A 69314-nucleotide genomic window follows, 5' to 3' on the forward strand; every position below is an offset into this window, starting at 1 on the left:
TCACTTAGCGTGTTTTCAAGGTTCATCCATGTCATAGCATGCATCAGAATTTCATTTCTCGAGATGGCTGAATAATATTCCATGGTCTGGATAGACTACATTTTGCTTATCCATTCTTCTGTTTGTGGACATTGGGGTTGTTCCACCTTTGGGCTATATGAGAAATGCTGCTACGAATGTCCATGTACAAGTTGTGTGAACACATGTTTACAATTCTCTTGGCTACACACCTAGGAGGGGAATTGCTGGGTTTACTTTTGGAGGAACCACCAAACTGTTTTCTGAAGCAGCCATAACTGTTTTATAGCCTTTTTTTTTTCCCCTACCTTTCTCAATAGATCATAACTGTCTTTCCTTGTCAATAAATAGACATCTACATCACTAGTTTGAGTGAGTGCGTAGTATTTTTTGGCCAGCTGTACCAGGGTACATTTAACTAATCCCTATTTGGGGACACTTAATGATTCTACGAAAGAGGCTTTGAGCATTTTCCTTGGGTTCCCAGCACATTACTCAGGTATACCCAGGTATACCAGCACTCTGTGCCCACCTATTTTGGTGCCTTCATATCCCTTTCAATTTTCCCACCACTTCTGTGTCGTACATTATATGGTGAACATTTGGAAGAGACAGCACGTGTCTTGAATTCATCTTCGTATCCATAGCACCTAGCAAAGTGGCAGGAGCGAAGTAAGTGTTTGAAGAATGAATGAATAAAGCACGGATGAATGACTACAGCCAGGGGCAAGGGGGAGATGGATATCTGTTACTTGTCCAAAGACCACAGCCTTCAGATGTACTCAGCTTCTAGACTGGGGGTGGGGGGGTGTGGGGGGGGTGTGTAACAGAAGGCTAGGTCATCTGGCAAAAATATTGTAAACTTAATTGAGGCACCACAAGGAGGACTGGATGAAATTTAAAATCTCTTCCAAATTCGAGGGACTAGAACTGTGGGAAATTTGAGCCCAGGGAAGCTAAGAGATTTGTCCTAAATTACACAGCAGCCTGGGGCTGAGAGTTGCTCTAACAATTCTAAAAGCTTGTTCTGAGTTCCCAAAATGAAATCTTCCCCTTGCGCCTGGGCTTTTGCCTGCTTGCACCTGCCTTTGGGAAGTTGGTAGGGCGTTAAGATTAAAGCCCAGCAAAAGCAGAAACCCTTATGTAACGTTGTTTGGCAAGTTTGTAACGTTTGTCATTAGAGAGTTTGGCAGGGCTGCTTAGATCAGAGGTCACATTCTGGGTGGGCGTGGCTTAAGCCCCTGCTCCCGCCCTCCCGAGAGAGCCTTACAAGAGGGATTGCTTTCCAAAATACCTTCAGATGTGGCGATTCTGTGGCCAGGGACGTGATCTCTGGCCTGGTGGAGAACCGGCTCAGGCCCCTCTAGCGCGGGGAGACCTCGCTGGCTGCAGATACAGTAACCCTTCCACTATGTTGTCCTTCGCTCTGCTCCTGGCCTGGCTCGCCGCTGCCACGGTTCGGGGTGAGTTATTTTGAAATAAAAATACTGGAGGACACAATTGGCAATTTGGGTGAAGTGGACGGGGTTATATATAGGGCAAAGGGGACAAGTCCAGTTTCCTTAACAGAGAGTGCCTTCCCCGTTGGAGCAGCCGGCCCAGCCCCCGCTGGACCCTGAAGGTGGTGCAGGCTCAGATCAACACCCTGTGGCCTCAGCCTCACACGCACGGTAGCAAAGAGCTCACCTCATGCCTCACAGATGAGGTCTTTCATTAGTCCAGATGTGGCCAAAACACGGGGAATGGCTTCACAGAGCATTAAAAGCTTGAATTCTGAAGCCAGCATGCTTGGGTTCAAATCCCAGCTCAGTAATTACTAGCTGTATGCTGTGCTTAACTTTTCTGTGCCTCTGTTTCTCCATCTCTGAAATGGGAATTATAATAGTAACTACTTCACTGGGCTATTGTGAGAATAAAATAGGTTGTTGTTTCCTAAGCTCTTAAGATAGTGTCTGACACAGAAAACCAAACCCATTGCCTTCCAATCAATTCCAACTCATAGCGACACTATAGGACAGAGTACAACTGCCCATAGGGTTTCCAAGGTGTGGCTGGTGGATTCAAACCACCAACTTTTTGGTGAGCAGTGGAGCTCTTAACCACCTCGCCACCAGGACTCTACCTGATATTGAGGAAGCAGGAAAAAAGGATCCATATATAAAGGGGTGCAACCAGGGGCCTCAGAATGCATCTGTGCTATTTTAGAGAGGGAGGAACTGAGGCACAGAGAGGGAAAGTACTTGCCCAAGGTCAACCAGAAAATCGTGCCTGGGATGGCTTACTGGCTCTGGATTCCAGGCCATTACTCTAGACATCCGTGACAGCCCAGGCCCCACCTGGATTCTGTCTTCTTTCTGGAGCAAAAAGAGTTGGTGGCTGACACTGTGAGAGGCTGGGACTGCGCACGAGGGCACAGTGAGAAAGGAACCAAATTTTGAGTGTGGTACATTTCCTTATGCTGGTTACCGCATCCAGTCTCCATCTTTACATCCACTTTCTCCCCCAGGAAATCTGGCTTCTACTCGCTTTATCATTTTGAAGGCTATCATTGAGCTAATAAAGGCCAGGTCCAGTGGATTCTCCTCAGTTTCTTCTCCTCAATATCTTTGGAGCACTCTGTCCTCTTGGCCAGCCCACCTTCCTTATTCCCCCTAGTCTGCCATGATGCTGTCCCCCCACCACCCCACTGTGACCCCTCCCACTCCCCTGAGGGAGTTTCTCAGGCTCAGCTGTAGCGGTCCCCTGTATTCCCATCCATTCTGAGGTCCCTGGTTGCATCCCTTTATATATCGACCCCTTTTTCGTGTTTCCTCTATATCAGGTGGAGCTCTGGTGGTGGGGTGGTTAAGAGCTCCACTGCTAACCAAAAGCTTGGTGGTTCGAATCCACCAGCCGCACCTTGGAAACCCTATGGGCAGTTCTACTCTGTCCTATAAAGTTGCTATGAGTTGGAATTGATTGTTTCCTGTCTCTCTTTCATCTCACACTGGCCTCCTCAGTGAAGCCTCACACACTCACGGCCTTACCCTGCCCCCTACAAGTCTTGAAGTTCTCACTTTCTGTGGCACCTTCTCACCTGGTTATCTGGCTAAATGCATCTGAAACAAAACCCAGCACCACAAGCCAGCCCCTTGGTCTTCTTCCTTTCCCTTCTATGTCCCCCATGTCTGATCAGGTCCCAAATCCTAACAACTGTCTTCCAAATTCCTTATATACGTTACTGCATTTCTTCATATTTTTCCTTCTAATTATAAAAAGGAATCCATGTTCCATGCAGAAAACTTGGAAAGCACCCAAAAAAAGTTACCTGTTACGACATCACCCATTGGGATTTTGATATCTGTACATCCAAAGAAGTCCATCTCAGTGTTGTTTATAACAATTAGCAACAACAGCAAAAGAAAACAATCTAAATGTCCACAGTATGGGACTGACGATTAATAGCGTTAGACATGGATACTGCTTTGTAACCTACATTTGCATGAAGAGTGTCCCATATCATTAGATATTCTTCTACAAGGCCATATCTGCATTATTCTTTTCTGTTCTGGTGCTATTCTTTGAGGAGATGTTGACATTATGTCTGTACCCAAAGGGAAGCAAGTGGGAGGACAGGAGGCTAGAAATAACTTCCTATGAGGAATGCTTAAACACATGGAGGCTACGGGGGCTGGCAAAGAGAAGACTTGAGGGAGAGGCAAGGTTAAGCATCTAAAAGGCCGCCTGCCACGTGAAAGACAGGTAGGTTAGTTCAGTGCAGTCTCAGAGCAGGTAGAACCAGGACTGGTGGTGGAAGCTGCAGGGAGGTGAATACTAGCTCAAGAGGGAGGACTTGTCTGCTCTACAGGGATGGAGCTGGCACAGACAAGAATCTGACCCCCAGACTCTCTCCCCGCTGGGTGCACCTGCTCAGAACCACCAGAAGAATCTTTTTCCAGTTACTGGGCCACTCTCCTTATTCCAGAACTGTCCTGTGCTGCTCATTATTCCACTGACTGAAGCCCAAACCCTTAGGCGGGCATTGGAGGTCCTCCCTGGCATGCACCTCTCCCATTCCAGGGTGACCAACCCCTCGTAGATTCCACCTGGCCCAAGTGGGCCACTCATCCTTCCCTGGGCAGACCTTGCACTTTGCCATCTCAGAGCCTCAGCGTATTCTCTCTGCTTTAAAGCTTTACAGCCCCTCTTCTATCTCCCCTGGTTCAAATCCTGCCCTCCTGCCAGTCCCAGCTCCAATGCCACCTCCTTCACAATGTCACCAACCAGAAGACATCGCTCCACTTCTAACTCCTGTAGCACCTCACTGGTACCTCTCCTAGGACACTGACCACGTTCTTCCCACATTAGGGTCAGGTATATCCGGGCCTCACTTTCCCTGCAAGGTTCACAACTGCTGAGAATCAGGGCCACCTCTTGCTCATCTTCTCATCTAGCATGCAGCTCAGCATCTACTGGGTGAAATGCTTCCAGAGACTTCTAAGAGAGGAAACCAAATGTCATAGTCAATCCTAGCAGCCTCCTTTTTGCATTTATTTATGTTTATTTTAATAATCTATTGAGGTGAAATTCACATAACATAACATTAACCATCTTAAAGTAACAATCCCGTGGCATTCAGTGCATTCACAGTGCTGTGCTGCCACCGCCTCTATCTGGTTCCCACACATTCCCATCACTCCAAACTAACGCCCCTTACCAGTGAGCTGTTGCTCCCCACTGTCTTCTTTCCCACTGCCCGGCAACCACCAGTCTACTCTGTCTCTATGGATTTCTCAGTCAAGTAGGAATAGAAGGGAAATGGCTCAACATGATAAAAGGTATTTTTGAAAAACCCACAGCAAACATCACACTCGGGTAGCCCCTAGAGAGGTCAGAAGAGTCAACTACAATGTTCTGAATCAGATCTGCTTTGTTCCTCTGGAACCAGGCACCAGGGTCCCACACTTGGAGCACAGCTGCTGGTCTTTCAGATGGTACTTAGCCAGGGACAGGGTGGGGTAAAGGCCAATCAAAGCACCATAAAGTATTTCTAAAGCATTTTTGAGTTGCTCTTTTTGATCTCTGATGTGTCTTCTTGTCCTCTCGACGTCCAGCAGGGCACCCATCCTCGCCACCTGTGGTGGACACCGTCCATGGCAAAGTCCTGGGGAAGTTTGTCAGCTTAGAAGGATTTGCACAGCCCGTGGCTGTTTTCCTGGGAATCCCCTTTGCCAAGCCCCCTCTTGGATCCCTGAGATTCGCTCCTCCACAGCCTGCGGAGTCCTGGAGCTTCGTGAAGAATGCCACCTCTTACCCTCCAATGTAAGCTGCTGGGGTGTGGCTTCGACATCTTTCAGTGGGGATGATGGCCTCGAAGTGACGCAGAGAAGAGCCAAGGCAATCGTCTGGCTGGCTTCTAATTTGTTCTGGGATTCATTAAATGAACAAAACAACAACTTCTCTGTTCATTGCACTTGCATTCTAGCAGGGGTAGACAGATAAAAAAAATAAAACCCAAACCAAACCCACAGCCATCAAGTCGATTCTGACTCATAGCGACCCTATACGACAGAGTAGAACTTCCCCATGGAGTTTCAAAGGAGCACCTAGTGGATTTGAACTGCTGACCTCTTGGTTAGCAGCCGTAGCACTTAACCCCTACACGACCAGGGTTTCCCTGAAAAAATATGTATATTACTTAATAAATTATGTAATATGTTTAGAAAACGAAAAAGAAACCCATTGCCACCGAGTTGACTCCAACTCATGTCGACCCCCAGTGTTACAGGGCTGACATTTTCTGTAGACTTTTTGGCCATACTTTTGAAGGAAGCAGCTCACCAGGACTTTCTTCCATGGAATGGCTGGGTGGGTCTGAACCGCCAACCATTAGGTTAGCAGCTGATTGCAAACTGCTTGCCGTGCCACCCGGGCACCTATGACAGAGTAGAATTGACTCCAAGTTGTTGTTGTTGTTGTTAGGTGCCATCGAGTCATTTTCCACTCATAGGTGGTTTTTTTTTAGCAACCCTATAGGACAGAGTAGAACTGCCCCACAGGGTTTCCAAGGAGCAGCTGGTGAATTTCAAAAGCAACCTTTTGGTTCGCAGCCTGAGCTCTTAACCATTGTGCCACCAGGGCTCCAGAATTGCCCCATAGGGTTATGTTATATGTTAGATTATGATAAATGCTTTGGGAAAAATAAACAATTGACTGGGAGAAGGGATCAGAAGTAATAACCCTATTTATTCTCCTGCCTTGAAGCCTGGTATGGTTGGGGAGTGGGCAGGTGAGGAGGTGAGGAGAGTGTGACTACTAGGTGAGTTACCACCTCCCAGGTATGTCCAGCTGACCCGTCATGAGCAGAGAATGGTTCCTTGGTCCCCATCCCCCTGGTCAAGCTGGGCAAAAGGTCAAAGCTTTCCTGGCTGGCCTGTGCCTCCCGTTGGGGACCTGGGGCACCTGCCTCCACCCATTCAGACCTTATTCTCCCCAGCAAGACATTTTTCGGGGCTTCCAAAGCCCAGACTTTTGCTGCTTTCCTTTTTTTTTTTTTTTTAAATACACTACTCACAGTTTTCATTTCTCGATTACACATGTAATATTATTCATTACAGAAAAGTTAAAAAAACACAGATGTAAGAACATTAAAATCATACACAACGCTACCACCCATAGAGAACGGCTGTGAATATTTCAGAATTTTTTTTAGTTTTATTTTCCTTCCTATTGTATAACTATACTTTCTCCTTTTGAGATGGAATCATACTCTACAGATAGTTTGGCTGCCTGTTTTGTTCACTTAGAAGTATATACTGAACATTGTCCTATGCCACTAAATATCATAATCTGACATTTCATAGCTGCATTGTTTTGGGTGCTTAACCCATAATTTATTTATCCAGTCTCCTATTTTGGGTACTAAGCTTTTTGTAATTTTTTTTGATAATATAAATAACACTATGATGAACACCATGTAGCTAATAAACCTTTGTACAGAGCCATCAACATTTCTTTAGGGTTAAGTTCCAGGAAATGACATTCTGAGTGCGATACCTTAGTGAGTCCCAGCTTCCCCACCTCCGGCCCCTCTTAGGTCCCCTCCACCTCCAGGTAACCCCTTACCTTTCCAGTGTGTTGGCGTCTGATAGTAAAGACTCCACGCAGAGGCTTAATCCTCTCAATCCACGTCCTGTCCCAACCCCTGGAGACACTGCCTCGCTTAGACCTGGTTGAAGCTCAGCAGTTCTTTCTTCCCTCTGTCCCCAGGTGCTCCCAAGATGCATTTTCAGAAGAGATGACCTGGGACTTCATTACCAACAGAAATGAGACCATTCCTCACAAGTTTTCTGAAGACTGCCTCTACCTAAACATCTACACCCCCGCTGACTTGAGGAGGAAAAGCAGACTACCAGTGAGTAGTGGGAACTATTGGTCATGGCTTGTGACATCTAGCTGTCTAGGGTTTTCTGGCAGAGACAAGAAGGGGGTGAAGGCAGCTTGGGTGAGGGTCTCAGGGGTCAAGGCTGTTATTTCAGGGGTCCCAGAAGGTGGGTCCTTGTCCAGCTTGCTCAGACTTGCCAATTATCCGAACACCCATCTTTGAGAAAGAGAATGTATCTCTATTGCAATGCGCAGAGCAAGGAGCTAGGAGGCAATTCCTCAGATCTGGCTCCCTGAGTGACAGGGAAGCAGGGCTTATATGTGATTTGGGCAGCAAGATGGCAGCCGCACAGGTGTACTGGGGAGGGAAAATTCTAGAAGGTGGTAAGGAAACAGGAGGTGATGTGATTCTTGTCAGACCTCTTGCTTTGGAATAGGGTCTGGGTGATGATTGTCCTTCTGATTCCTTCCTCCTGTCGCTATGTCCTCTGTTGAGGTCAATTAGTGATCACAGTTGGCCCTTCTGTGCATGGGGGGTGGGCCAGATCTGGCTTGGGCTAGTTTAAGGACTCCTGGAAATTTACTGGTATTTGTAGGGTCAGGTTACAGAGTCCCTGAATGGTGAAAATGGTTAACACACTTGGCTGCTAACTGAAAGGTTGGAGGTTTGAATCCCCTTAGAAACACCTTGGGAGAAAGGCCTGGCAATCTACTTCAGAAAAAATCAGCCACAGATGGAGGGAAGATGAGAGGGCAGAGGGGGTCAGAAACAGGTGGAATGGACAGGAAACAGAGAGTGGAGGGAAAGAGCGGGTTGTCTCATTAGGCCGAGAGCAATTAGGAGTATATAGCAAGGTGTATATAAATTTTTGTATGAGAGACTCACTTGACTTGTAAATTTTTGCTTAAAACAGAATAAAAATAAAAAATAATAATAGTAGTAAAAAATCAGCCACAGAAAACAATGGAACACAGTTCTACTCTGACACACATGGGTCACCATGAATTGGGAGTCGATTCCGTAACAACTGAGGTTTCTTTACCCAACAGGGTCAGAGAGCGTGACCGTGGGAAACCCAACAAGTTTTCCAGTATCTCAGTTTCCTCCTGGTGACTCAGGGCATCTGGGGGAGTTTGCTGTACAACTGTCATGCACATTGTCATTTTTCCAAGTTCTCGCCTGCTGATAGACAGACAAGACTGATCACTCTTGGTTGCTGCATTAGGAATCTGATACCCAGAGCAGCTCAGACATCGTTTCAGATAAACCTAGAGCTGGAAGGAATCTTAGAGACAAGTGAACATTCCAACACTTCCTTTACAGACAGGGAAACTGAGGTCCAGGGATGGGAAGGGAGGTCATGCAGCGAGTTGGCAGGCAAGAACATGGGTCTCCTGGTTTTCAGAACAGTGCATGTGGAGCAGTGGTTAAGCATTCAGCTACTAAACAAAAGGAATAGGTGGTTCTAGCGTACCCACCGCTCGACGGGTAACAAACGTGGCAATCTGCTTCCGTAAAGATTTACCATGTTTTTTTTTTAGGGGGAGGCTCTTTGACCTAGACTAGGACATAGAGCATGTGTGTGGCCTTTCCTCAGCCCGTCAATACCTGTCTCCAACAACTCTCAGTGCCTCATACAGAGAAGAGGGTTTGGGGGTATAGGGCATGGGACAGTCCAAAAAGTGCTTTCCTTTGCCCTTGGCCTGCTTTCTGGGATTTTCTTGTAACTGATTTCCTTGGCTAAGTCTTTTTGGCACAGGCTGTTGGGCCAGTGAGTCAGCATTTCTGAAATAAACAGAGGCCCAGAGGTGGGGCACGCTGCCAGACACAGGCTCGAGTGGGGAGGGGCTGATGCTGCTGGGGGCCCAGATTACAATGACTACTTTGGGCACGGAGGTGACCCCTGGGATGGAGAAGGGAGGAGTCTTAGCACCCAACCACCCTCCCAAAAGCACCCCGGTCATGGTCTCAGGTATGGGGGAGGGTGTCTGTGACCTTGTGTCTGGAAGTTGACTCCACATGGGCTTTGTAAGGCCCAAGGAGGTGGGGGGAAAGGCTCACCCATTCATTTTTTTATTATGAACCTATGGAGTTCTGAATGGTGCAAGTGATTAACGTGCTCGGCTGCTAACCAAAGGTTAGAGATTAGAGTCCACCCAGAGATGCCTCAGAGGAAGGGCCTGGTGCTCTATTTTCAAAAAAACCAGCCATTAAAACCCTGTGGGGCACAGTTCTCCTCTGATACACATAGGGTCCCCATGAGTTGGAGTGGACTCAACAGCAACTGGTTGGTTGGCCCTCCATATACATACTACCGCTTGGGGGTTAGGGGGAAGGAAGAACATAAAAGCATTACCATCCAGCCCCTACCTTCAAGGACCTTACCATCTGGGCTGGGCAGACGTATACTTCTTCAGCAAATTATTGCTGACCAGCTCTGGCGTTCAGTCTTCACTCAAAGATGGTTGTAATTCAGTCCCTACCCCTGGAGGGGAGCAGTGACCAGAGGTATGGGAGAAACAGGGGCTCTGGGAACCTGAAGGCAGTAAATGCTCTAGTTACAGACAGGTTCTGGAGCCACAGGATCTGGTTCAAATCCTAGTTCTGTCTCTTACTAGCTGAGAGACTTGGGCAATTACTTAATTTCTCTAAGCCTCAGTTTCCTCCAAATGGGAATAATCACATGTTGTTGTTGTTGTTGTTGTTAGGTGCCATCGAGTCAGGTCTGACTCCTAGCAACCCTATGCACAACAGAACGAAACACTATCCAGTCCTGAGCCATACTTAAAATCGTTGTTATGCTGGAGCTCATTGTTTTAGCCACCGCATCAATCCACCTCGTTGAGGATCTTCCTCTTTTCTGCTGACCCTGCACCCTGCCAAGCATGATGTCCTTCTCCAGGGACTCAACCCTCCTGACAACATGTCCGAAGTATGTAAGATGCAGTCTCGCCACCCTTGCTTCTAAGGAGCATTCTGATTGTACTTCTGCCAAGGCAGATCTGTTTGTTCTTTTGGCAGTCTATATTCAATATTCTTCGCCAACACCACAATTCAAAGGGGTCAATTATTCTTTGGTCTTCCTTATTCATTGTCCAGCTTTCACATGCTATGATGTGATTGAAAATATCATGGCCTGGGTCAGGCACACCTTAGTCTTCAAGGTGACTTCTTTGCTCTCAAACAATTTAAAGAGGTCTTTTACCAAACGCAGTGTGTCTTTTGATTTCTTGACTGCTGCTTCCATGGCTGTTGATTGTGGATCCAAGTAAAATGAAATCCTCGACAACTTCAGTCTTTTCTGCATTTATCATGATGTTGCTCATTGGTCTAGTTGTGAGGACTTTTGTTTTCTTTATGTTGAGGTGCAATCCAAACTGAAGGCTGTGGTCTTTGATCTTCATTAGTATGTGCTTCAAGTCCTCTTCACTGTGAGGAAGCAAGGTTGTGTCATCTGCATGACACAGGTTGTTAACGAGTCTTCTTCCAATCCCGATACCTCGTTCTTCTTCATATAGTCCAGCTTCTCAGATTATTTGTTCAGCACACAGATTGAATAGGTATGGTGAAAGAATACAACCCTGATGCACACCTTTCCTGACTTTAAACCAATCAGTATTCCCTTGTTCTCTCCGAACAACTGCCTCTTGATCTATGTAAAGGTTCCTCAAGAGCACAATTAAGTGTTCTGGAATTCCCGTTCTTTGCAATATTATCCACAATTTGTTATGATCCACGCAGTCAAATGCCTTTGCATAGTCAATAAAACACAGGTAACCATCCTTCTGGTATTCTGTGCTTCCAGCCAGGATCCACCTGACATCAGCAATGATATCCCTGGTTCCACATCCTCTTCTGAAACCGGCGTGAATTTTTGGCAGTTCCCCGTCGATATACTGCTGCAGCAGTTTTTGAATGATCTTCAGCAGAATTTTGCTTGCGTGTGATATTAATGATATTGTTCTATAATTTCCACATTCGGTTCGATCACCTTGCTTGGGAATAGGCATAAATATGGATCTCTTCCAGTCAGCTGGCCAGGAAGCTGTCTTCCATATTTCTTGGCATAGACGAGCGAGCACTTCCAGTGGTGCATCTGTTTGTTTGAAACATCTCGACTGATATTCCATCAATTCCTGGAGCCTTGTTTTTCCCCAATCTTCAGTGCATCTTGGACTTCTTCCTTTAGTACCATTGGTTCCTGACCATATGCTAGCTCTTGAAATGGTTGAACATCAAGTAATTCTTTTTGGTATGATGACTGTGTATTCCTTCCATCTTGTTTTGATGCTTCCTGGATGCTTCCTGCATCGTTTAGTATTTTCCCCATAAAATCCTTCACTATGGCAACTCAAGCCTTGAATTTTTTTTTCAGTTCTTTCAGTTTGAGTAACGCCGAATGTGTTCTTCCCTTTTGGTTTTCCATCTCCAGCTCTTTGCACATGTGATTATAATACTTTACTGTGTCTTCTTGAGACGCCCTTGAAATCTTCTGTTCCGTTCTTTTACTTCATCAATTCTTCCTTTTGCTTTAGCTGCTCGACATTCGAGAGCAAGTTTCAGAGTCTCCTCTGACATCCATTTGGGCTTTTCTTTCTTTCCTGTCTTTTCAATGACCTCTTGTTTTCTTCATGGACGATGTCCTTGATGTCATTCCACAACTCATCTGGTCTTCGGTCACTAGTGCACAATGCATCAAATCTTTTCTTCAGATGGCCTCTAAATTCAGGTGGGATATACCCAAGGTCATATTTTGGCTCTCGTGGACTTGCTCTGATTTACTTCAGTTTCAGCTTGAACTTACATATGAGCAATTGATGGTCTCTTCCACAGTCGGCCCCTGGCCTTGTTCTGACTGATGATATTGAGCTTTTCCATCGTCTCTTTCCACAGATGTAGTCAATTTGATTTCTATGTGTTCTATCTGCCGAGGTCCATGTGTATAGTCGCCGTTTATGCTGGTAAAAGAAGGTATTTACAATGAAGAAGTCTTTGGTCTTGCAAAATTCTATCATTCAATCTCTGGCATTGTTTCTATCACCAAGGCCTTATTTTCCAACTACTGATCCTTCTTCTTTGTTTCCAATTTTTGCATTCCAATTGCCAGTAATTATCAATGCATCTTGATTGCATGTTCCATCAATTTCAGAGTGCAGGGGCTGATAAAAACTTTTGTTTCTTCATCTTTGGCCCTAGTGGTTGGTGCATAAATTTGAATAATAGTCACATTAACTGGTCTTCCTTTTAGTCGTGTGTATATTATCTTATCACTGACAGCGTAGTACTTCAGGATAGATCTTGAAACGCTCTTTTTGACGATGAATGCAACATCATTCCTCTTCAAGTTGTCATTCCCAGCAGAGTAGACTATGTGATTGTTTGATTCAAAATGGCCAATACCATGCATTTCAACTCACTAATGCCTAGGATATCAATGTTTATGCGTTCCATTTCATTTTTGACGATTTCCAATTTTCCTAGATTCATCCTTCATACATTCCAGGTTCTGATTATTAATGGATGTTTGCAGCTGTTTCTTCTCATTTGGAGTCATGCCGCATCAGCAAATGAAGGTCCTGAAAGGTTTACTCCATCCATGTCATTAAGGCAACTCTACTTTGAGGCGGCAGCTCTTCCCCAGTCATCTTTTGAGTGTTTTCCAATCTGGTGGGCTCATCTTCCAGCACTACATCAGACAATGTTCCGCTACTATTCATAAGGATTTCACTGGCTAATGCTTTTCAGAAGTAGAATGCCGAGTCCTTCCTCCTAGTCTGTCTTAGTCTGGAAGCTCAGCTGAAATCTATCCTCCATGGGTGACCCGGCTGGTATCTGAATACCGGTGGCATAGCTTCAAGCATCACAGTAACACGCAAGCCCCCACACTATAGCAAACTCACAGACACGAGGGGGAAATAATCACACAGGAATATTAAATGACCCACATACAGCCTTTATCTCAGCATCAGGCTAAGAACACAAAGCAAGTGCTCGTTAAACATCAGTTAGAGTTGAAAGGAAGATCTCACTCCTATCCAAACAGTGGGCTTACTGCACCATGGTCATTGGCTACATTGTACTGGGGAGCTCAGCATCTGAACTCTGGAGCCAGACTGCCTCAGGTCAAGTCCTGCTTCTGTCACTTACTAGCTGTGTGACATTGAACAAGTTACATGTCTCAGTTTTCCTATCTGTTAAATGGGATAATATTAGTACCTACCTCATGGATGGCTTTTTTTTTTTCATTTTTCTTGTGCTTTAAGTGAAAGTTTACAAATCAAGTCAGTCTCTCATACAAAAATTTATACACATCTTGCTATATACTCCTAATTGCTCTCCCCCTAATGAGACAGTACACTTATTCCCTCCATTCTCTTTTTTCTAGTCCATTCGGCCAGCTTCTGACCCCTTCCGCCCTCCCATCTCCCCTCCAGACAGGAGATATCAACATAGTCTCTTTTGTCTGCTTGATCCAAGAAGCTCACTCTTCACTATCATTTTCTATCCCATTGTCCAGTCCAATCCCTGTCTGAAGAGCTGGCTTTGGGAATGGTTCCTGTCCTGGGCTAAAAGAAGGTCTGGGTCCATGACCTCTGGGGTCCCTCTAGTCTCAGTCACACCATTAAGTCTGGTCTTTTTATGAGAATTTGAGGTCTGCATCCCACTGCTCTCCTGCTCCCTCAGGGGTTCTCTGTTCTGTTCCCTGTCAGAGCAGTCATCGGTTGTAGCCGGACACTATCAAGTTCTTCTGGTCTCAGGCTGATGTAGTCTCTGGTTTATGTGGCCCTTTCTGTCTCTTGGGCTCATAATTACCTTGTGTCTTTGGTGTTCTTCATTCTCCTCTGTTCCAGGTGGGTTGAGACTAATTGACGCCACTTAGATGGCCACTTGCTAGCATTTAAGACCCCAGATGCCACTCTCCTAAGTGGGATGCAGAATGTTATCTTAATAGATTTATTTTGCCAATTGATTTAGATATCCCCTGAAACCATGGCCCCCAAACCTCCGCCCCTGCTACACTGGCCTTCGAAGAGTTCAGTTTATTCAAGAGACTTCTTTGCTTTTGGTTTAGTCCAGTTGTGCCGACTTCTCCTGTATTGTGTGTTGTCTTTCCATTTACCTAAAATAGTTCTTATCTACTATCTAATTAGTAAAATCCTCTCTCCCTCCCTCCCTCCCCCCTCTAGAACCATCAGAGAATATTTTCCTCTCTGTTTAAACTATTTCTTGAGTTCTTATGATAGTGGTCTTATACAATATTTGTCCTTTTGCAACTGACTAATTTCACTCAGCATCATGCCTTCCAGATTCCTCCATGTTTAGGAAATGTTTCGTGGATTCATCATCGTTCTCCATCAATGCGTAGTATTCCATTGTGTGAATATACTGTAATTTATTTATCCGTTCACTCATTGATGAGCACCTTGGCTGCTCCCATCTTTTTGCTATTCTAAACAGAGCTGCAGTGAACATGGGTATGCATATATCTGTTCGTGTAGAGGCTCTTATTTCTCTAGGATATATTCCGAGGAGTGGGATTGCTGGCAGTACCATTTCTAGCCTTTCAAGGAAGCGCCAAATTGATTTCCAAAGTGGTTGTACCATGTTACATTCCCACCAGCAGTGTGTAAGTGTACCAGTCTCTCCACAGCCTCTCCAACATTTATTATTTTGTGTTTTTTGGATTAATGCCAGCCTTGTTAGAGTGAGATGGAATCTCATTGTAGTTTTGATTTGCATTTCTCTAATGGCTAATGATCGTCAGCATTTCCTCGTGTTTTTGTTTCCCACCTGAGTGTCTTCTTTAGTGAAGTAACTGTTCATATCCTTTGCCCATTTTTTAATTGGTTTATTTGTCTTTTTGTAGTTGAGTTTTTGCAGTATCATGTAGATTTTAGAGATCAGGCGCTGATCGGAAATGTCATAGCTAAAAACTTTTTCCCAGTCCGTAGGCAATCTTTTTACTCTTTTGGTAAAGTCTTTGGATGAGCTCAGGTGTTTGATTTTTAGGCGCTCCCAGTTTTCTAGTTTCTCTTCAGTATTGTTATAATGTTTTGTATAATGTTTATGCCATGTGTTAGGGCTCCTGGCATTGTCCCTCTTTTTTCTTCCATAATCTTTATTGTTTTAGATTTTATATTTAGGCCTTTGATCCATTTAGAATTAGTTTTTGTGGATGGTGTGAGTCATGGGTCTTGTTTCATTTTTTTGCAGAAGGATGTCCAGTTATGCCAGCACCATTTGTTAAAGAGACTGTCTTTTCCCTATTTAACTGACTTTGGGCCTTTGTCAAATATCAGGTGCTCATATGTGGATGGATTTATGTCTGGAGTCTCAATTCTGTTCCATTGGTCCATGTGTCTGTTGTTGTACCAGTACCAGGATGTTTTGACTACTGTGGTGGTATAATAGGTTCTAAAATCAGGTAGAGTGAGGCCTCCCACTTTGTTCTTCCTTTTCAGTTATGCTTTACTCATTCGGGGCCTCTTTCCTTTCTGTATGAAGTTGGTGATTTGTTTCTCCATCTCATTAAAAAATGTCGTTGGAATTTGTATCAGAATTTCATTGTATCTATAGATCGTTTTGGGTAGAATAGACATTTTTATAATGGTATGTTTTTCCAGTTATGTAGGTCTCTTTTGGTTTCTTGCATTAGTGTCTTGTACTTTTCTATGTATAGGTATTTTACATCTCGGGTAAGATTTATTCCTAAGTATTTTATCTTCTTGGGAGCTTCTGTAAATGGTATTGATTTGATGATTTCCTCCTATATGTTCTTTTTGTTGGTGTAGAGGAATCCAACCGATTTTTGGATGTCTATCTTATATCCTGATACTCTGCTGAACTCTTCTATTACTTTCAGTAGTTTTCTTCAGGATTCTTTAGGGTTTTCTGTGTATGAGATCATGTCATCTGCAAATAGAGATACTTCTTCCCTGCCAATCTGGATGCCCTTTAATTTCTTCATCTAGCCTGATTGCTCTGACTAGGACGTCCAGCACAATGTTGAATAAGACTGGTGATAAGGGCATCCCTGTGTGGTTCCCAATCTCCAGGGGAATGCTTTCAGACTCTCTTCATTCAGGATGACGTTGGCTGTTGGCTTTGTATAAATGTCCTTTATTATCTTGAGGAATTTTCCTTCTATTCCTCTTTTACAAAGAGTTCGATGTTGAACTTTGTCAAATGCCTTTTCTGCATTGATTGATAAAATCATGTGATTCTTGTCTTTTGTTTTATTTATATGATGGATTACATCATTTGTTTTTCTAATGTTGAACCATCCCTGTATACCTGGTATGAATCCCACTTGATCATGGTGATAAGTTGTTGAATTCTATTGGCTAGAATTTTGTTGAGGATTTTTGCATTTAAGTTCATGATGGGTATAGGTCTACAATTTTCTTTTTTTGTGATGTCTTTACCTGGTTTTGGTGTCAGGGTTATCCTGGCTTCATAGAATGAGTTTGGGAGCATTCTATCCTTTTCTATGTTCTGAAATACCTTTAGTAGTAATGGTGTTAATTCTTCCCTGAAAGTCTGGTAGAACTCTGCAGTGAAACCATCCAGGTCAAGGCTTTTTTTTGTTGGGAGTTTTTTGATTACCTTTTCAATCTCTTCTTTTGTTATGAGTCTATTTAGCTGATCTACCTCTGTTTGTGTTAGTTTAGGTAGGTAGTGTGTTTCTAGGAATTCATTCGTTTCATCTTGGTTTTCCAATTTGTTAGAGTACAATTTTTCCTTGTAATCTGATATGATTCTTTTCATTTCGCTTGAGTCTGTTGTAATATCGCCCATCTCATTTCTTGTTTTGTTTACTTGCTTCCTCTTCTGTTTCTCTTTGGTCAGTTTGGCCAATGGTTTACCAATTTTGTTAATTTTTTCAGAGAACCAGCTTTTGGTCTTGTTAACACTTTCAGTTGTTTTTCTGTTTTTTATTTCATTTAGTTCTGCTCTAATTTTTTATTGTTTGCTTTCTTCTTGTGCCTGAAGGTTTCTTTTGATGATCTCTTTCTAGCTGTTCAAGTTGTTGGGATAATTCTTTGATTTGGGCCATTTTTTCTTTTTGTACATGTGCATTTATTGATATAAATTGACCTCTGAGCACTGCTTTCGCTGTGTCCCAAAGGTTCTGACAGGAAGTATTTTCATTCTCATTGGATTCTATGAATTTCTTTATTCCATCCTTAACGTCTTCTATAACCTAGTCTTTCTGAGCAGGGTATTGTTCAGTTTTCAAGGGTTTGATTTTTTTTTCCCCCGCTTTTTCTGTTATTGTTTTCTACTTTTATGGCCTTATGGTCAGAGAAGATGCTTTGTAATATTTCGATGTTTTGGATTCTGCTAAGGCTTGTTTATGACCTCATATATGGTCTATTCTAGTGAAATGCTCCATGTGCACTAGGAAACAAAGTATACTTGGCTGTTGTTGGGAGGAGTGTTCTGTATATGTCTATAAGTTCGTGTTGATTGCTTGTAGTATTTAGTTCTTCTGTGTCTTTATTGAGCTTCTTTCTGGGTGTCCTGTCCTTCACCAAAAGTGGTGTGTTGAAGTCTCCTACTAAAATTGTGGAGCTATCTATCTCACTTTTCAGTGCTGATAGAGTTTGTTTTATGTATCTTGCAGCCCTGTCATTGGGAGCGTACGTATTTAATATGGTTATATCCTCCTGGTATATTGTCCCTTTAATCATTATATAGTGTTCTGTCTTATCCTTTGTGGTGGATTTAACTTTAAAGACTATTTTGTCAGAAATTAATATTGTCACTCCTGCTCTTTTTTGGTTATTGTTTGCTTGATATATTTTTTTCCATCCTTTGAGTTTTAGTTTGTTTGTGTCTCTAAGCCTAAGGTGTATCTCTTGTAGGCAACATATAGACGGATCATGTTTTTTTAATCCATTCTGCCACTCTGTGTCTCTTTATTGGTGCGTTTAGTCCATTAACATTCAGAATAATTATGTATAGGTATGAGTTTAGTTCTGTCATTTTGATGTCTTTTTTGTGTGTTGTTGACAGATTCTGTTTCCCACTTAATTTTTTGTGGTGTGCAGTTTTTATACTGCCCTTTCCTCTTCTTCATTGTTGCTTTTTTTTCCCTGCCAAGTCTCTATTTTTTTCTTGTATTTTATTTTGATGAGTAGGATAGTTAGTCTCCTTTGTGGTTACCTTAACATTTACCCCTATTTTTCTAAGTTCAAACCTATCTTTTATTTCTTTATATTGCCTTGTCTTCCTCTCCATATGAAAGACCTATGACTACATTTCTTAGTCCCTCTTTGTTATTTTAATATTGTCTTTTTTTACATAATGACATCACTGTTTCCCTGTCTTGAGCGTTTTTTTTTTTTTTGTCTTGATTTGTTTTTGTGATTTCCTTTTCTGGGTTAACATCTGATTGCTCTGTCCAGTGTTCTAGCCTTGGAATGATACTGATATTATTGATTTTCTAACCAAAGAACTCCTTTTAGTATTTCTTGTAGGTTTGATTTTCTTTTTACAAATTCCCTAAACTTCTGTTTATCTGGAAATGTCCTAATTTCACCTTCATATTTGAGAGACAGTTTTGCTGGATATATGATTCTTGGCTGGCAATTTTTTTCCCTCAGTGCTTCTGCTGAGTAGTCTGAGCTTATTCCTATCGACTGTCCTTTGTAGATGATTTTTCATTTATCACTAGCTGCTCTTGAAATTCCCTTTATCTTTGGTTTTGGCAAATTTGACTATAATATGCCTTGGTGACTTTCTTTTAACATCTACCTTATATGGAGTTTGATAAGCATCTTGGATTGATATCTTTTCATCTTTCACGATATCAGGGAAGTTTACTGACAACAATTATTCAACAATTCTCTCTGTATTTTCTGTTTTCCTTCCCTGTTCTGGCATTCCAATCACTCGTAGGTTATTTCTCTTGATAGAGTCCCTCATGATTCCTATGTTTCCTTCATTAAAAAAAAATTCTTTTATCTGAATTTTCTTCAAATATATTGGTGCCAAGTGCTTTATCTTCAAGGTCACCAATTCTGCCTTCCACTTGCTTGATTCTGCTCCTCTGACTTTCTATTGAGTTGTCTAATTCTGTAATTTTATCATTAATCTTCTGAATTTCTGATTGCTGTCTCTCTATGGATTCTTGCAGCTTATTAAATTTTTCATGTTCTCGAATAACCTTTTTAATTTCTTCAACTCTTTTATCTGTATGTTCCTTGGCTTGTTCTGCATATTGCCTGATCTCCCTCCTAATGTCTTGAAGAGTTCTGTATATTAATCTTTTGAATTCTGCATCCAGTAATTCCAGGAAGCCACCTTCATCCAGAAGATCCTTTGATTCTCTGTTTTGAGAGTTAGTTGAAGCAATCATGGTCTGTTTCTTTATGTGATTTGGTATTGACTGTTGTCTCTGAGCCATCTGTAAGTTATTATTATTAGTTTATTTTATGTCTGCTCAATGTTTCATAGTTTCTTGCTTTGTTTTCTTTTGTTTTGATGTGCCCAAATGGGTTGCTTGAGTGATCCAGCTTGATTATTTTCACCTTTGGAGCTCTGATGTCCTGTCACCAGATGGCTAGAGCTGTTACCAGGTATATAAGCTTATGAGTCCACTCACTTGTGTGGATTCAGCTCAGGTGTCCAGGTAGCTGGTTATCAATGCGTGTTACACTTTCTGACCTACAGCCTTAGAGAGGCAGGTGTGTTTGGTGTAGGTACCAGTATCTGGTTGCAGCAGGGGATCATGCTCTGAACAGGGCAGGGGGTTGAGAATTTTCCCCTGAGTGTCTCTGAGGAAAGCACATTCCCTAGATCATACAGGTGGGTGGGTTCTGCAGACAGACCATGGGCACACAAGGCTTTTGGTTGTAAGGACTGGGAAGTACCGGTTATTCTTGGACCTCTGTTGTAGATGGCTGGGTGACCTGAGTGGAGCCACCAGTCCTTAGGCCCCTGATGTGGGTATAGGAGGAGCCTGCTTAATAGGCAAAGCAGTGTCAAATATCAAACATGCACCTCTCCACCACACAGCTTAAGCAGTTGCAGTCTGCCAGGAAGGGCCTATTCTCCTGAAATAGGCCCACAGAGGTCCATGCAGGGCGGAAAGTTATTCAAAGTCCATGAAGTGTTTATGCCTGGACAGGAGCCTCTTTTGTCCTGATCTCCCCATGTTAGTGGAGCTGGCAAATTATCTTTTCCCCTGGTGTGAATGTATTCCTTCTCCAAGCCCAGGAGCATGGCTTGGGGTGCTCAAATGGGCCTGTCTCAGGCCTAGGGAAATCAGCAGCCCTGAAGCTGGCTTGGGCTCTGGGGGCGTGGTTAAATATACGCAAATACTTAGCTTTTGCCGAGAGTGCTGTTCTTCTCTGGTTCTAGAGGTGTTAGTAGGCTGTGCAGCTGGCTGCTTCTCCCTGAGGAAGCTGCGGCTGAACGCTACCACCAGCCCACCACATCCTCTCCTGTGAGTTGTGCCTGAGGGATTCCAGTGATTCAACTCCAGGAAGTCTTCTCCACTTCTGAACCATCTCTTTCTCCTCATGCTACTCAGTCCGTTTTCTAACTTTGCCATTGATGTTCAGGGCTCCTAGCTTGTCGTAAAAACAATTGTTTCACTTGGTTTTTAGGTCTTTGTTGTAAGCTGGATAGCTGGAATCACCTGGCTATTCAGGCATCTTGGCCCCACCTCATGGGTGGTTTAATGAACATGAAATGATTTGAAGTGCTTAGAACAGTACCTGGCACATAGTGTGTGTTATAAAAGTGTGTCTTCTTTTTATTGACATTAGTATTATTTTAGCCACTCCCACTTCTCCCCAATTATGTGAATTCTTTTAATTCAAGAAGCATGAGCTGTGAATGGTTATGTCCACTTTCATCCTCAATTCTTAGCACAGTCCCTGGCACATGGCAGGGTCTCAGCTTGAAAGAGGCTGATTTTGGGCTGGGCTTTGGAGGGTTGCTGGGGTTTGGGGATTCAGAGGATGCAGAGGGAAGGAGGCAAGGCATGTTAGGAAGAGATATCATCAGGGACATGTGCTACTCTTGGGATAATCATTTGCTCTGGAGGAGAAGTTCCATTCCTCACAGAAGAGCTAGGTCAGGCAAAGCTGAAATACAAAAGCTGCTCCATGCAGTGTTTGCTGAGCTGGTTGTGAGGTCCAGGCATGAGGACAATGAAAGTGTTGGGGAAAACATGACACCCTTGGCCTGTGCTGCTCCCACTGAAAGCATGAGGAGCCTTGGAGTTCAGGTGAGACTTGATGTGCTAACGAGGACAGTGGGGGCAGCCAGGATACACTGAGTGGGGTGGTGGCTTCAGCTTCATTGGGAGAATGGGAGATAAGGCTCCAGCCTTGCTGGGGACTGCGGGCTTTGAGCAATGGCCTCCTTTGTTTGTGACCAAGAGGTTGATGGCCAAAGCAAACAACCTCTAGAGGTTCCTTCTAGTTCTGCTTCCTATAACCAACATGGTTGCTTCCTCCTGTCCAGGTAATGGTATGGATCCATGGAGGTGGTCTGATGGTGGGCGCGGCATCAATGTACGATGGGCTAGCCTTGTCTGCCCATGAAGATGTGGTGGTGGTGACCATTCAGTATCGCCTGGGGATCTGGGGATTCTTCAGGTAAGAGATTGGATTCGCCCGTCTGCACACTGGCCCTCAAATAAGGGTGCTAGGACCTAGCTCTGACGAGGTCAGCCTCCAAGGAGACCTTTGCTAAGCTCCTTAGTGAGACATTCAAGTTCCTCCTCCCTTCACCTTCTCATTCCTTGGAGCCACCTATGCTGTCCTCTCTGCCTAGAGCACCTACTATACCTACCAAGTTCCTGTTCATCCTATAAGAGCCACCCCAAATGTTACCTCCTCTTAAATATTCATCTCAGTACTTTGTACATTCCTCTATTATGACAGTTAACCTGCAGCACAGCAGTTAAGGGTTGACAAATAAATGCTTGCCAAATGAATGAATGTAGAGCCCCAAACGGAACAATGTGACAGAAGGGGAAGGTGGTTAAAGACCCCTGTGTCAGGGATGTGGAAGCCCAGTCTTATACTGGAAGGCCCAGCTGGAACCTCCCACCCCATCTACAGTCCTGAGAGGCTTTGCTGTGACATCTCTGTCCCCACCCCCACCCTCTTCTCTCACTCACAGCACCGGGGATGAGCACAGCCCGGGGAACTGGGGTCTCTTGGACCAGGTGGCTGCACTGCACTGGGTCCAGGAGAACATTGCCAACTTTGGAGGGAACCCAGGCTCAGTGACCATCTTTGGAGAGTCTGCAGGAGGTGCAAGTGTCTCCGTTCTTGTAAGTGACCCCAGCACCAGGCCTGACACCCAGCCGTGATGCTCATGAGTCCCTTGGAAACCAGCCAGTTGAGTCAAGGCCACCTTTTATTAAGGCCTGGATTCAGAGCTAACCCTACTCACTGCCAAGCATCATAGGGTAAAGAGCTAATAAGCAAACTCTCCTCGGCCTCGAGGGAGCTTAAAGCTCAGCTTTGCACACTGGGACCATATGAGTAAATCTCCAGATGAAGCCTATAGCCATGGCATTCTCTTTGTCTAGCCTGGTCGAGCTCTTTCTCTCTTTCCTAACCATTGTAATGTTAAGGCTTGCCTCACTTTTCTTGGGAAGCGGTGGTGAGTATAAATTATGCATAAGAGGAGGCGAGGACACGAGTAAGGCAGAGTTTCACTGTTTGGCTTGAAACAGATCCACATACACATCAAGGGGAAGCAGAGCTAGAAAGGGTGGAACCTCCTCTGAGATGGTCTGATGGCTTTACCATGCCAGAAAGGATGGACAACTGTCTCTGGTCTGAGGGATGGAAGTGTACTGGGGGAGGAAACCTGGGGGAGGTGGGCAAGAGAGACGAGGAATGTGAAGAGGGAACAGGGTAGGATGGGCCAGGGTTGTGAGACATAGACAGAATCTGGAGATACAAGGTGTGATGGTTAAGATTGTGTGTCAACTTGGCTGAGCTATGATTTTCACTGTTTTGGTGGTTGAATAATGTTGTGATCACTTCCCTATTGAGATTTGATACATGATCACCTCCATGCTGGAATCTGTTGTGAGTAGCCTATCAGCTGAAAGGGAGCTTCCTTGAGCTGTGTCCTGCATCGAATATAAGTGGACATTCTGGCAAGGCTTGGGTGCTTTTTGCTCATGCTGGATCCTGTAGCTGGCTCCTGTTCGTCTGACCTCTGGTTCTTGGGACATGAGCTAGTAGTTTACCTGTGGTTTTGCCTGCTGATCTTGGGATTCATCCATCTTCACAGCCAGGGTGCAAGAGCCCTGTCCTCTTACCCGCCGATCTTGGATTCTCTAACCCCTGTGGCTACATGAATTAGGAGAAGCCTCTATCTTGGCACATGGACTTGGGACACTCCAGCCTCTACAACCTCATGAGCCATTTCCTTGACATAAATCTCTGTATATATATTTATACACTTTACTGGTTTTGTTTCTCTAGAGAACCCAGCCTGAGACATTTGGTACTGAGAGTGAGTCTAGGGAAACAAAATTGAAAGGAAGAGTTTTCTAAATTGATTCTCAGGTCTGGTTAGTTGTAAAGATGTTGATGACTCTGTTTCCAGTAGTAAAGAGGGCACTACTAATCCACGGCATAAGGTGCCAATCCAAATACACAATCCAAATAGATCAGATATCAGTGAAAGATGAGGCTCTGAGTGATTGTGTGTGTGACACCTTTCTACAATTTAGTCAGATTGAGAAGTACAAGGAAGCTAGTTGGTTGGTCCTACTTTCACTGGGAATACTGGTGAAAGAGATGCTCTCAGGGCATCAGATCCACAGCTCAAGTGCTGCATAAACGACCTGAAAGTTTTCACTTGTGTTTTGAAAGAAACTCTTATTTCTTGTAGTAACAGAGCTGATATTGATGAAAACCAAACCCACAGTCTTATTGTAAGAATGGCTGAATTACAACACCAGCTCAACTGCCAACCTCGAGAAGTGTCTAAAGTTAAAGTGAGGGCAGTGATTGGGAAGAATTGGGATCCTGAAACTTGGGATGGGTACATATCTGCAGATAATCAGCAAGCTGGAGACATCAAGCCGTTAAATTCTGTCAAATCACTCCTGACAACCAGCCCTGTCACTCTTTTCTGAAGAGATTACTACAAGTCTGTCTGCTAAACCGCCTTGCCCAGTAAAACCATTAGCCCGATCTAATGATATTAGCTTAGCTGCCTCTGAAGAGCCCTTATCTGAGTCATTGCCTGGGGCACATGCTTTACAAAATGATTCTGAATGTCCTCAAAACACTTCCCACTACCAATTTTGGATTCTAGACACATACTAGACTTAAGTCCCAGTGAGCCTTAAAAGGTGAAGTAAGAAGTGTGACCCAGGAGGAGGTACGCTACACTCCAAAAGAACTGCTGGACTTTTCTAATATGTACAAACAGAAACCTGGGTAATACGTGTGGGAATAGGTAACAAGGGTGTAGTATAATTGTGGAAGGAACATGAAGATGGATCAGGCTGAGTTTATTGATTTGGGTCCACTAAGCACAATATTTCAACTCAAGAAGTTAGAAAAGTATCTAATAGTTTATTTGGCTGGGTTGTTGAAGCATGGATTACGTGGTGGCCTACAATAAATCAGCTTGAAGTACCACACCTGTCTTGGTATACTAATGGACAATGAATTCAGTCAGAGTAGTCTGACTTATATGGACTTATCATGTTGACTACTTAGTCATGGTGTTCCTAGGAGTGAAATAGATAAGAAATCTACTAAATATTTATTTGATCTGTATAAACAGATGAATTCTAGGTTGGGTGAACACCAGTCTAACTTGAATCACCCGAAAGAGAGTCAGGGTCCCTCAATCAATTCCCAGACATGTGTGAGTTTAAAGACCCACAACCCCTTGAATGAAGGGGAGGCCAGGTCCCCTTGAGGAAGGACTCCAATACACTGCCAAAAATTTATACTCTCAATCTCTCTCCCAGCCTTCCAAAGGGATCTATGACCTTTTACAAGAGTGACTGTTCATTGGGGAAAAGAAAATATTCAGACTTTTCGGGGATTACTGGATATTGGCACTAATTCCAGGAAACCCAAAACATCACTGTGGCCCACCAGTCGGTGTGGGGGCATGTGGAAGTCAGATTGTTAATGGAGTCTTGGCTCACATCCATCTCACAGTAGGTTCAGTGTGTCCCTGAACCCATCCCATAGTGATTTCCCAAGTTCCAGAATGCACAATTGGAATAGATATACTCAGCAACTGGCTGAACCCCCACATTGAATCCCTGACAAATGGAGTAAGGGCTATTATGGTGAGAAAAGCCAAGTGGAAGCCATTAGAACTGCCCTTACCTAGGAAAACAGTAAACTGAAAGCAATACTGCATCCCTGGAGGGATTGCAGAGATTGCTGCCACCACCAAGGACTTGAAGGATGCCAAGCTGGTGATTCCTACCACATCCCCATTCAGCTAGCTTATTTGGCCTGTGCAAAAAACAGATGGATCTTGGAGAATGACAGTGGATTATTGAAAACCTCACCAGGTGGTGACTCCAATTGCAGCTGCTGCTCCAGATTAATTTTCTCATGGCTTGAGCAAATTAATGCATCTCCTGGTACCTGGTATGCAGCTATTGATCTGGCTAATGCCTTTTTCTCCATACTTGCTTTGAAGGACCATTAGAAGCAGTTGGCCTTCAGCTGGCAAAGCCAGCAATACACCTTCAGTTGTCTACCTCAGGGTTGCATTGCCTCTCCAGCCTTATGTCATAATTTAGCCTGAAGGGACCTTGATTGCCTTTCCCTTCCACAAGACATCACACTGGTCCTTTACATTGATGACAGTATGCTGATTCAACCTATTAAGGAAGAAGTGTCAAAGACTCTGGGCTTACTGGTAAAACATTTGCTTGCTAGATTGTGGGAAATTAATCCCACAAAGATTCAGGCACTTCCCACCTCAGTGAAGTTTCTAGGGGTCCAGTGGTGTGAAGCACGTCGAGGTATTCCTTCTAAAGTGAAGGATAAGTTATTGCAGCTGGCTTCTCCCACAACTAAAAAGGAGGCGCAACATCTAGTGGATCTCTTTGGATTTCAGAGGCAACATATTCCTAATTTGAGTGTGCTACTCTGGCCTATATATCAAGTGACTCAAAAAATTGCTAGTTTTGAGTGGGGTCCAGAACAACAGAAGGCTCTACGACAAGTTCAGCCTGCTGAGCAAGCTGCTCTGCCACTTGGACCATATGATCCGGCTGATCCAATGGTGCTTAAAGTGTCAGTGGCAGATAGTGCCATCCCTTGAGGTGATCATCCAGGAACCTAGTGGCCGTTGATTACATTAGACAACTTCAGTTATAGAAAGTGTAGTGTTTTGTTCTTACTAAAATAGACACTTACTCTGGATATGGATTTGCCTTCCCTGCACACAATGCTTCTGCCAAAACTACAAGCCATGGACTTCAAAATGCCTTATCCACTGTCATGGTATCCCACACAGCATTGCCTTGGATTAAGAGACTCACTTCACAGCAAATGAAGTGTGACAGTGGGTCTGTGCTCATGGATTTCAGTGGTCCTACTATGTTCCCCATCATCTTGAAGCAGCTGACTTGATAGAATGATGGATTGGCCTTCTAAAGACGAAGTTATGGTTCCAGCTAGGTGGCAATACCTTGTAAGATTGGGCCAGCGTTCTCCAGGAGGCTGTATATGGTCTAAACCAGCATCCACTATATGGTGCTGTTTCTCCCATAGTCAGATTCATAGGTCCAGGAATCAAGGGGTAGAAATGGGAATGACACCACTCGCTATTACCCTAGTGACCCATTCACAAGATTTTTGCTTCCTGTTCCCCGGCCTTGCTCTCTGCACATCTAGTGGTCTTAGTTCCAAAAGAAGGAATGCTCCCACCTAGAGACACATCATTGATTCCATTGAACTGGAAGCTAAGAATGCCACTTGGCCACTTTGATCTCCTTATGACTCTGGTCCAACAGGCAAAGAAGTTACCATACTGGCTGGTGTAATTGATCTTGATTGCCAAGAGGAAATTGGGTGGATATTAGGTAATGGAGGTAAAGAAGGGTATGTCTGGAATGCAGGAGATCCCTTAGGGTGTCTGTCAGTACTACCATGTCCTGTGATTTTAAAGTCAATGGAAAACTACAGCAACTGAATTCTGACATGACTACTAATAGCCCAGACCATTCAGGAATGAAGGTTTGGGTCACCCCACCAGGCAAGGAAGCACAACCAGCTAGGGTGCTTGCTGAGGCCAAGGGAATACGGAATGGGTGATGGAAGAAGGTAGTTCTAAATATCAGTTACAGCCACATGCCCAGTTGCGGAAATGAGGACTGTAATTGTTATGAGTATTTCTGCTTTGTATATGTGCATCAAATATTTTTGTCTTCTTCACTTATAAAATATAAGATGTAAACAGGGCTAGTGCATTTTTGGGTGTATGTGTGTTCATTGTATTATCTTAGGTGCAAATATGACTTTATAATTGTCTTTATTCGCAGATTATGTATGGTTTAAGGAGATGTGTACAGGTGTCATGGTGACAAGGGGTTGAATGTGATGTTAAGATTGTGTGTCAACTTGGCTGGGCCATGATTCTCAATGTTTTGGGACTTGCGTAATGATGTGATCACTTCCCTGTTGAGATGTGATATGTGGTCACCCCCATGATAGGATCTGCTGTGAGTAACCAATCAGTTGAAAGGGAGTTTCCTTAAGCCTGTGGCCTGCATCAAATATAAGTGGACATCCTGGCAAGGCTTGGGGGCTTTTTGGTCATGCTGGATCCTGCCACTGGCTCCTGTTCATGTGACCTCCTATTCTGGGGACTTGAGCTAGCAGCTTACCTGTGGTCTTGCCTGCCGATCTTGGGATTCATCGATCTTCGCAGACTGTGAGCAGGAGCCCTGCTCTCTGAAATGCTGATCTTGGATTTTCCAGTCCCTGTGGCTATGTGAATCAGGAGAAGCCTCTATCTTGGCACATGGACTTGGGACATTCCAGTCTCTACATGGTGTGAGGCATTTCCTTGATATAAATCTGTCTGTAATATATATTTATACACTTTACTGGTTTTGCTTCTCTAGAGAGCCCACCCTAAGACACAAGGTGTCTACTGGTGTGGGAATACGGCTGGGGAGACACTGAGAGAAGCTAAGGTGGAAAACCAGATCAGAAGGTGCTGGCAGCTGTGAGAAACCTTCCAGCTGCCTGACAGTTGAGCAGAGGGTCAGTGCTATCACCATGTTTTTAAAATGTGCATTGGCTTCACAGTTGAATACAGTGAGGGAAATCTTTATATTTTTAAAGTGGAGAAAAAGGAAAAGTATAAGTAAGCCCAAAGAAGGAAAAAGACATCCACAGTTGCACTACCCAGGGATACTCAACATTAACATTTTGACATATATTTTTCTAGTATTTTCTCCATGATTCATTTAATCAGTCGATCAATCTGTCTGTCTGTCTATCTATCTATCCATCTGCCTATCTATCTAAAAGAGTCCCTGGAGTACACAAACAGGTAACGTGCTTGATTGCTATCTGAAAGGTTGGCAGTTTGAGTGAGTCCACTCAGAGTTACCTCAGAAGACAGGCCTGGTGATCTACTTTTGAAAAATCAACCACTGAAAACCCTACAGAGGGCAGTTCTGCTCTGACACACATGGGATCTCCATGAGTCAGAACTGACTTGGTGGCAACTGGTACTGGTGTCTGTCAAAAAACTTCCTTAACATGTCAATATCAGTACCTCCCTAAGCATTAAATATTCCACCATAATGTTATTCTTAAGGAGCCCTGGTGACACAGTGGCTAAGCACTTGGCTGCTAACTGAAAGGTCAGTGGTTCGAACCCGCCAGCCGTGCTGTGGGAGAAAGATGTGGTCATCTGCTTTGGTAAAGATCACAGCCTTGGAAACCCTGTGGGGCAATTCTATTCTGTTCTATAGGATCACTATGAGTCAGAATCAACTTGACGGCACACAAAAACAGCATTAAATATTCTTCCACAATAACATTTTTGTGTTTGCATAGTCATTCATGGTAATAATGCAAATTAACTTACTTAACCAATGTCATAATATTGGACACTTGGGTTATTTCCAATGTTGGGTAAAAATATCCTCATACAACTTTTTATGCTTCCTTGATCAATTTTTTTTTTTTTGATCAATTAGCTTAAGATAAATTCTGAGTTACGGAAATGCTAACTAAGAAATGTGTATTTAAAGTTTGTTGGGGATATGCCAAGGTGTTCTTCAGAGTACTTTTGGTTGTTGATAATAAAGATGTATCATACGCTTCCTATTCCAGCCCTCACCCTGTGTTCCTGATCCACCCCCCTAAGCTTGTCTTGTGGAAGCCAGGCCCCTGGGTCGGTCTAGGGAAACAGCGCAGGGTAGATGAGGAGCTATTATGTCCACTGAGTCCTTTTACATGCTCCTGAAGTCCTTGAGTTGTCCCCAGAGGAATGTGCCAGGGCAGAGCTGTGAATGGAGGTAGCTCTGGAAGAACAGATGTGTCATTGACCCCTTCCTGTGAGCATAAACTCTCCTCCTCTCCACTCCCCTCACAGGTTTTATCTCCTCTGGCCAAGAATCTCTTCCACGGGGCCATTTCTGAGAGTGGCGTGGCCCTCTCTGTTGTTTTGGTCAAGAATGAAAGCAGGTCAGCAGCTGAGGTAGGTCTCACTTTGGACATCTGCCTGAACCTGCCTGGTCTCCTGGAATCTCAGGGGTCTTTCTTGCCAAGGACTCAACTTACGTTGTCGAAGAATTATGGAAGTGAGAATGGCTAAGTAAGACAGACAACAAGACACCTTACTCAAGGTATTAGTTTGCTAGTGCTGCCTTCACAAAAAATGCCACAAGCGGGTGATATTAAAGAACAAGCATTTACTGTCTGAGAGCTTTGGAGACCAGAAGTCTGAATTCAGGGCATTGGCAGGGCCAGCTGTTCTCTGCCAAGTCTAAGGGAAGATTCTCGTCTCTTTCTGCTGTGGTAGTTGTTGGCTATCCTTGACATTCCTGGGCTTGGACATGCAGATATCTCTGTTGTCGTTCTCTCTTTGTCATCTACTTCTCCCTGTGCCATTTAACTTATTCCGTAACAAATCCATACTGAGTGCTGAGTAGCCAGTGCACACTCACCAGGGCCCCACCATCATGGAGTCCGCCTTCTATCCATCTGCTTCTTCTCCTCTGGTTACATTTTGTTTCCAGTTCACATGACCACTCCACCTGCTCCTGAGTTTTAAGAATTTCCTTTTGATTTCAGAAAGTAATCAGGCTTTCTCTTCTGCATTAGAGCTTTTATCATTTTTATACTAGAAGTGCTCAGCCCCAATTCCAGATCATTTACAAAAGAAATTCTCTGTCCCAGGTTTGCTTGGATGCCTATTCTTGGTCCCATTCATTGTAGTTGCGGGGCGGGGGGGCAACTTATATGAATGTGGCTTTCAGGAGCTATTATGGGAGCTCTGTGGCCCAGAAGAAGGAACCATTCTCAGAAAAGTTGGGGGCAAAGGTGTGCTGGATAGACCAGTCCAACTCGAAGATAGGCTGAAGCAAGTCTCTCCTTCAGCGGAATCTTTTTTTTACCTTTTTTTACTTTTAAAGAGGGCAAAAGGTCCTGGGCTTGTGTCACTAGCTCTCCAAGCAGTGATCTGAGCCCCTCAGCTTGTCTTAGAGTCTTGCCCATTGTTTGTTTATTTTTTATGACCCATGAGGTAAGAATGATTTTTATATTTTTAAGTAATTGAAAAAAATCCAAAGAACAGTATTTCACAACCTGTGAAAATTATATGAAATTCAAATTTCAGTGTCCATAAATAAAGTTTTGTTGGAATACTGCCACACCCATTCATTTGCATATTGTCTTGTTTAACTTTGAAGCAACATCTGCTATGCATTGGGACAGATGCCAGGCTATTTTCCTTTAGGCCTCAGAGTTAAATGATGTTCTGTAGTTTCTGAAGTGCCTTCATGTGAGTCATCTTAACTGGACCTCCCGTAGTTCTGCACATGTTTTAATATGTGTTGGTGCCCTTCTGAGCCCTTTCAGGTATTAAGATAGGCCAGTCATTATCCCCATCTATGGGTGGAGAAGCTGAGGAGCCTTCGTGGCACATAGGTTAAGTGCTTGGCTGCTAACTGAAATGTCGTCACTTTGAACCCACCAGCCACTCCATCAACAAAGACCTGGGAATCTGCTCCCATAAAGATTACAGCCTAAAAAACCTTATAGGGCAGTTCTACTCTGTCATGTAAGGCCACTATGTGTCAGAATCAGCTGAATGGCACACAACAACAACAACACCATAGTTGTAGAAACTGACAACAGAGAAGTTAAGTGACTTGTCCAAGGTCAAATGTAAGTCAAATGTAAGTGGCAGAGCTGAAATATGAATTCAGGCAATATTATTGAGAGTTGGTGCTCTTAACCACCACTCCACACTGACTCTCTTTAGACATTCAGCTTTGAGATCATTATGCCCTTTTAAACAGACATAAGGTAACTGAGGAGCCCCTGGGTGGTGAAAACGGTTAAGCACTCAGAAGAAGGCCTGGTGATCTCCTTTTGAAAGATCAGAGCCATTGAAAACCCTATGAAGCACAGTCTTACTCTGAAACACATGGAGTTGCCATGAGTTGTAATTGGCTTGAGGACAACTGGTTCTGGTTAAGGTAACAGAGAGAATGTGTAATTGGCTCAAATCACAATTCAAATTAATAACAGAGGCAGGACTAGGACCCAGGGCCTACACCTCCTGTTTTTTTTCTACTATCGTATGCTACCTTAAGAAATAGGGTAGGGGTAAAACGTTCTGTCTACATTGTTTGAGGGAAGGGATAGCACTCTTGAATTCTGCTGTAACCTGTTATCGCCACAGAAATTTGCTATCTTGGCTGGGTGTAAAACCACCACCTCTGCTGTCATGGTTCACTGCCTGCGCCAGAAGACAGAGGAGGAACTCTTGGAGACATCGCTGAAGATGGTAGGTGCATTCATTCTAGTGGCCACATAAGTCCCACCCTTTAAACTTGGCCCCAGGCTTTATCATTTCAGCTGCCACCTTTACCTGAAAAATCTACCTGGACAGTTTCTTTTCTCTCGGGAGCAGCGTTAGCCTAAGGATCTCAATAAGTAATTTCTTCTATCCTTTTTTATTGTGAAATATATCAAATGTCAGAAAAGTAAAATAATATTAATGAAGAATTCTGTGTAAATCCCCCAGTTCTATCAAAACTTGTTATTTTGCCGTCCTCGTTTTCAGATATATTTTTAAGAAATTAACCATTACAGATTTGGCTGAAAATGCCTGGACATCCCTTTCTAGTTCCATTCTCCTCCTTCCTTCTCAGAGGAAACCACCATTCTGAACTTCAGGGGCAAGGTTATTAAGAACAAAGGTTGCCACAATTTATCTTGGTTAATTTAGAAACTACCTAAATTATAACTCAGTAGTAGCCCAGTTTTCTAGATTTCCTGAGACCCTGCCTCAACTGTGATTCTAGGGTAGCCATCCATCCACCCACCCATCTGTCCATTTATCATTTTACCATCTATCTACTCAACTACAAATCTATCCAATCCATCAATATTGCTTCACCAATCTAATATCAGTCAATCCACTAATCCATCAATAACATTACATCCATCTATTATCAATCCATCCAGCATCCATTCATCATCCATCCACCATATATCTTCACTCCAAAAATCAGTGATTCCTCTGTCCGCCAGTTACCGTCCTTCTATCCAGTTATTTGTTCCATACTCCATGGTCATCCATACTCCATGGATTGACCAACCCCTTCCATCCATTCATGCATCCATCCATTCATCTATCCATCCATGCTAACTATATGGGGGGTGTCAGAGTCGATGATGCAGACAAGGAACTGTCCAAGGAAAAACACACCCATCTTTAACTGTGGTGGGAGTACAGAGGGGGAAGCCTTCATTTTAACTAGCAGGGATGCTTCACATAGAAGGTGGCATTTGCAGATTGGTGGATGGCTATGGCATCTGTCATCTTAGAGAAGCTACAGCAGAGCATACACCTCAGAGAATACAGGCCTTAAAGCCAAGCTATTCCCCTTGTGGTGAGCTCCAAAGTAGCCTGAGCCTTTGGACTTTCAGTCTGGACCCTGGCCTCCCGAGGATACTCCCAGGATTTCCCAGGGGCAGGCATAGAGCCCTGGACTCTGCATGTATCCCCATGTTCAAGCCCAGTGTGGTTTCTGGGCTTGGATCCTGGTGTCTCAACCCCTAATAAGGTGACCAAAGTGTTCAAAGAATTAACACACAAGTATTTTCTCATGCCTGGAAAGAGACAAATATTGTAACAATTCTTCATGAGGCACAAAGGACCCTGCTTATAAGGGGAGAGTTGGTGACTTTGGGAAAACCCAGAGAACCTAAGAGTCTTAAAATCTCCTTTTGGGACTTCCTGTGATCATTTGGAAGTGCTTTCCATGATTATTCACTATCCCCAATATAAACACACACACACCTGGCTGCTGGAGCTACAATTCAGAATGGAGAGACCCTTACTGGTCACTTCCTGCACACTTGTCAGGCATATTTGCTGCAGTGTAATGTAACATTCAGTGCAATTTTGATGACCACACACCAAAGATAACGGGGGGGTGGGGACGGGTTTCAGTGAGCTTGTATGAGTGAGGAATTTTTAGTGCAAGGTGAGAAAACTCATCTCAAACTGTCTCAAGCCAAAAAAAAGGGAATGTGTTGTAACAGCATCTTCAGGTAACTGAAAGGAGTAGGTAGTTTCAGACACAGCTGGATCCTGGTGCTCAAAAGATATTACGAGGAGTCTCTCTGTCTCTGGAGGTGCAGTGGTTGAGAGTTTGGCTGCTAACCAAAAACGACTGCAGTTCAAATCCACCAGCCACTTCTTGGGAACTTATGGGACAATTCTTCTCTGTCCTATAGGGTCACTACGAGTCAGAATCACGTCAACGACAGTGGGTTTCGTTTGGTTTTTTTTATCTGTCTCTACCTCTCAGCTTCCTATGCTCAGTGCTGGCTTCACTCTGAGGCAGTTTTGTCCCCTGGGGGATTAAAAAAAACAATGGCACTCTAAACGTACACTTTAGCAGTTTAGAAACCCTACTGGAAAGAGATGACCATTTCCCAATAATTCCCTCAGAAGTTTTGGGGTAAAATGACATGAGCAAGTACCATTCCTGAAATAATCATTGTGATCAGGGAGACAGAGCACCTCAGGTCAAATATACATTTCTGACCAAAGGGGTGAGAGTGGGGAAGAGGAAAGTCCCCAGAGGAAAATTGGGGTGCTAGATAGTAAACCGTGGTGGCACAGTTGTTAAGAACTACGACTGCTAACCAAAAGGTCAGCAGTTCAAATCCACCAGTCACTTCTTGGAAACTTTATAGGGCAGTTTTACTCTGTCCTATACGGTGAGTATGGGTCAGAAATGACTCGACTGCAACAGGTTTGGTTTTGGTCTCCAAGAGAAGGGGAAATAGATGCAGGGCAGGGTGGCACAAACAAGAGATGTCCAGTGACTCTAGATTGGGGACCCCAGAAGTTGTCCTTGCCTTGCTCCTGCCGTCCCCTCCCCCTGTCCTATACCAGGGGAGCCAGGGTCCAGCCCACTTCCTCATGATCCAGCCAGGTGGCACCGGAAAGGAAGCCCTTTACCTCCAGGGCTGAGCTAACAAAAAATCAGCTTCTTTCCCAGGAAGGCTTCTCATTCACAGCCTCTGCCTTTGTCTTCACAGAAATTCGTCGGTCTAGATTTACTTGGAGACCCCAGAGAGGTAAGGGCCTTCGTTTTTTTAATTACAACTTTCAAGCCTTGCACTTTAAGCTCCAGTGAAATGTGGATGAAAGAATCCTCCTTTTTGTGGAATCGCAGTAACTCCTTGTGTTTATATTACCAAGGCCCAGAGAGGGGCAGTGACTGGCCTAGGTAACACAGTCAGGAGGGCCAGAGGCAGGACTGGAGCCCATTTCCCAGACTCCCAGTCCAGTGCTCCCAGACATCAGTTCTGTGCCATACGGACCCAGTCTAACCTTCTCTTGCTTATATTTCCTGCTCCCCAAAATGCCCCTTTGGGTGGAGGCTGGGCTAGAATCTTCCTCCACAGGGTGGCAGAGATGTTACCTGGATAAAGAGTTTCTTCAGGAACCTTCACTGAGGAGCCCAAATCTTCTCCTGAGAGGCCAGGGTTGGTTGGCTGTGCAAGCTGCACTCTTTACAGGGCCTCAGGGAGGGAGCCAAGGGTCTCAGTCCTGGGTGCACCCTCCTCCCAGCCACACAGCCTGGATACTTTAGCCACATCCTCCCCATCTCCTTCTTCATCTGCCACCTTTCAACAGGTTACCAGCTTCTGGTGACATTGCCTCTGTACCATCTTACAATCCTGTCCTCTCTGCGCCCTCCCTGGGAAGTGATGTCCTGAAGAATCAATTGGATTTATTCAGTCTCTCAGTGATTATTTAATAAGCACTTACTATGTTTTTTTTTTGTTTTGTTTTTTTATGTGCCAGGATCTGATTTAGAACCTGGGGCCAGAGCACCAAAACAGACCAAAAAAGACAAAATTCCCTACTCTCTTAGAACCTAACATTCTGGTTGAGGGGATTACAATAAACAAAGTGTGTGGTGTATTTGATGGAAGTCAGTGTTATGGAGAAAAATAAAGAAGAAATTGGGGTAGAACCTGCCAGTGGGTATGTCCCTGGTTTGCATTTTAAGTAAAAGGATCAGGGAATGGCTCAGTGAGAAGGTGATATTTGAGCCAAGTTCTGGAGGAGGTGAGGAAGCCAGTTCTCAGGAAAACTGGAGGAACAGTGCTCAAGGCACAGGGAATAGCTTCTGCAAAGGCCCAGGGCACAAGGTCAGTGTAACTTGAGTGGATCAGAGAGGGGACAGACTAGGCTTCAGAATAAAGAGGTAATGGGAGGTGGGGGCGTGGCCATTTAAAAGATTTAGATTTTAATTCAAATGAGGATGAGAACCCATTGGAGGGTTTTGAACAGAGGGGTAACATAACCTTAGATTTCACAAAGGGTCTCTTTGGCTACTATGTTGAAAATAAACTGTAGGGAAGGGACAAGGGCAGATGAGGTGAGCCCAATGGGAGGCTGTTACATTGCTGTGCATAATCCAAGCAAGACAAGATGGTGGCTTGTCCTAGGGTAGTAGTAGTGCAGTGTGGTGAGAAGGGATGGGAGTCTGGATATTTTTGAAGAAATAGCATACAGGATTAGCTGACAGACTGGATGTAGGTGTGAGAAAAAGAGAAGTGCCCCTGAGCTTGTTTGTTTGTTTATTTTAACCTGAGCAAGGCAATGCACATAGCCCACATAACACAACCACATGCACCCACTCTGGGCAGCAGCAATTATGTCATCCTAACAGAAGCTGAAGTTGGTCACCCCCTCCCCACCAATGACTCTGCTCAACTCTGGCCTCACTACTCTGTTCTCTTCCAGAGCTATCCCTTCCTGCCCATTGTGGTTGATGGGATGCTGTTGCCAAAGACACCTGAAGAGATTATGGCAGAAAAGAAATTCAACACCGTCCCCTACATTGTTGGTATCAACAAGCAAGAGTTTGGCTGGATTATTCCAAAAGTGAGAAAGTGGACACATCTTAGACTCTACCCCACGACCATCTCAAGTTAGGATGAGCTCTTCATTCTCCAAGGCCCTCTTTGAGTGGAGGGTGCTGGTTGCCTTCAGCATGAGCTGACGTTTCCATGAAAATCTTCTCTGAGATGGTCAAATGGGTGGTGCTGCCCATGGGAACCCCTCCCCCAAACACTGTGTCCTTCCAATCAATGAACCCTGAAACGTCAATGCTGGGAGGGCCTGTAGAGATAATAATGGTTCATGTGGGAAAACCAAAGGCTGGAATGGGGATGGAGCTCGGGAGTTAAGAAGAGCTAAGCCTCAGGCCCAGGGCCCCCACCTAAGGCTTGGTGCTTTCATATTTTCTCTGTAAGTCTCTGCACATGCTCTTAGTAATCTAATTGGAAAGATTCAGAGAAAGCTGCTGTCTTGTGAGTTAAAATTGACTTCTAAAAGGGAAGAAGGACTTTCCCCTCAGAGGGATTTCAGAGGTTATCCCAAAGGACCAAAGCCCTAAAGGCAGGAGTCAGGGCTTCCTCAGACATCTGAGGCAGGCCTGTGTCATCTGCTCCACAGCCCTCTACTTCAACACTACTTGGCTTCAGCCTTCCTTTCTGACTCACTGAGCATTGGGGGGATTCTAGCCTGGTAAATGTCACAGTAGGCTGCAAAGAATTGGGGCAGCTTCTGCAAAACATTTTTCATCCTCCTATACTCCTTGAGTTCCTGAACATAAGTCCATTTGATTCATTGATTTTGTCCAACTTATCGAAGCCCATGCTCATCAAAGCATGGCAAAGTAAGAGCCTCTTCAGTCTGTGTTGGTTTCCTTGGTTGTTTCTTTCTATTAATTCTCAATGATTCACAAGTGTGTAATCATTTTTTTTTAACAGTTGATGGGCTACCCACTCTCTGAAGGTAAACTGGACCAGAAGACAGCTGCATCGCTCTTGTGGAAGTCCTACCCCCTTGTTGTAAGAGTCCAGTGAATCATGGGAAGTGGCTGAGACCCCAAAAGGGGAAGGAACTTGCCAAAACCATATATAGCACTTAAATGGCAGATCAAAGACTAAGACCTGAGGGTTCTGCCCCCATTTTCCTGCCTTTCCCACCTTGCTGCCCTGGATGAGAGCTGCAAAGAGCTTGATTGGTGTCCTATTAATGCAAGCTTTCCTCACTGGGTGGAGAAGCCACGTCGGCTCACCTGGGGGTGGGCAGCTGGTGGTCACTTTTCACTCTTGATCCATTCAGGCCATCCCTGAGGAACTGACTCCGGTGATCACTGAGAAGTACTTAGGTGGGACAGATGACCCTGTCAAAAAGAAAGACCTGTTCCTGGACATGCTTGGAGATGCAGCATTTGGTGTCCCATCTGTGATTGTGGCACGTCGTCACAGGGGTGAGTGCCAGAGGCTGGACAGGAGAGGGGATGCTGTCCACCTCCAGATCCTTTGTCCTTCCCAGTCCCCGCACCCCCAGCATAGACAGATATGTTGCAACTGCCGTGAGTTCAATCTCAACGTTTGATTCCATTTGACCTGGAGTGAGGTACTGTTCTGTTCTGGTTTCTGCCAGAAGCCAACTCTAAGAAAAGAATCTGAGTGCTAGTAGTTTATGTGAGAGGTGATCCCAGATAACACCAGTAGGAATGTGAGGAGGTGACCCAGGAGAAAGAAAGAAGCCAATCAATGATGCCTTGTTCAGCAGTATCCACTGTGGACAACTGGCACTGGGAACTCTGGGAAACAAGAAGAGGACTTGCCTTAGGGTCATCCCATCTCAGCAGCAAGGGAGCTTGGGTACTTACTACAAACTCCCACTAGCCATTGGTTGTTCCCAATGGGTTTTCAATTTCCTGGCACTTTGACCTGTTGCATGAAGGGACAGAGTAGTCTCCAGTGGCCAAAGACCCCAGGCAAATAGCTATGGATGCTAGAGGTGGATGTCAGGCTGGCATGTCCAGAAATGGAGGATATGGGTGGGAGTACTGACAGCATCTGCTCCTGGTGTTCCTTACTAGAAGTCATGATGATATGGGAGCTGGAGAGCAAATATTGGAAGGTACATCTTGGTCAGAACTACCTGCAAACTACTTTGTTAATTGATGGAGCCGGGGGAAGATTGGGAGCCAAGCATAGGGTCAGGAAGGTTGTCAGGGACCAAGAAAACCAAAAGGAATGAGCAGTGTGATGTGTGGGAGGAGGCAGTCTGCAGGATGTCAGGATCAGTGGCAGAATTTTGTCCATCCCAGCATGTGCCTGTGACAAGCTGAGGGCCAGGGTAGGGTCCTCCATGGTATCTTCCAACCTCACCTTCCCCAAAGCTGAATAGGTGGGATGTGAGGTTAACGATGGAGGAGCTCACCTAGATAGTAGATGGATGTTTCCTCCTAGATGCCATTTTGAGGTCCTTACTGGACTTCGCCTTTTCTACAAACTCCAGTAACTCATTCTCCTCATGTCCAAGCTAACAAATGTTTCCTTGGTCCCTCTTTCTCTAACCCTGCTGGAAGGGTTTTTCAATTCAGGACTTTATAAGCATGATCAAAACTACCTATAGCATGGAATAGGCTACCTAATACTGAACTACTTTGTGCCCAAGCACACCTCACAGCCATAAGGTACAGGTGCTAATTACCTACCCTTTCTTCCTCACTAGGGTCCTGATGAAACCCTTTAGCTGGGGGCCACCTGGGGTCAAATCTGTTTTTTTCATAAATTTGGTTTAGCCTCCTGCAACTTGTATGACCTGTGGTGTCCCCTTCTGCATCTTCTGCTAGTCTCATCCATCCCAGGATATTTACATGACATTGAGTTTAGGGGCTTTTTATTATTTCATTCCTATATTTATGTCACTGTCTTCTTAATTAAAGTCCTTCAAATAAAAAGAACTTTTTTGAATACAAATTAATTTGTTACAATTGTAAAAAGTTTTGAAAAGACAGGAACACACATAGAAGAAATGAGGTATCACTCATAGTTCTTCTGCCTGGAGACTTTGCTGTCAATCTTTTTGGTTTTTGTTTTCCTAATAATTGTTTCATGTCTTACCTATAATTAAAAGATCAATGTTACGATTTTTTTTTTAATAGTATATTATAGGCATTTCCCAATGTCATTGAAAATCCATTGAAAAACATATATTTCATTGGCTGCATATGATTCCATGGAATGAATACATTATAACTGGCTTTAACATCCCTTCTTACTGGCTACTTAGGCTGGTTGCTCCTATTTTGATGGCACAAATAACATTATATTCATCCTTATGTGCATAAATCTTTGACCACATCTCTAATAATTTTCTTAGGACTGCTTTCGAAGCGAAATTACTGGGCTGAACTGTAAGAGTATTTTAAAGCTCTTGATACTTATTGCAAAATTGCTATTCAGCGTATAAGACTGTGGATTTCTTAACTCTCTTGCGCACTTGGGATACTGAGATTAAAAAATATTGCCAATTTCATACTCCCTACTTTTTTTACCCCAACTGAAGAAAAAAAAAAGAGAGAGAGAACAGCACGCTCTGTTTTAACTTGCAAATATTTGATTATCAGTCTCTGCGTCTTTTGTTCCTAATTGCTGTTACCCAAATCTGTGCCCTGCTTTCCTCTGTAGACCTGTGTTGTAATCATAGGAGTGTTATATATCCTGCGCAGTAACTTTAAAAAAAAAAAAAAAAAGAATTTCTTTTGGGCAAGATACTGCTTAAAATAAGTTCTCTCGTTCACAAAAGGCCTTTCCTCTATGGTTGGGTTCTGTTTCTTTTCTAAAACTTTTGAGTGGCAGAGGCAAGGCTAAACCACCTCCTTCAGCAGATTCAGCTTGGCCTTGAAGCACCTGTTTAACAAGCACATTTCAAAGCCACAGAAGGACTGATTGTTCCAAACAACACTTCTTTTTTTTTAATCCAAGGGCACGATGAGGAAGTGAGGGGAAGGATTAATTGAATGGTGCTGAGTCCTCATGTTTTCAGGTTAATAGTTGCCGTCAAGTTGACTGTAACTCATGGCAACCCCAAGAGTGTCAGAGTATAACTGTGCTCTCTAGGGTTTTCAGTGGCTGATTTTTCAGAATTAGATTCCCAGGCCTGTCTTCTCAGGTACCTCTGGTTTAGACTTGAACCTCCAACCTCTCAGTTGGCAGCTGAGCACATTAACCATTTGTACAGCGCAGAGACAAATCCTCGTGTTGGGAGGACATTTATTGTTAAATCTTTTTGTGGATGATATTTAATGGTGTGAAGAAATGATTCTAGTATATTCCAAAATAGCAAATATGATATTATCTCAATTTTATATATATTAAAGGCATATGTGCTAAATTACCAAAAAAGGCTTCCTCTGAGTGGTGGGATTGTAAGTGATCCTTTTGTTCATTTTTCTGCATTTTGTAAAGTTCTTACTATGCTTAGGGGGGAAAAGTTGTAAAATTTCTATACCAGTGAAAATGTTCAAAACTAGGGAAAATTGAACACATCTATTGGACTATAGATATTCTCCAAAGGAATGAAAACTAGTCTTTTATCAATGAAATACAATAGCGTACACTGGATGTATATAGATTTTTGTGTGTATGAAGGCATCAGTAGGCAAAGGGGTTTATATGAACTGACCTAAGGCCCTATAATGATAGTCATTTTGAATGGATTGATGTAGGAATTTCAACATTCATTCATTCATTCAACAAATACTTCATTCAACAAATACTAGGCCCAAATCCCTGCCCCACCTCAATCAACGATGCAGTCTTAAGTGACTTAATGAGCTTTCCTGAAACTCCATTTCTGAATTGAGATGATAACCAGGGGCTTCCTGCAGGGCCACACAGCTCTCAACACACAGTTGGCACTCACAGAGCTCAGCCACTATTAATATTGTTGGTGTTGTGTACTCAGTACCCAGATGTGTGACCAATTCCCTGAACGCTCAGGGCCCCCTGGAGACCTTGGTATCATCCAGGTGCGCATCTGGTAAAACGAACTGAGCGTGAATTCTTGTTTTCTCAGATGCCGGAGGCCCCACCTACGTGTATGAGTTTCAGTATCGCCCAAGCTTCTCACCAGAGATGAAACCCAAGACGGTGATAGGAGATCACGGGGACGAGCTCTTCTCAGTCTTCGGGGCCCCGTTTTTAAAAGGTGACGGCTCTTTGCTGGCTATGAGCTTGTAGTTAGGAGACCTGGGCTCAAGTCTCGGTTTGGTGGCCTTAAGCAATTTCCTCCTTCCTTCCTGGCCTTAGTTTCCTGAATTCACCATAATAGGGTTGAACTACATTGGGCAGTTCCCAGCCTTTCTCCTGCCCTAAAATGCATGATGGGGGATGCGCATTCACATGCCCTCAGCTGTGGTCACTCTCAGAATCCAGACCTGTGGCATCAATAAGACAGGTAGTAGGTCGCCTGTAGGGCTAGAATGCCATCCCTACATTTCCCACTCCTAAGAGCATAACAGAATGCGAGTGAGAGTAAGGCTAGACTTGTTGTGAACTTTGAATCACTTCTTATGTGTGTGTGTCTCTCTAACTTGTCTGTTCCTCTATTATCTAGCATCTATTTTTTTTTATCTCTCTACCATCTATCTATGTGCTATATAACTACCATCTATTTTAACATTTATCTTAAACTCACATCTTTTAAAATTTGATCTATTTAATAACACAATATTTTAAAGAAAATCCTTCACCAATGCCTACAACACCTAACCACTAAGTGTTACAGATAACTTGTGACCCACCTTTTGGTTCTCTCTGACACACCAATGCCTCTGGGCATCTCCCGGTTATATAACCCATAGGACCATTTCAGCTCTGTTTTTTTCAGACTATCAAAATGGGGGTGGGTGAAGGAGATTGAGAAAATACCCAAGGGAGAGCAGTCTTGGAGTTGGAGCTGCTGTGAAGGAAGCTATGGGGTGTGACATTGTGATTCTGAAAGGGAAGGAGGGTCATGTGGGCACAAAAAGATAAATGCAGCCAGCTCACAGATTGACTAGAGGCCCATCACTGACTCCCAGATCAGTAATTCTCAAACCTGAAGTGCACACAAATTACCCAGGATCTTGTTAAAATGCAGTTTTAGAATCAGTAGGTCTGGGATAAGGACCAACATTCTGCATTTCTAATGAGCCCCCAATTAATTCTGATGCTGCTGGTCCATGAAGCATACTTTGAGTATCAAAGGCTTTTTTTCTTTTCCCTTCTCCACAGAGAGTGGCACAGAAGAGGAGGTCAAACTCAGCAAGATGGTGATGAAACTGTGGGCCAACTTTGCTCGGAATGGGTGAGATTGGTGACAGAGAGGAGCAGAGTTGGGGACGGGGTAATAGGGTATACCTATTTGGGAAGTTTAAGTGGTAAAGCTCTTGACTCTATGACCAAAGTACTCTAACAATGGGAGCTTTTTAAAAGGGAACAAGCTCCCCCCAGAGATGGTGAGCTCCCTGTCTTGGAGACAAGTGAGCCTCTTGGCAGAGATGAAGCCATGCATGTTTCAGAAGGTTGCTTCGGAACACACTGTAACTTTGGGAATTTCTATTTGATTCTATTCCCAGGGACCCCAATGGAGAGGGGCTGCCCCATTGGCCAGCATATGACCAGAAGGAAGGGTACTTGGAGATTGGCATCACCACTAAGGCATCCCAGAAGCTGAAAGACAAGGAGGTGGCTTTCTGGACTGAGGTCCTGGCCAAGAAGGCAGCAGAGAAGCCAGCGCAGACAGAGCACATTGAGCTATGAACAGAGGGCCAACTGGGTACTCTACATGGGCATTCTACAGAAGGCACTTATAGCTCAAAGAGGCTTCTTATTGTGGAGGCTGAAGAATTGTCTGGTGGGATGGAGAATTTTGTACTGATTGCCTCAATTTGGGAATAAATGTTTTGGAGATGAAGCCAGTGTCTGTGTCTTGGTCTGGAGGTTAAACTTTCCTCCTTAGAGAGAATGAGGTCCCTGGATGGTGCAAATGGTTTGTGCTTGACTACTAACTGAAAGGTTGGCAGTTCAAACCCACCCAGCAGTGCTGCTGAAGAAAGAAGAATGGCGTGGTGATCTGCTTCCGTAAATATTACAGTCAAGAAAACCCTGTAGAGCTTGGGCCTACACTGTAACAAATGAGGTCCCCATGAGTTGGAGTCAAAGGCAATGGGTTTGTTTTGGGTTTTTTCCTTAGAGTGACTGCACCATGAGCAGGAAGATGCTCTACTGGGGATGGCTGGGCCTCTGGGCAAGCAGGAAGCAGCAGGCTGAGTTCTGGGAGCTGCTGAGGGGGCCCTAGTTCTGCACCATCTCTCTGGGTCCTCAACAACTTCCAACAGCTGGATTTGGGATGGTCCGAGTAGAGCACCCCTCTTTTCAGTGTGGAGCTACCCATGGAGGTGGAGGTGACACAGACTGAGTGTGTCCCTGAAGTGAGGTGGGAGGGAGAGAGAGGTGCCATAGTGACCCTGTGGCACTGCTACACGGCCTTACCGACCATTCCACAGCGCTGTGACACCTTCAATATGCACAGTACTCTCCCAGGCCCTCCCCAAGGCTACCTCATCCAGCAGCTGGTCTGTAGCCTCTGTAGCCTGGACTACTTCTTGGGTGGTGACCACCTTGGAGTAAGTCCCTCAAGCATCATCCTAAAACTGTCTTAGAGGTTAGTTTTGCCTTCTGCTCAGAGGCAGAAAGCTATAAGGAGTGTCATTCTTACCCTAACTGCAGGAAAACACTGGATTTTTCTCAAAATTATAACTTTTCCTTAACACACCAAAAAGCTGGGTTTGGAATCCAAACAAACAGCCTTAAAGACAGATGACAGGCACTTTGGAGGAGAGATGGGATGTGAACACTGGCTCACCTGTGGCAGAACCCAGGGGGCAGACGGGGCCACCATACAGTGAGTGAGAAGCATGAATCTACAATTTGTGATGACATGCGGAAGGCCAAGTGTATGCTAGTGTGAGAGTGTAAAACTACTGGGAGGCCAGACCCAGAATTTCTTTGGTGATTGGAGACTTGTGGTAACAATGTGAGGAGGTGTGAGGAAAGGCAAAGTCAGCCAGTCCTTGTGGAGGCCTGAATGTTGTCTGGGCAATGGGCCCAAGAGAGCTACAGCAACTGGGCCATTTTTGTCAACCTCCTGCTTTTCACCACTCTCCTGTATAGGTGTCCCCTATGCACTAAGCTGGGTATCCACCTTTATTGGCACTCAGGTCCTCTCAGCCTCTGCAGTCCTGGCTCCTGCCAAGACCCTATCAGTCGGTTTACTCAGGGTTTCTGCTCACTGTTCTCTCGCGTTCTCCTCTATCCCCTCTTCTGTGCTCTGGCTTTCTCTGCAGTTTCAAACCTCCTGAAAGAGGTTTGGTTGGTTGTCTGAGTCACCCTCCAGTACAGATCACCACTGACCAGGGTGTGATCCCCCAGCCACTAGGCACCCTGGGGCTGAATGCCCACTGGACTGCTAGCTGTGACCAGGAAGGCAGGCCCACAGGGTGCGAGCATAGCGACCGCCTTCTCCCCCTTCACAAGGGCCCTGTGGGAATGCAGTCTTCTGAGTGGGCACCACCCAGGTGGCAAGCATGTCCAGAGCTTCACCTGGCAAGTATAGAGGTGAGTGGCTGAAGGCAGGTGTGAACAATTAGCCCAGGATCTGCACACCTGGCCCTGTGAATTGGATGTGACATCTCAGTTCACAAACACAGAAGGTAAAAAAATGGACTTCATTTTTTTTAGAAACAATTGAATTTAATTTGCATCTGGAGGCCCCTTGTGCTGGTGACATTTCAGGATCTGTCACCCACGTCCGTGGGCTTCTATCTAATTTGTAGGAACTCTACCAGCGCTGATTCATTGGGGTGTGCGGCAGGTGGGGGTGCAATGGGCTATCAGCATAGTCATCTGGCCCCACTGGTGTCTCCTGAGGCCTCCAGGTCCCCAACTGGCCCTCAGATGTGGGTTTGGGATGGCTACCAGACTATGGCAGGGGCTGACAAACTTCTTCTGTAAAGGGCCAGAGATTAAATATTTTCAGCTCTGTAACTACTCAACTGTGTCTTTGCAGCAAGAAAGCAGCTATAGACAACATGTAAATAAATGAGAGTGATTGTGTTCCAATAAAACTTGATTTACTTGCATTGGCAGAGGGGCTAGAGTAAGCCCATGTTTCACCAGGAACTTGGAGTCCTTCTGCCCTGAGGGGGCACTCCTCCTGGATGAAATTCATGTTAGACTCTCACAGATGTGTCAGCTCCGCTGCCAGGAAAGAGCCTCCTTCCCTTGCCACAGCCCAATCTTCTTCCATCATTGAGAGAATGTGAGCAGGGGGGTGGAAAGGGCCCTTCTAGAGCTCCCACCTGGTTGTGACCATCATGCCCATAGCCCCTGTGTAATGGATAAAGCATGTCCAAGGCCAGCGTTTCCTCTCAATCTTCCAACAACCCTGGAATAGGGGGATGGTTATTTTTATTAGGCTGAGACTCAGTGAGAGGAACACTGTGTCCAAGGTCACACAGCTGCCTTAGCAATTCAGGACTGCTTGGCCATCCGTCCTTGTGGCCAGGGCTCCTTCATGTTCATCCGTACATTGAAACTGGGGATAAAATTGAAGCCAGGTTAGCTGGTGACCAGAGGCTTTCCCGTTAGACTATCACTTCACTTAGTCCTGGGGTCACGGCTAAGATCGGATTCATTATTGTGGCCCCCTAGCAAGTCCCTGTGTGGTACAAATGGTTACCACGCGTGGCTGCTAATTGAAAAGGATGGGGGTTAGAGTTCACGCAGAGGCAACTGAGAAGAAAGCCCTGGGGATCTACCTCCAAAACATCTGCCATTGAAAACTCTACGGAGGACAGTTCTCTGACACTCATGGGGTTGCCATGAGTTGGAACCAACTCAAAGGAGCTCTAACTGGTACGTAAGTGCTTGGTCATAAAGCAAGAAGGATGTGCTGATAGACAGACAGACCTTTACAAGGAAGACGTGGGCATCGGCCTTCAGTGATTATGTTCGTTATTTGCTTGAACCCTAATAATAGTAGTAGCTAAGGATTATGGAATATTTATTTTGTGTTCTATGCACTTTTCGTATTAATTCAAATAATCTGCACAGCAACCCTGTGAGGTGAATACTTGGTATTAACCAAGTGAAGGCTAACACAAGATCGAACCATGTTGTTGTTGGTGTTAGGTGCCGTCGAGTCGGTTCCAACTCATAGCAACCCTATTCGCAACAGAACGAAACACTGCCGGGTCCCCCGCCATCCCTACAATCGTTGTTATGCTTGAGCTCATTGTTGCAGCCACTGTGCCAATCCACCTCGTTGAGGGTCTTCCTCTTTTCCACTGACCCTATACTCTGCCAAGGATGATGTCCTTCTCCAGGGACTCATCCCTCCTGACAACATGTCCAAAATATGTAAGAGGCAGTCTCTCCATCCTTGCTTCTAAGGAGCATTCTGGACGCACTTCTTCCAAGGCAGACTTGCTCGTTCTTTTGGCAGTCCATGGTACATTCAGTATTCTTCGCCAACACCACAACTCAAAGGTGTCAACTCTTCTTCAGTCTTCCTTAGTCATTGTCCAGCTTTCACATGCATATGATACGACTGAAAACACCATGGCTTGGGTCAGGCGCACCATAGTCATAGGTGCCATCTTTGCTCTTCAACACATTGAAGAGGTCCTTTGCAGAAGATTTGCCCAATGTGATGCGTCTTTTGATTTCTTGACTGCTGCTTCCATGGCTGTTGATTGTGGATCCAAGTAAAATGAAATCCTTGACAACTTCCATCTTTTCTCCATTTATCATGATGTTGCTCATTGGTCCAGTTGTGAGGAATTTGTTTTCTTTATGTTGAGGTGCAATCCATACTGAAGGCTGTCGTCTTTGATCTTCATTAGAAAGTGCTTCAAGTCCCCTTCACTTTCAGCAACAAAGGTTGTGTCATTTGCATAACACAGGTTGTTAATGAGTCTTCCTCCAATCCTGATGCCCCGTTCTTCTTCATAAAGTCCAGCTTCTCGTGTTATTTGCTCAGCATACAGATTAAATAAGTATGGTGAAAGAAGACAACCCTTACGCACACCTTTCCTGACTTTAAACCAATCACTATCCCCTTGTTCTGTCCAAACAAGCATAGTCAACTAGTAAGTGACAGAAAGGACAAGCTACATAATTTGCAGGGCCTGGTACAAAATTAAAATGTGGGACCCTTGTTAAAAATTACTCAGAATTTCAAGACAGCTACAGCAGAGGATTAATGCAAATATGGGGTCTTTCTTCTGAGAGCAGGGTCCCATGTGACTGCACAGGTCACACGCCCATGCAGCTAACCCTGGTGACAGAGCTGGGACATGAATCTCGGCAGTTTGACGCCAGAGCCTGCGTCCTTAAGTGCAGAGCAATCCTGCCTTTTACCGAGGAAATGGTTTTAAAATCCTTAACCTGGGCTTGACCTGATCTCTAACTTCAGACAAATCTGGTCACTTGATTTTGACCAAGGGCAACCATTCTAGCTGATGGTTCTCTGCTGCCCTCTTGTGGTTGGTATCCATATACCACAACACTTACTGATGAAAATCAAAGACAATAGCCTTCAGTATGGATTACACCTCAGGAAGGCCCTCTTGCCTAGCCTTTCTCTGCAATGATATATCCTTTGTCTCTCACATGGGCTGGTCTCACAGACTCCCGCCTGGCCTGCCTGTCACCTTCCTCATCCTACAGGGCCAGAGGGATCCACCTGAACGGCCACAATTTTCCTCACCTCTCTATATCCATGCCCTTTGCCATGTGACTTTGTGGCTCCACTCATTCAGTCTGGGCTGGTCTCCTAACTCGCTTTAAGAATAAAATGAGGCAGGAGTGACAGTGTTCCAGTTCCCAGCCCAGGCCTCAAAAAGCCTTGTACATCCTCACGCATTCTCTTTAACCCATGTGATCGCTGTGTGAACTATCGCAGGCTGGTCTGCTGGATACTGAGACACCACATGGAGGGGAGCCACCCCAGTGAGGCTGTCCAGAACCAGCCAGCCCCTGCTGACCCACCAGCTGACTACAGAGCCATGAGGGAGCCCAGTGGAGATCAGCTGAGCCTGATTCCGAATAGCAGAACTTCGTGTGTGGCCCACAGATTCATGAGCTAAATACCTAGTGGTTGTTTTAAGCTTTGGGGTAATTTGTTACCCACCAATCACTCACTGATACACCATCTAACACCCACGAATACACTTCGCCAATCTGAAACTCTTCAATGGCTCCCTATTACCCTCCGGAAAAAGTTCCACTGCCTTATCCCAGCACAGCGGACCCTCATTTTCTGGATTTTGCTCTTGTCCAGCTCCTCCACTTGCACCTTGCACGGTTTTGCAGACCCTCGTACTCCATGTGCTGCTTCAGGCCTCTGTGCTGTCCCTTTTGCTAGTCTCATGTTCTGGAATTTCCTTCAAGGCTCAGCTCAAGTGTCACCTATTTGGGGGAACCCTCTCTGATCTCTGTAGATGGGATCCAGGGCCTGATTACCCTGCCAGGTTGTGAGATGGGCCTTGATTCACTCGTCTCTGTAAGCCCACCCATCCATGGAGCACCCCACCCCACCATCCACTGAGCACCCCACCCCCACCCACCTACTGAGAACCCTACCCCATCCATCCACTGAGAACCCTACTGTGTGCTAAGCCCTTGTCTAAGCACTGGGGACACACATACGAGTATGTTGTAGTTGCTGCCTCTTATCCCAAAACTTTCTTGTCCCTTAAAAGATCATCTGAATAAATGCCAACAAGTGCAATGATGTGGGTAGGTCAAGAAAGGCGTTTTTTAGGAGGTGACACCTTCAGAGATATAGTGGAGGTAGCCAGTTTCAGAAAGATGGGGAAAGGCTGAGGGTGAGGCTCAGGGCATAGGGGTGTGCTGGAGAACTGCAGCTAGTCTAGCACGGTTGGAGCAGGGAGGTAGGATGAGATGAGGAGAGAAAGGCTGAGAAACTTGGATATTGCTTGAAGCTAATGGGGAGTCACTAAAAGGGTTTTAAATGAGCGTTCAGTAGGTGCTTAATAAATGTTTCTTTATCAGTACATTATCTGCTTCCCCCTTGAGACTTTGAGTTACTTGAGGAGAGGTTATTCATTCTTCATATTCTCTAGTTCCTTCTTGGTACATATGTGGACTGGGTATGATGCTGATGAATGAATCCCTCCAAGAAATACAATAAAAAACCAAATGGACCTTTTCATCTAGACCAGGACCACTTTTCACTCCTCTGGCTTAGGGAGGTGTTGAGGCTCTAAGAAGGGTCCAGAGAACAAAGGTCCTCCATCCTCTCTTCCCTCAGCCCCTGCTTAGCAGCAGAAGTCTGTGTTGGTGCCACCTGGTGGCCACAGTGCCCATGTTATATTTTAATTGCCTAAAAAAAAAAAATTTTTTTTTTTTCCTTCATTGCTAAGGTGCCTTATCATCTAGGGAAGTGGAGAGGGAACCTGGAGTGGGCAGAACGCATTACTCAGCAGACATGTTCACTTGCCAGCTCAGAGATGCCTCTATGAATGCTGACCCCAAGGCTGTCTGCCTTCAGCCTGCAAGACCTGAGGCTTGAGTCCACATAATTTGGGCTCAAGAGAAATTTTATTCTAGACCACAGGATGGAGCCCAGGGTGAGGAAGCCACAGAAAGGAAGCAATGGCCCGTGTTGAACCAATATTCTTCTCACCCTCTTCCTAACAGCATTGCATCCTGTTAAAAATGTCTCACCTCGGCAGACAACCTGACATGAACTTAGGAGAGACCTGGGGATGGCTCTTGCTGGGGAACAGGCAGTAGGCAGCAGGCAGGTGCCTATTGTAGGATCTTCAAGTCCACAACAGGCCTACTGTGGCCAGAGGCTTGGGCTTATTCAGACCTCTGCTTCTGACTCTGAACTGCCCATCCGAGATTGTGACTCTCGAGCTACAGAGGAGATAGACTGAGGCTGCCCAGGTGGAGACTGCCGCACTCAATAGCCATTCTCTGTTGCTGAGACAATGGATATTCAGCTTCGGAGTGTGTCCAGGCCAAATCCTTGGTGGGGCCTTCTCTGGAGACAGGAGTGCCTTTCCTGGTTTCCTGTAGCCACCCCTTCCTCTCACGCCCTGATAGTCTGACCCAGCTCAGCCCTCCCAACACTTGGGGCCAACAAAGCTTTTAGCTGATAAGCAGATCCCCAGAGTCCTGTTAGTTACCAGCTCTTGGAGGAGTGTCTGGCCACTATTTAGTTGTCTCCCCACCCCCTCTGGTTCACAGCTGAGGTCACACAGAGCATCTCCTTTGACAGCAGTCTATGTGGGCTAACAGTGAAGGGTTTTCAGGACAACTGGGTCCTCAGGTGGTTGGAAGTTGCCTGGTACAGAATATTAAGTGGAACAAAGGAACTGTCAGCACCAAACACACACACACAAATACATCAAAATGACAGCACTGTAATCATACCCATTAATAATTACACTGAATGTAAATGGACTAAATGCAACAATAAAGAGACAGAGAGTGGCAGAATGCATAAAAAACACAATCAGTCCATATGTTGCCTACAAGAGACATGCCTTAGACTTAAAGACACAAACTAAACCTCAAATGATGGAAGAAAATATATCAAGCAAACAACAACCAAAAAAGAGCAGGAGTGGCAATATTAATCCCTGACAAAATACACTTTAAAGCAAAATCCACCACAAAAGATAAGGAAAGACACTATATAATGATTAAGTATCAGTACGGCAGGAAGACATAACCAGAGTAAATATATACACACCCAATGATAGGGCTCCAAAATACATAAAACATATTCTAACAGCATTGAAAAGAGAAATAGATAGCTCCACAATAATAGTAGGAGACCTCAATATACCACTTTCGGTGAAGGACAGAACATCTAGAAAGAAACTCAATAAAGACACGGAAGATCTAAATGCCACAATCAACCAACTTGACCTCACAGATATATACAGAACACTCCACCCAACAGCAGCCAAGTACACATTCTTTTCCCACACACATGGAACATTCTCCAGAAGAGACCACATTTTAGACCACGAAGCAAGCCTTAACAGAATCCAAAACATCAAAATATTACAAAGCATCTTTTCTGACCATAAAACTATAAAAGTAGAAATCAGTAACAGAAACACCAAGGAAAAAAGTCAAATACATGGAAGCTAGAGAACACTTTACTCAAAAGCCTCTGGGTTATAGAAGAAATCAAGGACGGAATAAAGAAATCCATAGACTCAAGTGAGAAAGAAAACACATTCTGGCAGAACTTTTGGGAGATAGCAAAACCAGAGCTCAGAGTTCAATTTATAGCAATAAATGCACTCATTCGAAAGGAGAAAGGACCAACATCAAAACATTAACCCTACAGCTCAAAGGAATAGAGAACAGCAAAGAAGCTGAAGGCACCAGAAGAAAGGAAATAATACGGTTTAGAGCAGAAATAAATGAAACAGAGAAAAGAAAAACAGTTGGGTCAACAAGACCAAAAGTTGATTCTTTGAAAAGATCAACAAAGTCAACAAAACACTGGTCAAACTGACAAAAGAAAATCATGAGAGGAAGCAAATAACTTCAATATGATATGAGATGAGCGGTATCACAACAGACGCAACTGAAATAAAAGGATCGTAACAGAATACTATGAAAAATTACACTTCAACAAATATGAAAACCTAGAGGAAATGGAAAAATTTGTAGAAACACTTTATCTACCTAAACTAACACAAACCAAGGTAGAAAAATGAAATTAACCCATAACAAAAGAACAGGTGGAAGAGGTAATTAGAAAAAAAAAAACTCCCAACAAAAAAGACCCTGGCCCTGAGAGCTTCACTGGAGAATTCAACCAAATTTTCAGAGAAGAGTTAGCACCAGCACTACTAAAGGTATTTCAGAGCACAGAAAAAGAAGGAATACTCCCAAACTCATTCTTTGAAGCCAGCATAACCCTGATACGAAGTCATGTACAGACACCACAAAAAAAGAAAATTACAGACCCATGTCCCTCAGGAACATAGACACAGAAATCCTCAACAAAATTCTAGGCAGTAGAATTTAACAGCATATCAAAAAAAAAATAATTCATCATCACCAACTGGGATTCATCCCAGCTATGAAGGGAGATTTCAACATTAGAAAATCATTCAATGTAACCCATCACATAAATAAAACAAAAGATAAGAACCACAGGATCTTATCAATTGATGCAGAAAAGGCATTTGACTAAGTCCAACACCCATTGCTGATAAAAACTCTCAGCAAAATAGGAATAGAAGGGAAATTTCTTGACATAATAAAGGGCATTTACACAAAGCCAACAGCCAATATCAACCTAAATGGAGAGAGACTGAAAGCATTCCTCCTGAGGATGGGAACCAGACAAGGATGCCCTTTATCACCACTCTTATTCAACATTGTGCTGAAGGTCCTAGCCAGAGCGATAAGGCAAGAAAAAGAAATAAAGGGCATCCAAATTGGTAAGGAAGAAGTAAAAGTATCCCTATTCCCAGATGATACAATCTTATGTCTAGAAAACCCCAAAGAATCCACAAGGGAACTACTGGAACTAAGAGAAGATTTCAGCAAAGTATTAGGATACAAGATAAGCATACAAAAATCAGTTGGGTTCCTCTACACTAACGAAGCGAACTTTGAAAAGCAAATCAATAACATGTACAATATCCCCAACATAATAAAGTACTTATGACTAAGTCTAACCTGACACATAAAAGACCTATACAAAGAAAAAAAAACTACAAAACATTACTGCAAGAAAACAAAAGAGGCCTACATAAGTGGAAAGACATACCATGCTCATGGATAGGAAGACTCAACATTGTGAAAATGTCAGTTTTATCCAAGGGATCTACAGATACAATGCAATCCAGACCCAAATTCCACAGCATTTTTTAACAAGATAGAGAAACAAATCACCTACTTCATATGGAAAGAGAAGAGTCCTCGGATAAGTAAAGCATTAGTAAAGAAGAAGAACAAAGTGGGAGGCCTCACACTACCTGATTTCAGAAACTATTATACTGCCAAGGTAGTCAAAACAGCCTGGTACTGGTACAACAACACATACATAGACCAATGGAACAGAGTTGAGAACCCAGATGTACCAGATCTCCTATGAGCAGCTGATATTTGACAAAGGCCAGATGTCCATTAAATGGGGAAAAGACAGTCTCTTTAACAAATGGTGCTGGCATAACTGCATATCCATCTGCAAAAAATTGAAACAGGATCCATATCTCACGCCATAGGCAAAAACCCACTCAAAATGGATCAGAGACCTAAATATAAAATCTAAAATGATAAAGATCATGGAAGAAAAAATAGGGACAATGCTAGAAGCATTGGCATAAATGTACACAAACCATAGCTAACAATGCACAAACACCAGAAGAGAAACTAGATAACTGGGAACTCCTAAAAATCAAACACTTATGCTCATCAAAAGATTTCATTAAAAGAGTAAAAAGAGAAACTACAGACAGGGGCAAAATGTTTGGGGTCTAATCTCTAAAATCTACAAGAAAATGCAACATCTCGACAACAAAAAGACAAATAATCCAATTAAAAACTAAGCAGACACTTCACCAAAGAAGACATTCAGGTAGTTAACAGACACTTGAAGAAATGCTCACAATCATGAGCCATTAGAGAAATGCAAATCAAAACTACAATGAGATAGAGCCAGGGGCCAAGATGGCTGACTAGGTAGAAGCTACCTCAGAACCCTCTTGCAACAAAGACTCGGAAAAACAAGTGACTCGATCACATACATGAGAATCTATGAACCCTGACCATCAAACACAGATCTAAAGAGTTGACCTGAGTGACAGAGATGAGAATGAACAACTACGGAGAAGCAGCGACTGTTTTCGGAGCCTTGAGCCAGCGTCCCAGTCAGGAGACTTTGGTGCCGGTCTTTGGACTGGGCGAAGGGGAGCTGAGCACGGCATCCTGAGGTGGCGCAAACACGGGGCACAGCCCTAGCCCCCTGAACTGACCTTGGAGGAAGCACAGCCAGTGCATGCAGACAGCGCAGTGACACGGCTGACAGGAGGAGAAGTCACCGGTAGGCAGCTACTGGTTTTGGAGCCGGGAGTGCGGCATCCCAGCCAGGGAACCTTGGCGCTGGGCTTCGGACTGGGAGCGGAGGAACTAACCGTGGCTTCTGAGACAGCACAAGCATGGCACGCGGGCCTGACCCTCATGGGCAATCTGTACCCAGGAAGCACACACAGTCGACACACCCCTTGGGAATCTCAGATAAAACAGTCATCCCAATCAAGATAAGTAACTTTGTCTATATTCCAGGGTGCTACTCTCTCCTATTTATCTGAACCCTCCCCTCGCCTTCCCAGGCAGCTTCATTAACATTGGAATTTTCTGAGCCAGAGGGTGAACTGCGCTGCGCTTTTTCTTTCTTTGGTCTTTTCCTAACCCATTTTCCTGGCCTGAGAGAAGCAGCTACAAAAACCCCAGGGACCAAAAATCTTTCCCTAATAGGACTAAAAACACAGAACCAGTTCCAGCCAAGCATATGTGATCCACAGTCTTGGGCTTTCATCCCCACAGGGAACAAGGTGGCTATTATAATGCAAAGGCATTCCTGATAGGAATCTGACTGTAATTGTTTTAGCAGATTACTGGAAAGACAAGTTTCCCAGGTCTGCTATCTCTGCATATTCAACAGAGCCCTCACTGACCCACAACAGGGAACTGAGGGCTGAAGCTCCCCCCAGACCAATTAGCCTCTTGCCTTAGGGGTCTAAAGAGGGTGACACCTACCAATCTGTAGAGGTACTGGCATTGGGGGCCTAAGGTACAGCTGCAGAGCCCACCCACCAAGGTGCTTGATGAATAGAGACACACCTACCTCACTGACACTTGGGGGAAGCCTGTCAGCAACCTGCCCCCCCTGGAGTGTGACCCCCAGCTGCTACTAGAATCTGGTGCTCACAACTATCACCACTAGTTCTCTAGGTGGATAGGTGACAGTCTGCACCAAACACTTGATGACCCAAAATCAGATTCTACTCAATAGTGAATGGACTCAGGCTTATATAACTGGTAACAGCCCAAACCAGCAGGTAATAGGACATAAGTGATTCAAGGGCTACAACAATCAAGACAGCACAATCTATTAGCCCATCTACATATATTGAAAGAAAACAAAACAAGATAAGACTCAGTGAGCAAATATAGAATAAATCACTACAATATCTTAGTGATGGCTCAGAGACAGCAGTCAATATCAAACCACATAAAGAAGCACACCATGATTGCTTCTACAACTCCCCAAACTAAAGAATCAAAATCTTTCCCAAATGAAGATGCAATCCTGGAATTGCCAGATACAGTTTATAAAAAACTAATTTACAGAATGCTTGAAGACATCAGGGATGAGCTCAGAAATGAAACAGGGCAATGTACAGAAAAAGCCAAGGAACACACTGATAAAGCAGTTGAAGAACTCAAAAAGATCATTCAAGAACATAGTGGAAAAATTAATAAGTTGCAAGAATCCATAGAGAGACAGCATTCAGAAATCCAAAAGATTAACATTAAAATTACAGAATTAGACAATGCAATAGAAAGTCAGAGGAGCAGACTCGAGCAGTTAGAATGCAGAGTGGGAGATCTGGAGGACCAGGGAATTGACACCAATATAGCTGGAAAAAAGTCTGATAAAAGAATTTAAAAAAATGAAGAATCCCTAAGAATCAGGTGGGACTCTATCAAGAAGAACAACTTGCATGTAATTGGAGTCCCAGAACAGGGAGGGCTATCAGGAAACAAGGAGAGGACAGTTGAAGATCTGTTGGCAGAAAACTTCCCTGACATCATGAAAGACCAAAGGATATCTATCCAAGATGCTCATTGAACCCCTTTAAAAATTGATCCAAAAAGAAAATCACCAAGACATATTCTCATCAAACTTGTCAAAACCGAAGGTAAAGAGAAAATTTTAAAAGCAGCCAGGGATAAAGGAAAGGTCTCCTAAAAAGGAGAATCAATAAGAATAAGTTCAGACTACTCAGCAGAAACCACGCAGGCAACAAGGCAATAGGATGACATATATAGAGCACTAAAGGTGAAAAACTGCCAGCCAAGGATCATATATCCAGCAAAACTCTCTCTGAAGCGTGAAGGCGAAATTAAGACACTTACACATAAACACAAGCTTAGAGAATTTGTGAAAACCAAACCAAAGCTACAAGAAATACTAAAGGAAATTGGTCAGAAAACCAATAATATCAGATACCAACACAACACAAGTTCACAGAACAGAGCATCCTGATATCAACTCAAATAGGGAAATCACAAAAACAAATTCAGATTAATTTAAAAAAATGCTCAAAACAGGGAATCATTGAAGTCAATATGTAAAAGATTGCAATAATCAAAAAGAGGGACTAAATATAGGTGGCATAGAACTGCCATATGGAGAGGGATACAAGGCGATATAGGACAATACAAGTTAGGTTTTTACTAAGAAAAATAGGGGTAAATATTAAGGTAACCACAAAGAGGCATAACAACTCCATAACTAAAAATAAAAACCAACAAAAACATAACGACTCAGCAAACATAAAGTCAAATACTATGAAAATGAGGAACACACAATCTATAAAGGAAAACGTCTCAGCACAAAAAAAGTAAGTGGAAAAATGAAATTGTCAACAACACACATAAAAAGGCATCAAAATGACAACACTAAACACATGCTTATCTATAATTACACTGAATGTAAATGCACTAAACGCACCAATAAAGAGACAGAGAGTCTCAGACTGGATAAAGAAACACGATCTGTCTATATGCTGCCTACCAGAGACACACCTTAGGCTTAGAGACACAAACAAAGTAAAACTCAAAGGATGGAAAAAAATATAACAAGCAAACAATAAGCAAAAAAGAGCAGGAGTAGCAATATTAATTTCTGACAAAATAGACTTTAAAGTTAAATCCACCACAAAGGATAAAGAAGGACACTACATAATGATTAAAGGGACAATTGACCAGGAAGATATAAGCATATTAAATATTTACACACCCAATGACAGGGCTGCAAGGTACATAAAACAAACTTTAACAGAATTGAAAAGTGAGATAGACACCTCCACAATTATAGTAGGAGACTTCAACACACCACTTTCGGAGAAGGACAGTACATCCAGTAAGAAGCTCAGTAGAGAGAGACACGGAAGACATAATTGCTACAATCAACCAACTTGACCTCATTGACTTATACAGAACACTCCACCCAACAGCTGCAAAGTACACTTTTTTTTCTAGCGCACATGGAACATTCTCTAGAATAGTCCACATATTAGGTCATACAACAAACCTTTGCAGAATCCCAAACACCGAAATATTACAAAGCATCTTCTCAGACCACAAGGCCATAAAAGTGGAAATCAAAAACAGAAAAATCAGGGAAAAGAAATCAAATACTTGGAAACTGAACAATACCCTGCTGGAAAAAGATTGGGTTCTAGAAGACATTAAGGAGGGAATAAAGAAATTCATAGAATACAACGAGAATGAAAACACTTCCTATCAAAACCTCTGGGACACAGCAAAAGCAGTGCTCAGAGGTCAATTTATATCGATAAATGCACACATACAAAAAGAAGAAAGAGCCAAAATCTGAGAACTGTCCCTACAACTTGAACAAATGGAAAGTGAGCAACAAAAGAATCCATCAGGCACCAGAAGAAAACAAATAATAAAAATTAGAGCTGAGGTAAATGAATCAGAGAACGGAAAAAGAATTGAAAGAATTAACAAAGCCAAAAGCTGGTCCTTTGAAAAAATTAACAAAATTGATAAACCATTGGCCAGACTGATTAAAGAAATACAGGAAAGGAAACAAATCACCCGAATAAGAAACGAGATGGGCCACATCACAACACACCCAACTGAAATTGAAAGAATCATATCAGATTATTACGAAAAACTGTACTCTAACAAATTTGCAAACCTAGAAGAAATGGATGAATTCCTAGAAAAACACTACCTACCTAAACTAACACAATCAGAAGTAGAACAACTAAATAGACCCATAACAAAAAAGGAGATTGAAACGGTAATCAAGAAACTCCCAACAAAAAAAAAACCCTGGCCCGGATGGCTTTACTGCAGAGTTCTACCAAACTTTCAGAGAAGAGTTAACACCACTACTACTAAAGGTATTTCAAAGCATAGAAAATGATGGAATACTGCCTAACTCATTCTATGAAGTCACCATATCCCTGATACCAAAACCAGGTAAAGACACCACAAAAAAAGAAAATGACAGACCTATATCCCTCATGAACATAGATGCAAAAATCCTCCTGAAAATTCTAGCCAATAGAATTCAACAACATATCAAAAAAATAATCCACCACGACCAAGTGGGATTTATACCAAGTATGCAAGGCTGGTTTAATATTAGAAAAACCATTAATGTAATCCACCGTAGAAATAAAACAAAAGACACAAACCACAAGATCTTATCAATTGATGCAGAAAAGGCATTTGACAAAGTCCAACACCCATTTATGATAAAAACTCTCAGCAAAATAGGAATTGAAGGAAAATTCCTCAACATAATAAAGGGCATCTATACAAAGCCAACAGCCAACATCACTCTAATGGAGAGAACCTGAAAGCATTTCCCTTGAGAACGGGAACCAGACAAGGATGCCCTTTATCACCGCTCTTATTCAACATCGTGCTAGAGGTCCTAGCCAGAGCACTTAGGCTAGACAAAGAAATAAAGGGCATCCGGATTGGCAAGGAGGAAGTAAAATTATCTCGATTTGCAGATGACGTGATCTTATACACAGAAAACCCTAAGGAATCCTCCAGAAAACTAATGAAACTAATAGAAGAGTTTGGCAGAGTCTCAGGTTATAAGATAAACATACAAAAATCACTTGGATTCCTCTACATAAACAAAAAGAACATCAAAGAGGAAATAACCAATTCAATATCATTCACATTAGCCCCCAAGAAGATAAAATACTTAGGAATAAATCTTACCAAAGATGTAAAAGACCTATATAAAGAAATCTACAAAAGTACACTACAAGAAACCAAAAAGGACCTACTTAAGTGGAAAAACATACCTTGCCGATGGATAGGAAGACTTAACATAGTAAAAATGTCTATTCTACCAAAAGCCATCTATACATACAATGCACTTCCAATCCAAATTCCAACGACATTTTTTAATGTGATTTTTCAGTGTGATGGAGAAACAAATCACCAACTTCATATGGAAGGGGAAGAAGCCTCGGATAATAAAGCATTACTGAAAAAGAAGAAGAAAGTGGGAGGCCTCACTCTACCTGTTTTTACAACCTATTATACAGCCACAGTAGTCAAAACAGCCTGGTACTGGTACAACAACAGGCACATAGACCAATGGAAGAGAATTGAGAACCCAGATATAAATCCATCCACATATGAGCAGCTGATACTTGACAGAGGCCCAGTGTCAGTTAATTGGGGAAAAGATAGTCTTTTTAACAAATGGTGCTGGCATAACTGGATATCCATTTGCAAACAAGTGAAACAGGACCCATACCTCACACCATGCACAAAAACTAACTCCAAGTGGATCAAAGACCTAAACATAAAGCCCAAAGCGATAAAGATCATGAAAGAAAAAATAGGGACAACATTAGGAGCCCTAATACAAGGCATAAACAGAATACAAAACATTACCAAAAATGATGAAGAGAAACCAGATAACTGGGAGCTCCTAAAAATCAATCACCTATGCTCATCTAAAGACTTCATCAAAGAGTAAAAAGACCACCTACAGATTGGGAAAGAATTTTCAGCTATGACACATCCGACCAGCACCTGATCTCTAAATTCTATATGATTCTGTTAAAACTCAACCACAAAAAGACAAACAACCCAATTAAAAAGTAGGCAAAGGATATGATCACGCACTTCACTAGAGAAGATATTCAGGCGGCTAACAGATACACGAGAAAACGCTCTCGATCATTAGCCATCAGAGAAATGCAAATTAAAACTACGATGAGATTCCATCTCACTCCAACAAGGCTGGCATTAATCCAAAAAACACAAAATAATAAATGTTGGAGAGGCTGCAGAGAGATTGGAACTCTTATACACTGCTGGTGGGAATGTAAAATGGTACAAACACTTCGGAAATCTATCTGGCGTTTCCTTAGAAAGTTAGAAATAGAGCTACCATACAACCCAGAAATCCCACTCCTCGGAATATACCCTAGAGAAATAAGAGCCTTCACACTAGCAGATATATGCACACCCATGTATATTGCCGCTCTGTTTACAATAGCAAAAAGCTGGAAGCAACCAAGGTGTCCATCAACGGATGAAAGGTTAAATAAATTGTGGTATATTCACACAATGGAATACTACGCATCGATAAAGAACAGTGAGGAATCTGTGAAACATTTTATAACATGGAGGAACCTGGAAGGCATTATGCTGAGTGAAATTAGTCAGATGCAAAAGGACAAATATTGTATAAGACCACTATTATAAGATCTTGAAAAATAGTATAAACTGAGAAGAACACACACTTTTCTGGTTACGAGCGGGGGAGGGAGGGAGGGTGGGAGAGGGTTATTTACTGATTAGGTAGTAGATAAGAACTACTTTAGGTGAAGGAAAGGACAACACTCAATTCACGGAAGGTCAGCTCAACTGGACTGGACCAAAAGCAAAGAAGTTTCCGGGATAAACTGAATGCTTCAAGGGTCAGCAGAGCAAGGGCGGGGGTTTGGGGACTATGGCTTCAGGGGACATCTAATTCAATTGGCAAAATAATTCTATTATGAAAACATTCTGCATCCCACTTTGAAATGTGGCGTCTGGGGTCTTAAATGCTAACAAGTGGCCATCTAAGATGCATCAGTTGGTCTCAACCCACCTGGATCAAAGGAGAATGAAGAACACCAAGGTCACACGATAACTATGAGCCCAAGAGAAAAGAGAAAGGGCCACAGGAACCGGAGACTTACATCATCCTGAGACCAGAAGAACTAGATGGTGCCTGGCCACAACCGATGACTGCCCTGACAGGGAGCACAACAGAGAACCCCCGAGGGAGCAGGAGATCAGTGGGATGCAGACCCCAAATTCTCATAAAAAGACCAGACTTAGTGGTCTGACTGAGGCAAGAGGAATCCCGGCCGTCATGGTCCCCAAACCTTCTGTTGGCTCAGGACAGGAACCATTCCCAAAGACAAATCATCAGACATGGAAGGGACTGAACAATGGGTTGGAGAGAGATGCTGATGAAGAGTGAGCTACTGGTATCAGGTGGACACTTGAGACTGTGTTGGCATCTCTTGTCTGGAGGGGAGATAGGAGGGTAGAGAGGGTTAAAAACTGGCAAAATTCTCACAAAAGGAGAGACTGGAAGGGCTGACTCATTAGGGGGAGAGTAAGTGGGAGTATGGAGTAAGGTATATATAAGCTTATATGTGACAGACTGACTTGATTTGTAAACGTTCACTTAAAGCTCAATAAAAAGTATTAAAAGAAAAAAAAAACTACAATGAGATAACATCTCAACCCAACAAGGCTGGCACTAATCCAAAACACAAAACAATAAATGTTGGAGAGGTTGTGGAGAGATTGGAACACTTATGCACTCCTGGTGGGAATGCAAAATGGTACAACCGCTTTGGAAAATGATTTGGCACGTCCTTAAAAAGCTTTTTTTAAAAAGCTAGAAATAGAAATATCATACTATCCAGGAATCCCTAGAATATACCCCCAGAGAAATAAGAGCTGTCACACCAGTAGACATATGCACACCCACATTCACTGCAACATTGTTCACAACAGCAAAAAGACAGAAACAACCTAGCTGCCCATCGATGGATGAAGGGATAAACAAGTTATGGTACATACACAAAATGGAATACCATACAACGATAAAGAGCAACGATGAATCCTCGAATCATCTCACAGCATGGATGAGTCTGGAGGGCATTGTGCTCAGTGAAATTAGATAGTTACAAAAGGACAAATATTGTATGAGAGCACTATCATAAGAACACAAGAAAACTTTTAAACACAGAGAAAAGAATTATTTGATGGTTACAAGGGTGGGGAGGAAAGGGGAGGAGAATTCACTAACTAGACGGTAGGCAAAGATCAACTTCGGTGAAGAGAAGGACACCACAGAGCAAAAGCTAAGCGGTTTCCTGGACACATCCAAACACTTTGAAGAACAGAGTAGCTGGGCCTGGAGTCTGGGGACCATGGTTTCAGGGCACATCTAGGTCAATTGGCATAACAAACTTTATTAAGAAAATGTTCCACATTCCATTTTGGTGAGTGGCGTCTGGAGTCTTAAAAGTTTGCAAATGGCCATCTAAGATGCATCAAATTGTCCCATCCCACTTGGAACAAAGGAGAATGAAGAAAACCAAAGACATAAGAGAACTATTAGCCCAAGAGATCACATAAATCAGAGATTCCACCAGCCTGAGGCCAGAAGGACCAGATGATGCACTGCTACCACCAATAACCGCCCTGACAGGGACCAAAACAGAGTCCCAAACAGAGCAGGAGAGAAGTGTGAAGGGAAACTCAAATTCAAGTAAAAAGATCAGACTTAATGGTTTGACAGAGACTGGAGGAACCTCTGAAACTATGGCCCCCGATGCTCGGTTAACCCAGAAATGAAACCATTCCTGAAGCCCACTCTTCAGACAAAGATTAGACAGGACTATAAAACACAAAACCATACACTTAGGGAGTGTGCTTCTTAGTTCAGGCAGGTACAGGAGACCAGACGGGTGGCTTCTGTCCTGAGGCAGGATGAGGAGGTAGGAAGAGACAGGAACTGGTTGAATGAACACAGAAAACTCGGGGTGGAAAGGGGAAGTGCGCTGTTCCATTGGAGGAATTGCAACTACTGTCGCATAACCGTATGTTTATAAATTTTTGTACGAGAAATTAACTTGAGCTGTAAACTTTCACCTAAAGCACAGTAAATAAATACATAAAGAGGAGTTAAAAAAAAATTAGTGACACATTCCTCATGCATGGCATTAATTTATGTCAAGTTATCCACATCTCCCATTTAGGGAATGATGTCAGATTTCCTTTTGAGTGAGAATATTAAAGTAAAAAAGAGTTAATCCATTTAAAGAAAACTGCTAATACAGATGGTATGCTAACGTGGCAAAAAAAAAGGAAAAGTGACATTGATAGGAGAATAGCTGAGGTTTCAGAAACACAGCAGATGTTGACGCTACACTGGAAAACATCACAGAATTCTAGATTCAGAGAGCATGGGGCCAGGTCGCTTGGTGCACCAGAGATCATCCCATCTATAGCCAGCCCCTGCCAATCACTCCTCTCTTTCCAGAAAGGCAAACCGGATGTCACCCAGTGGGTTCCCAGACCTCTGCTCTCCCAGAGCAGTGTTCTCCACCATAAAGGCTGCAGCAGAATAATAAGAGGAAAGGTGGAGTGAACAACATGGGCTCCTACTTGCCCAGTGCTGTTCTAGAATGTGCTCTCCATGTGTCTGTTCAGTAAATTGATGAAGATGGAAAGGCTTTGGGGGGATAATATGGAGCTCTTAGAGGTGTTTTCTCTCTCAAGTCCTGCCCCCTGCTTAGGAGTTGAGGCAATTTCCTAGAATTTTACCTTCCAGACTGTATAGGTCCACATGGGACAACATAAGAGTTTCCCCAAGGAACAAACAATAATACTAATCAACTGCCATTTAAACAAGAAAAGATGTCTGGCTTCCAGCTGAAATAACACAGAGAAATTTCACCCAACAAGAGACACTGAGGTCTGGCTTGAGGCTTCGTGTTCTCCAGCCTCACCCATCATTTCTGCAACGTCATCATGAGCAGGAATGGGCTTTAGAGGCTCCGCCAGGCATCAGGCAAAAGCTGGGAGAAGCTGCCTGTGTTTGCAGTATTGATTGGTGTCACCAGCAGGCATGGGCTTGAACACCATGGGATTGGGAGAGTAATTCAGCCCCACCTTGTATATTTTGCTGGGCCAGCATTCTACCGTCTTCATAGGCTGAGAGCCAGGCTGTTTCCCAGGTTGCAAAGATAAGATGGATAGGGCAAAAGGTCATGCCTTAACAGCTCAGTGTGCATGCGTGTGTATGTGTGTGTGTCTGTCTGTCTGTCTGTGTGTGAATGGTGTGCTAAGTGATCGAAAATGGCCTATCTCTTTCGGAGGACCACTCAGACTATCCCCTGTGGACAGAGTTGGGGTGCTCTTTACTGGGAAAAAAACAGTTGCCACAGAATTGACTCCTATTCATGATGAGCTCATGTGTGGCAGAGTAGAACTGCGCTGCACAGGGTTTTCAATGGCTGATTTTTTGGAAGTAGATTGCCAGGCCTTTCTTCTAAGGTGCCTCGGCTTGGACTCAAGTGCCATCTTTTCAGTTAGCAACTGAGGATATTAACTGTTTGTACCACCCAAGAATGCCAGTCTTTATTAGGGTGCTTCTTCTGACCAGGAGTCCCTGGGTCATAAATTCCAGAATTTTTCCTTTTCAAATAAAGATATATATATTTTTTATGAAAATTTTCTTTGTTTAATTGAAATATAATTCACATGCCTAAAATCCACCCTTTTAAAGTGTACAGTTTGGTGGGTTTAGGTATATTCACCAAGTTATACAACCATCACCACTAATTCCAGGGCGTTTACATCACCCTAAAAAGACACCCCAAACCCAATAGCAGTTATTCCCTCCTTGCCCCTTTAAGCTCCCTAGCAACCTCTAATCTACTTTCCGCCTCTATGGATTTGCATATTTTGAACATTTCGTATAAATGGAATTAGATAATATGTGGCCTTTTGTGGCTGGCTTCTCTCACAGCATAATGTTTTCAAGGTTCACCCGTGTCATAGCACGCATCTGAATTTCATTTCTCTTGATGGCTGAATAATATTCCATGGTCTGGAGAGACCACATTTGCCTTATCCCCATTCTTCTGTTTGTGGACATTTGGGTTGTTCCACCTTTTGGCTATATGTGTAATGCTGCTATGGACGCTCATGTGAAGCTGTGTGAAACGATGTTTACGATTCTCTTGGGTGCACACCTAGGAGTGGAATTGCAGACTTATAGATAGTAAATCTGTTTAACTTTCTGAGACACCACCGAATTGTTTTCCAAAGCTGCCAGAACTGTTTTACAATGTTTTTCCCCTTCACAATAGAACATAACCGTCTGTCTCTGTCAATGAGCAGAGCTCTACATCACTAGTCTGAGTAAGTGCATACTACTTGTTGGCCAGCTGTGGTGTTGTTGTCGTAAGGTGCTGACTCATAGTGACCCTGTGTACAACAGAAGGAAACACTGCTGGTCCTGCACCGTCTTCACATTCATTGTCATGCTTGAGCCCATTGGTACAGCCACTGTGTTAATCCGTCTCACCGAGGGTCTTCCTCATGACTGTCTCTTGATCTACATACGGGTTTCTCATGAGCACATTTAAGTCTCCTGGAATTCCCATTCCGTGCAAAGTTACCCATCCTTTGTTATGATGCACACAACTGAATGCATTTGTATAGTCAAGAAAACACAAATGAACATCTCTCTGTTATTTGCTGCTTTCAGCCAGGATCCATCTGACATGAGCAATGATGTCCCTCCCTCCATGTCCTCCTCTGAATCCAGCTTGAATTTCTAGCAGTTCCTGTCAATGTACAGCTGCAACCACTTTTGAATGATCTTCAGTAAAATTTTACCTATGTGTGATATTAATAATATTGGTTGATAATTTACGCATTCTGTTGGATCACCTTTCTTTGGAAGAGGAATAAATATGGATCTCTTCCAGCCAGCTGGCCAGGTAGCTGTCTTCCAAATTTCTTGGCATAGACAAGTGAACACTTCCAGGGCTGCATCCTTTTGTTGGAACATCTCAGCTGGTATTCCATCAATTCCTGGGGCCTTGTTTTCCACCAATGCCTTCAGTGCAGCTTGGGCCTCTTCGTTTGGTACCATCAGTTCCTGACCATATGCTACTCTTGAAATGGTTGAACATCGATTAATTCATTTTTGTACAGTGACTCTGTGTTTTCTTTCCACCTTTTTTTGATGCTTCCTGTGTCATTTAATATTTGCCCCATATAATCCTTCAATATTGTAACACGAGGCTTGAATTTTTCCATCATTTCTTTGAACTTGACAAATGCCAAGCATGTTCTTTTCTTTTGTGCTGGGAGCCAGGCTGCAAGGGCGGCCCCTCTGCACCCACTGCCCCCAGCATAAACATCGAAGAATTCCTGAAAAGTCAGGTGCTGGGAGCCAGGCTGCAAGGGCGGCCCCTCTGCACCCACTGCCCCCAGCATAAACATCGAAGAATTCCTGAAAAGTCAGGAATATCTCTGTCATCTGTGTTCTGTTTCTGTTTCATTTTCAGCCTGTGTATAGCAGAATGTATAAGCATAAAATTCCATTATAGATTTAGGGACCTTTGGAGGGGGGCGTCCTACTCATAATCCCCTGGTGAAATCCCGGGTAGGGACAGCCCGTGTATTACTTGGGGATCAACATGAAGTTGTCTTAGGGGGAAAACAAATAGCTCGACTATGGAAAACAAAAACAGGATGGTGGAATCCTGGTATTTACCGAGGCCCTTTTGTGATTAAACCACCACCCACACATGATCCCATAAAAGTGGAAAAACAAAAGGCAGTGAATTCTCTCAGCCAATTTCTCAGCCAATTACAGGTCGACCTTCTCGTCTACCCCGCTCACTGCTGCGCTTGACTGGTCTTTGGGTGTAGAGATTGGGCTAATTGTCCTTGGCATAATCGTGGACAATATGACGTAACCCAAAGTGGCTGGACTACAAGAATTTGGCCACCCTGGACAAAATAGACAAAGCCTATGTGGCAATGGTTTTGCAAAAAGATTAATTATTATAAAAACTGTGGAAGGTATTGCAAGATTAAGCATAAGTGTAAAGCAGTATGAAGTCAATTGTTACTTTGTGTAAAAATCAACAAAATGTTCTCTTCAATTAAACAAAAACTCATTGTACTTGTGTGTGCATGCGGAACTGTACTATGTGTCACTTGGAAAATTATGTCTCTGGGAAATGATGTTATACTGCCCCTTTGTTGATCATGCGATGTTATGCTTTTGTAAGCTTATGATATAAAAAACCATGTAAAAAATAAAGAGGAAGCTTTCTTTTTCTGCAGAATGAAAATATAAGACACACTACGTCTCTTTTTTTTTTCGCCAAACTCTACCCCTCCTCTGGTGACCCTGTTCTTTGCTGAGGCTGGCCCCCGGCAATTTTGCTTTTCTATCTACAGATCTTTGCACATTTCATTATAATACTTTACTGTGTCTTCTTGAGCCATCCTTTGAAATATTCTGTTCAGCTCTTTTACTTCATCATTTCTTCCATTTAAGAGCAAGTTTCAGAGTCTCTTCTGACATCTGTTTTGTTTTTTCCTGTCTTTGTAATGACCTCTTGCTTTCTTCATGTATGATGTATGATGTCCTTGGTGTCATGCCACAACTCATCTGGTCCTCAGTCATTAGTGTTCAGTGAGTCAAATCTATTCTTAAGATGGTCTCTAAATTCAGGTGGGATATACTCAAGGTCATTCTTTGGCTTTCTTGGATTTGTTCTAATATTCTTCAGCTTCAACTTAAACTTACATATGAGCAATTAATGGTCTGTTCCACAGTCGGCCCCTGGCCTTGTTCTGACTGATGATATTGAGCTTTTCCATCACCTCTTTCTACACATGTAGTTGATTTGATTCCTGTGTATTCCATCTGGCGAGGTCCACACGTACAAAAACTTGTAAACCCATTGGTGTCCACTCGACTCCAACTTATAGCGACACTATAGGACAGAGTAGAAGTGCCCCATAGGGTTCCCAAGGAGCACCTGGTTGATTTGAACTGCCATCCTTTTGGTTAGCAGCCAAACTCTTAACCATTTCACCACCAGGCTTTCCAATCCACATGTACATTCACCATTTATGTTGCTGAAAAAAGGTATCTACAAAGAAGAAGTCATTGGTCTTGCCAAATTCTATCATTCAATCTCCAGCATTATTTTTATCACCAAGGCCATATTTCCCAACTGTACCACAGTGCATTTAACTAATCCCTATTTGGGGACATTTAATGGTTCTATGAAAGAGGCTTCGAGCATCTTTCTTGTGTCCCCAGCATGTTAGTCAGGTGTACCCAGGTATACCAGCACTCTGTATCCACCTATTTTGATGCTTTCATATTG

At 43.6% G+C, this 69314-nt stretch overlaps 1 protein-coding gene across 1 annotated transcript; it reads left to right on the forward strand.

Annotated features, from left to right (window-relative positions):
* Positions 1 to 1303: 1303 nt before the first annotated feature.
* Positions 1304 to 43915, forward strand: LOC135228373 (liver carboxylesterase 1-like). Its single transcript, XM_064274016.1, has 14 exons — positions 1304 to 1481; positions 5112 to 5319; positions 7267 to 7411; positions 21863 to 21996; positions 22526 to 22679; positions 29975 to 30079; positions 32291 to 32395; positions 35170 to 35208; positions 36890 to 37030; positions 37921 to 38001; positions 38279 to 38426; positions 42035 to 42166; positions 43234 to 43306; positions 43578 to 43915. The coding sequence occupies exons 1-14, from the start codon at positions 1319 to 1321 to the stop codon at positions 43759 to 43761; spliced, it is 1812 nt and encodes a 603-aa protein (XP_064130086.1). The 5' UTR covers positions 1304 to 1318; the 3' UTR covers positions 43762 to 43915.
* The last annotated feature ends 25399 nt before the right edge of the window (positions 43916 to 69314 follow it).

This window comes from Loxodonta africana, chromosome 21 (genome assembly GCF_030014295.1).
Source record: "Loxodonta africana isolate mLoxAfr1 chromosome 21, mLoxAfr1.hap2, whole genome shotgun sequence".
In the NCBI taxonomy this organism is placed as follows: domain Eukaryota; kingdom Metazoa; phylum Chordata; class Mammalia; order Proboscidea; family Elephantidae; genus Loxodonta; species Loxodonta africana.

Coding starts and splice junctions, on each gene's coding strand:
- LOC135228373 (XM_064274016.1), top strand. CDS start 1,319: ATGTGGCGATTCTGTGGCCAGGGACGTGATCTCTGGCCTGGTGGAGAA. Junction 21,997..22,525: donor GGGATCTGGGGATTCTTCAG/GTAAGAGATTGG, acceptor TCTCACTCACAG/CACCGGGGATGAGCACAGCC. Junction 37,031..37,920: donor TTGGCTGGATTATTCCAAAA/GTGAGAAAGTGG, acceptor TTTTTTTAACAG/TTGATGGGCTACCCACTCTC.